Source organism: Leptidea sinapis, chromosome 2 (genome assembly GCF_905404315.1).
Source record: "Leptidea sinapis chromosome 2, ilLepSina1.1, whole genome shotgun sequence".
Classification (NCBI taxonomy): Eukaryota; Metazoa; Arthropoda; class Insecta; order Lepidoptera; family Pieridae; genus Leptidea; species Leptidea sinapis.
Genome location: NC_066266.1, coordinates 21,540,164 through 21,612,252, shown reverse-complemented (window position 1 = coordinate 21,612,252; position 72,089 = coordinate 21,540,164). Strand labels below are relative to the sequence as shown.

General features: G+C 37.3%; 1 protein-coding gene across 1 annotated transcript; it reads right to left on the bottom strand.

Moving 5' to 3' along the window:
- Positions 1-36,398: 36,398 nt before the first annotated feature.
- On the bottom strand, positions 36,399-67,111 carry LOC126974920 (uncharacterized). The gene is made up of 8 exons (XM_050822665.1): positions 66,902-67,111; positions 57,437-57,649; positions 55,952-56,092; positions 54,407-54,482; positions 51,411-51,589; positions 41,328-41,595; positions 38,408-38,511; positions 36,399-36,949 (listed from the first exon to the last, which is right to left on the bottom strand). Exons 1-8 carry the CDS (start codon positions 67,075-67,077, stop codon positions 36,712-36,714), a joined length of 1,395 nt encoding a protein of 464 aa, XP_050678622.1. The 5' UTR covers positions 67,078-67,111; the 3' UTR covers positions 36,399-36,711.
- Between the last annotated feature and the right edge of the window lie 4,978 nt (positions 67,112-72,089).

Below are 72,089 nucleotides of genomic sequence, written 5' to 3'. Positions count from 1 at the left end.
GCACAAACCTTCAGTAGGTACATCAAGCAAGTTCGATGATATGCAAAAAAAAAACAAGCAAGTATTGAGAAACCACAGTCAAAATGTTTATTTCTTTAAATTTTTCTCGTAATGATTCTTTAGGACGTAGATTATAAATCGCACGAATAGCCCTCTTCTGCAGCACAAAGATGGTTGTTGGTGATAGGGCGAAGAGATTAAAATAATTATGAACATGATGTAAATGTTTATTGTGAAGACACACACAGCACTGACTATAATATAAAATACAAAAGTAACGCGGACGCGCGTGGTATCGCGCTTGGGCGGTAATTGACAACTGAAGCCTCGCATATTCGTTCATGCGGGGCGGCTTCATATTACAAATTCTAATTACACAAGTTTTATTACAAAATTATTACAATTTTTTTCTATCTATGGTTGTTATGCCAGGTGGAAACATCGCCAACGTTCTCCCCCTCAGTTTCGTTGTCACGGCACTCACCCTTAAGGAGTAGAGCTACGCGCAATGCCGGCCGTTTCATTAACCCATCTTGGGTCTTAATACCTACGACTCTTATTCGCCCATCAGCCCCTGGATATACCTCCTGGATTATGCCTTTCGGCCCAACATTTCGGGGAGAAGTTGGGTCCACTATAATAACTAAAACACCCGCTTGTAACTGTGTCCCCTTTTAAATGAACTATACAAATCCTCACTTAACTGGTCGTCCCATTTTAAATTTATTCTCCATGCCTCACGCATTAAGATTTTGCCTGTAATAAGTAAATGGCCCTAAATAGCCGTGAATGGCAAATATAGACTTTAGGTTGCAAGGCGGTATGAAGTTGAAGCGCCAGTGATAGTAGATAATGAAGAGAAAATCCAGTTTAGAAACAAGCACTTTTAATTACACAAGCAACGCAACAATTTAAAAGAAGGAGTATAAATAGTATAAGAAGAGCAATTTAGTTTTAGCAAGTCCAGATTGTAAATAGAAGACACAACAAATATATATTATATACAAATAAATAACACGCAACGATATTTAAGGCTGTTACAAGGAGCTAACGACACTAGCTCTGCGCAGGTTAACTAAATCTCGACTGGCGTTCGACCGTTTAGCTAATGATTACCGGTTACTGTGGAATGCGAGCGATCGCCCCGCGCCGCGTGCGCATTCAACACAAATTCAGACATACTACGGATATCGCGCGGGTTTGTTGTGAATTTAATATTATATTATGTTTTTGTATGTGTGAATATAATAACTAGATAATTAAATATTTTATGGTAATTTGGACATGTATAAATATGTAAAATAAATAAATACAAAGAAATATGCGATAAGTCACCCACATCGCTCCCCTCCAGGGACCGAGTTAGGAAAGTTGATAATAATCGGGAAAATGTACTTTTCTTCCAAAACGTGTTGTTTTGGCTGATGGTGGAGTGACATGTGCTTGTGGAATCTGTAGAGTAGTATTGTTGTGTGTTGTGGTTATGTGGTCGTGTAGTAAATAGGCTGGCTTAAGCCGATCTATGCTTACTGTGACTTCTTGACCCTTGATGACAATTTTGAAGTTTTTGCTACCTCTTTTACGAACTTCATACGGTCCTGTGTAGGCGGGCTGAAACGATCTTCGTAGTGCGTCTTCCCTGAGGAATACGTGACTACTCGAAGCAAGATCTTTGTAGACGAAAACTTTGTTGTTGGAGTGGTGTTGTGTTGGCACTGCTCGGATGTTCTCGGCGAAAGATTTCATTCGTGCAGAGAAATCAGTGATATCAGTGGTACAATTCACGACATTAGGATCAAAGAATTCTCCAAGGAGACGAAGAGGTTCTCCATATACGAGCTCCGCTGATGATGCTTTAAGGTCTTCTTTGATTGAACTTCTTATGCCCAGAAGTACGAGCGGTAGTGACTCGATCCAATCAGCATTTGTATGGCAAGTAATTGCAGCTTTTAGCTGTCGATGGAACCTTTCAACCAAACCGTTGCACTGTGGTGGTATGCGGTTGTTCTACGATGATCAAAACCTATGGACTTCGACAGCTGTTGAAATAGTGCTGACTCGAATTGTCTTCCGCGGTCAGTAACGATCACTACAGGACAACCGTACCGTGATATCCAGCTAGATATAAAAGCATTGGCCACTGTTTCGGAGGTGATATCAGTAATGGGTACAACTTCCGGCCATCGCGTGAAGCCATCGACGGCAGTAAGACAATACCAATCACCAGCGGGTGGTAATGGTCCGATCAAGTCTATATGAACATGTTTAAAACGTGCCGAAGGCAAATCTAGCGCACCTACAGGTGAAGTGACGTGCCTTTTCACCTTCGTGCGCTGGCAAGTTAAACATGTCTTAGACCATTCACGGCAATTTTTGCGAATTAATGGCCATACAAAGAGTTGGGCAACGAGTTTGGCTGATGTGTTAGCGCCAGGATGACTGAGCGAATGTAAGCACTTAAATACTTGCTCACGCAATTGCTTAGGGACGAAAAAGGCCTATGAGGCGCTGTACTGACATCGCAGTACAACTCAATACGACTACAATGAAATGTGTTGCCTCCAGCATGTGGCGGAAATATTTAATGCTTTCGTAGATCGCGAGAAGCTCGCGATCATACGGTGAATATTTCGCCTGTGCTGGGCTCAATTTCCGCGAGAAGAAAGCTAGAGGTTGCCAATCTTCGTCCTTCAGCTGTTGTAGGACTCCACCTATTGCCGTATCTGAGGCATCAGTCACTAGTCCTAACTTGGCTTGTGGGTCAGGATGGGCTAACAGAGCTGCATCACAGAGACCCTTCTTGCAATCTTCGAACGCTTGAAGTGAATCCCCCTTTATGTCTACTGGATGTCTGGATCCAGTCAGCAATGCGTGTAAAGGGGCTTGGACTTGAGCAGCGTTAGGCAAGAATCTCCTGTAAAAATTGATCATTCCCAAAAATCTACGTAATTCTCGGACTGTTTTTGGAAGCGGGAATTCGGAAATAGCCTGAACTTTCGTTTCGTTTTCGGTCTCGTGCCTTTTTCAGAAATTTGGTAGCCGAGAAATGTTACCTGAGAGGCCCCGAAAACACATTTGGCTCTATTCACCAGGACGCCATAATTTTTCATGCGAGTGAATACCTGACGCAGGTGATCCTCGTGCTCTTCGGGTGTGCGGCTGAAAATTAAAAAATCGGCGAGATACGCATAGCAAAAATCCAAGCCACGTGTTATTTCATCGACAAATCTCTGAAAAGTTTGTGCAGCATTCCGCAATCCAAAAGTCATAAAAGGGAATTCATATAGTCCGAAGGGTGTAGTGATAGCAGTCTTCGGAATGCCTTCATTTGCGATTGGTATAAAATTATAAGCTTTTACTAAATCTAAAACTGAAAAAATTTTACAACCGGACAGACAATGCGAAAAGTCGTGTATATGACGAATTGGGTATTTATCTGGTACAGTCCTAGAATTAAGTAACCTGTAATCACCACACGGACGCCAGCCATTATTTTTCTTGGCTGCTAGGTGAAGCGGTGATGACCACTGACTATCCGACGGGCGTGCGGTTCCTGCAACAATCATAGCTTCAAACTCTTGCTTAGCAATTTTTAATTTATCTGGGGCAAGACGTCGTGGTGAGCATGAAATGGGCTGTCCAGGTGTAGTTTGTATGTGGTGTATAGTGTTGTGTTTTACAATATCCGTAGTACCTGCGGGGTGTGTTATCTCGGGGTACTCGGACAATAACTTGTCATACCTATTATTACCACCAGTCGAAATTTTTACACTTGTGACAGACAAACATTTTTTATACATATATACTACACTGCTAACATTGGTTAAGTCATCGATCAGTTTTTGTTGACTAACATCAACAATGAGGCGGTAAAATGATAAAAAATCGACACCAATTATAGGTTTTGTGACGTTAGCAACAATAAAACGCCACGGGAAGTCTCGTCGTAGGCCTAGGTTTAGATTTAACTGAATAAAACCATAAGTGTCGATAACTGAACCATTGGCAGCACAGAGTTGAAACGAAGTTTTATTACGAGGTTCGCGAAGCACAGATATTGGGAACACACAAATGTCACTTCCAGTGTCTATTAAAATTGTAGTTTAGTGGTTCGGTCTGTAATAAATAGGCGACCTGTAGAACTTCGGCAGTCATCAGTCGCCATCACTGACTGCCTGGGGCGTTTTCCGACCTAAAACATGGCTTAATGCACTTCTGGGCCTTACCTCCGTGTTTATTATGGTACCAGCAGATTGGATACCGGCGGTAGCTTGACTGCGAGCGCTGTGATGACGAACGGCTGCAGCGCTCTCGTCGTCGTTCCGTGCGTCGCCGTTCTCGTGGTTCACGGTTCACTTGCATTGTCAATGCACTTGTTTAGTCAGCTGAGTTACCTGTTGAACTAACTGGTCAATCGGAGATGACGTTGTTGCCGCAACGTGTTGCACCGGCGTCGCTATATCATTAATCCGGTCAGCCAGCTCCGCAACGTCGTCCAAGGGCAACGTTGGCTGGGACACGACGATGGATTGCATTGCCGTCGGCAGTCGACTCGTCCAGATTGTTTTGAGGAAATCTGGAGGCATATTCGGTCCTGCAAGGTGCTGCAAGTGTCGCAGGAATTGAGATGGCTTACGGTTGCCAAGTTCCTCATGCATAAGCAACTGCTTCACTTTATTTTCCCGGGACACGGGCAGTCGTTTGATTAATTCCGCTTTCAGTTTTTTGTAATCGGCTGGACCGGTGAGAATATCCTCGACTTCAGTTGCGTACTGTCTATCCAAAGTTGAAAGCACGTGGTGGAATTTAGTGGCGTCATCCGTTATGTGCATTATTGCAAACTGACCTTCCACCTGCGCAAACCATATAGCCGGCTTTTCAGGCCAAAACGGTGGTATTCTCATCTGACAAGGTGAGTTTACTACCCCGGATTGGGTCGTACTCGTCTTGTGACATCTTCGAGGCTCCGTATTCACGTGTGATTTTGCAGTGTCACTTTCACTGGATGACATGATAGCTCTTTCTTTCGTGTCTGCAGGGTTCACCAGTTTAGGTTGCAAGGCGGTATGAAGTTAAAGCGCCAGTGATAGTAGATAATGAAGAGAAAATCCAGTTTAGAAACAAGCACTTTTAATTACACAAGCAACGCAACAATTTAAAAGAAGGAGTATAAATTTCGCAATTGCGCATTCAACACAAATTCAGACATACTACGGATATCGCGCGGGTTTGTTGTGAATTTAATATTATATTATGTTTTTGTATGTGTGAATATAATAACTAGATAATTAAATATTTTATGGTAATTTGGACATGTATAAATATGTAAAATAAATAAATACATATGCGATAAGTCACCCACATAGACATAACAATACGTAATAATTCTCGTTTAGTTGGAATTTTATTAAATCGTATAATGTCTTGCGGTATGCGTTTTAGTGACAAATCAAAGGCTTAGCATATCGGTTGACGGGAACCATAACAGACCAAGAGCCTTTCCGCTTGCTTGTATATGTCAAACCGTATCGCTTTGTCATTTACTATTATATTCTTTTGGGATGTCACACAGAACGGTAGGTAAATTTCTTAAACAGTTATGCATCTCAAAACCGCCTTGTTTATGAATAAAATGAATTTCGAAAATGGGAATAACACATTCAAAGAAGAAAAAGATATAAATATTAACCAGAATGCGGCAGGAAAAGGGCATAAGGAAAAAATTTATGAAGTAACACACTGCTAGCAGCGGCAGTGATGATAAGCATTGCTGCGGTAATATAATTTGATGTCAAAAATTGAGGAAAAATGAACGTGAATGGATGGAAAGGAATGCAGTCTAAAGGCGCAATTCCACTGAGGCAACACTGAACGACAAGTCGCTTGATAATTGTTCCCTAGTGTTGCCTATTGTAGGCGTTCTACTTTGTGGCAGAAAATTCGAATGATGTCGCATGCGGAATTTGTTGCCCCCTGTCGCATGAGCGTTGTCGGACTTGAGTGTAGCATGCGTCTAAAGCAATTCTATTCAGGCAACTTCAGTTTAGTACATCATGTCACTACAAAAAGTCGCGGCGGCTGCTTATTTGGTTATCGCTTATAATCGCAAAAGGAAAAGGAAAACGCCACGATATTGGAGAAGAGAGCTATATGTCGATGGTCAAGAAATTCAGTGTAATTTGTACAACAAGTTGGTTGCTGACGATGATGCAATATTTAGAAACTTCACACGGATGAGTAAAGATTTTCAGTATTTACTTGAGAAAATCTCACCTATGATAAAAAAATATAATACCGACTTTCGGGAAGCAATAACCCCTCGCGTGAGATTGTTAGTGACCTTAAGATATTTGGCTACGGGTGATAGTTATGCATCGCTTACGTATCAGTTTCGCATATCTGAGCCAAGCGTTTCCCGAATCATTCCAGAGGTTTGCAGAGCTTTAATGGACGTTCTACATGATTTTGTCAGGGTAAGTAAAAATACTAATGTATTATCACTTTTTTAATGTATAAAAAAGTTTTCTTTGATAAACCTTCAATCGTCAAATAAACGATCAGGGATTGAAACAATCTGTTATAAAAAAAAAAACTTTTATTTAGGCGGAGTAAAAATTTTATTGTGAAACAAAACTGTTACATTCCTACACTTATTCGTAAAGGTTTTGTAAAAACTTTTATTCATCAAGCTTTTAAATAAAAATTTTATCATAACTGTTATTTTCAAATTTTGTGTGAAAATGTTTTAATAAGAAAAGTAAATTGTAGGCTAGTAGTATACTCATACAGGCTGTTGATCTGTCCTTCTTTTTCCAAAACTGGATTTTGAATAAACAATACGCAGAACTCATACTAAAATAACAAAATATAATTAAAAAAAAAAGAAAAAAACATATATATATATATATCAAGATTATATATTTTATTCATCAAGGTCATATATTTTATGTGTATTTAAAAAATGTAATAAAGGATATTTTAATTTTAATAAATAATTAATAATTGGATGAGGAATATGATTCTTCCGAAAAAGAAGTATAATAGGATGCCACATCGCTGACTCTACGATCCATTTCAGATGCGGGTGAAGGCTCTGAGTGGATAGTCAAAATATCAAGTGGTTGATGATCATCCGGCTCAAGCTGTTGAGTGGTTGTAGGCAGGTTTTGACGCAGAGGTTGGAAAATACTTCGTTGGGATGTAGCGCTAGGGTCGTCATATTTACCCATATCTGCATCATACAGTATTGTGTTAATTAAATGTTCGATTACATTTTTCGTATAACAGCTATACTTTCGATGTTTAGTGGCGACATACTCCCCAAATACAGTGCTCGCATCCCTCTGTTGGCTCACAAAATTTTGCAAAATGGCATATGCCTCATCCGCTCTTTGATCTTCCATTTTTCTTTTGTCTTTTTTCTTCAGGGGAGACTTAAACTGTTTCTTTAACGGGCCAGATGCTGATGGGGACAGAACTGACGATTGTGATGGTGGATGCAGCATGTCAACCTGTAGTACAGAGTTGAAATGAGTTTTGTCATTAAAATGTCATCAACTAATAGTAAATTCAATCTTTAAATATAGTTTAACACCTTAAATAATTATTACTTGAATGAAATACCACATGTTGTCTCTCATTGATTTTTATTTATTTACTTATTTATTAATTTTTGTTTGTTTAACGTCCTACTGTTTTGCTGCTAGGGCTGTTGAAGACGGGAATCCAACAGTTTTTCGTGGAATTCGAACCACTGCCAATGATGTATGTTAAGAAACTATTTAGAAAAGTATTTATTTTTTATTTATTTATTCAGAGAAATTGTTATTTGCTGTTTGTTATTTAAAAAAAATGTGCAGATGTAAAATGCTTATTTTAATTATTATTCCGCAGACACTGATGATGGACAAGAGTAGTCTTGAAAATCGATTTTGACTGGATAAATTGAAAAAAATAAAAAATACAAAAAAAAAATAATAAAAAACATCTGGTGATTTATTTAAGAGAATCATCCTCTCACAATATCTACTGATCAATTCTTCAATTAATTAAATAATAATTTAATTTCTTTTCAGATGCCACGTTCAGAAAACGAATGGAGAAAAATAGCAAGAGATTTCGAAGTTTCTTGGAATTATCCGCTTTGCTTAGGAGCTTGTGACGGAAAACATGTTGTCATCTAAAACCCAAAAAACAGTGGCAGTATGTTTTTTAACTACAAAGGGACTTTTAGCATTGTTTTGATGGCCGTTGCTGACGCCAATTATAATTTTATATACGCTAATGTTGGCTGCCAAGGGAGGATATCTGACGGAGGTGTTTTTCGAGAAACGTCATTTTACAAGAAGTTGTCTAATGCAACGCTAAAGCTACCTGACCCAGAACCACTCCCTGGTAGCAAAAAATTATCGCCTTATGTATTGTTGACAGATGATGCGTTCCCACTACAGGAACACATCATGCAACCCTTCAGCGGCCACCACGATAAAGGCACATGTCAACGGTTATACAATTATAGGCATTCACGCGCTCGAAGAGTAGTGGAAAATTCATTTGGGTTGCTAGCAAGCGTATTTCGTGTGTTTAGAAAATCCCTAATGATTAATTTGGAAAACGCAGAAATTGTCACAAACACATGTATTTACCTTCATAATTTTTTGAGAAGGAGTAAGACATCACGATCACTACATTGTCCTCAAGGAACTCTAGATAACGAAACACAGGATGGAAATATTATTCCCGGATCATGGCAGGCAGTCATCCAAGGCGATACTGGTCTGCAGAGTTTGTCACATAGAGCAAGAAAGGCAACTTTCGAAGCTAAAGAAGTCAGGAATGAATTCATGAGATATTTTCAATCGGATGAAGGGCGTGTCCCGCCTTTGTGCTCGCGATTAGCACGAGATCATCGGCATACGCTAGGGCGGAGATGATCTCCGTTCCTAGACGGTACCCTACCCCTGGAGGCAAAGAAGCCAGTATAATGTCCATCGCCATGTTGAACAGGATTGGAGACAGCGGGTCCCCCTGCCGAACTCCCTTCCCCACTTTCACAGGGTCACTCGTCCCCTCCGAAGTCGCCAACGTAGTGAGGGCTGTTCGGTAAAGGCGAGCAACGTAGTCACAAAAAGCCATGGGTAGGCCTCTCTCTACAAGTAGCTTGACAAGCGCCTCATGCGACACTGTGTCAAAGGCCTTGGAGAAGTCTAGCACAGCCACATGACATTCCCGCAACTTGCTTCTGCTATCCCCCAGAACCGTATCCAACACCGCTGTGTTCTCTAGGCAGCCGTCGGCGTGGACGAATCCTCGCTGACGATAGTCCGGGGGGCAACAATTCAAAATTCTCCGACCCAAGAGACTATGCATATGCCTCAGCGGTATCGACGCATTCGAAATTGGCCGGTAGTCGCCGGGGCCCGCAGGCTCCTCTTTCTTTGGCACGAAGATAGTTCTGCTTTGTCGCAGTAGTTCTGGGATTTCGCCTATCCTCATCCATTCGTTGAAGAGGTCCGCCTTGGATTGCAGGGGTATACTACGCCAGTCGTCAGGCGTAATGCCGTCAGGACCTGGCGCAGTTCGAAGATCGATACGGGCCTTTCTGATCTCTTGAGCAGAAAATGGGGCCCAGAGCTGGGAATAGTCGCGCGTGCCTTCGTGCCGCTCTTTCAGCCGTAAGGCCTTCAGAGCTTCCGGTGTGGGCCCAGCAGCGGTCGACACTGCCTCAAGTATAGGCTGCCAATATGACACCATATCCCCAAGAGAGTGCTTCACGCCCCTGGTTGCGCCATCTATTACCTCAGCTGCAGCATGTCTTCGTGATTTTTTGAATATCTCCTGAACCCTAGCGTACTCTTCGCGCCTCCGCTTTCGCGAAGTCATCTTCAAGCCGGTGGCGTTTCCGGACTTGTGGGTTTTCTTCCTCCGCCCCCTACCTCGTGACTCCAGGCTCATCCGCATCTTCCGTGCCGCCTCCCTCTCGCAGAGTAGTTTGGCAAGCAGTTCCGACGCGTCTGGCCTAACCGAAGTCAATTCGGCGAAGGGGTCATCAAGTTCAGTGGTTTGCACTCTAGTGTCGGTTGTCGGCTGGTCTTCCACGGGCGTCGTTGCTTCGCGGGACAGCTCCACCTCCCTGACGGTGGCCGCAATCCGCATCTCCTCTACGTACTCTAGCACTTTGCTTTTGTACGCAGCGGAGCGCCTTTGGCCCTTAATCGCCTCCACAGTCCTTCCGGAACCTGAGAGACGAGCCGCCTGGGTAATATTGGTGCACTTTTCGGTCTCCACAATTAATCCCGCTTCAGTACGCGCCAACATCGTCAACTCTTCATCGCTCCACCTCCTCTTTACCCTATCTGTAGGGGCGGCTTCGGCGTTCGAATGCACCGGGTGGGCCCGTCGTTTATGGACGCCCAGCCCGATAGCAGTATTGAATGGTCGTGTACAAATCGGACACGTGAACTGGAGATGACCACCGCTCGGCGATCGACCAGATTCAGCGTCCGGGTTTAGAATCGAGATGCTCTCTGACACCTGCGGGAGGTCAGAGGTCAAATCCACTGCCGTGGTACGGCTCACATAATACGACATAGCTCCTCTTAGATTGTCGGCCGTGGGGGCTGCTAACCCTTCACAGCCGATTCGTACGCGGCTTTCGCTAGGCTCCTCCCGAAGGACCGCTGTACTTGAGCACCCGTAAACGGGCACCCCATCGGAGCTCATTGGGGGCTCACCCCCAATGCATCACCCGCTATGTGGCGTGGATCGTACAGGTGATAATGCACGCTCCCCGCCCAGCCTCCAGGCAAGCCTGTTGACCTAGCAGTAGAGCATGCTCCTCGCTTGAAAGCCAGGGAACGCGGCGAGGTTCAGCACTCTGGCAGTTGATGGCTGAAAGGATGTTTTGGCGTTCCCCCTCCCCCCAAAATGGATATTTCTATCCAACGTTAGTTAAGAGCGGCGGCACCGCGTGCAGGTCGTGGGTAGGAGTTGGCCTTCACTAATGCAATTTCAACGCTTGTTTTTAAGAATAGGTAGCAATTAAAAAAATTAAACTATTTTCTAAAAAGGGGTTAAAATGCAAAAATTTGCATGAAACAACAAAACTTGCAATTTCGTGCAGTAACCCCCGAAACGTGCAATTTCGTGCAAAATAAAATGTACATTAAAATTATCTACAAGTTCCAATTTGTATAAATATCTTGTCATTGGCAGTTTATTGGGTAGCAAAAAAAAGAAGCAATTGCACGGGAATCCGGGCTCTAGTTATAAACATAATTTACTACACTAAGATTAACTTAATTATATGTGTATGTATATTAGAAAAACTCACGTCAACCTCCTCTTCATCACTGCCAGCAGTTGACGATGTTGTTTTGGGTACATCGACGTCAATTAAAAAACTCAATAGCTCATAAGCAAACCATTTCCCTGTTTTGCTAGGAGATGAGCCGCTCTTTTTTTCCTGTAGTTTTTTTCGTTCGCGATGAAAAGCTGATCGCAAATTCTTTATTTTTTTCTTCAGCTCCATCGATGTACAATCATATTTTCCTATTTAAAAAAAAATTAAAAATAAACCAATGATTTGTTACCTTCAAACCCGCAAAATAATTATATTTACCAGATAATTGTGTCAACTTGTCATTTCTCAGTTTAATGTCCTTATACTCAGGGGTTTTATTGTTCCATAATTCGGGCGAATTATGGTAATCCTCTATAAAAGCTACGGTTTTATCATTCGACCACTCCATGTCGCCTTCTTCAAGCCGCATGGATCCGTTGACTGTTGGATAGACGGCGACACTGTTCGACACGTCCAATCGTGTCGAAAGACGACGCAATCTACAGGCAACAACGGTCAACTCGTAGCATGCGGCAAGGAGACATATTTTTTGTCGCTTAATGTTCCTTCTATAGAAAGACCGAATGTAGCATGCGTCAATGCCGCATGCTACATGTTGCCTAAATGTTGCCTCAGTGGAATTGCGCCTTAAGTTCATAAGACGCATGCGGCAAAGGCTCTCTGGAAGATTTTGCAGACAAGAGGAGCTGCCCCCCAGTCTGAAGGTGATTTTAAAATAAAAAATAAAAATCTTCCCCAGATTATATAAATTTTAATTTTGTGCCTTCTTGACCAATCAAGGCCCCCCTCTTTTACTCTCTGCGTGTGTGTGAAAAAGCATGTTAAGATTGGATCATATTAAGATCAATTGGAAAATATCAAAGGGTAGAAATCATTTTCTGAAGAAGTACTTTTAGTTTAGTTTAAATCCTTCATCCCTATGGACATTCTACTCAATGCTCAAAAGTACGCTGATTATTAATCACAACGTGGATATCTCAAAATATCCAAAATTAATTACCTTTAATTAGTTTTAACAAAAACGTAAAGTAGAAAGAAGGCTATACAAGGAAGAAATCGAACACGTTTTCACCTGATGAAGTAAATAGGTTTTTAAACAAACCGCCTGATCAACTATATCTAGCGATAACTGTAGGTTAGTTACTTTCTTCATTACAATATTATTTTTCTTGTGATATGATAAATAAATTAAAATATTATTCTTTCAGACTGCGCTAATATTCGGAACCATGGGCGCATGCCGCCGTCAAGAATTATTATACGCTTTCTTATATACCGACTGTTCTGTAAGTACAGATAAATGAAACTGTACCAACCGCGCATTTACTATTACGGGCAAAAATTTAGAAATTTGCAAAAAATTTAAAGCATTGCGTCCGGATCCATGCAGCAATCCGAGTTTTAATTACAATACAGATCTGGAAAATGTATATCACAAAGGACGGACATAAGCACATTCAGCCACATTAATATCACATTATTAACGCACGTTCGTGTTTTAATACCCCTTATTACACAACAGTTGCATAATTTTATATACCTACACACTAATTGTTTTGGTCTTCACTTTACATTAAAGCTATTTATTAGCCGATAAGTATTTTTTGTATTAAGGAAATAGAAACATCTCAGAAGAGGATCGGAAAAATTACGGCAAAAATGGAAGAAAGATCGGAAACAAGCAAAAGATGCGAAAATTGAACCACAAAATGTACCTTCTATGTCACAACCTACGAACTCAAAACACGATAATAACCAATTAAATTGTTGTAATATGCACCGCCGAGCTGAAACTAGAAAAAAGACAATTGCGATTCCAATTAAACACATCAAAAAAGGTTTCAAGAATCTCGAGAAAAAAATTAGTAGACAACAAAAGAAACTAGTCAAAATTCAGGAAGATTATGAAAATGTACTTATTAAATTACCCGCATAAAAGGAAACAGATGACATACATACACGAGGAGTAGAAGAGAAATCACCGAGAAAAAGAGTAACCGAGTTCAAAAATAATATCATACATAACATTGAAACTCCAAAAAAAGAAGAAATTAAGAAAAAGCTACTTGAACATAATATACTAACAAATTCACCAAAATCATAATTCCAAACTGCTCACAATACTGAAAAGAATGTTATGAGGATACTGGATAATAGTATTATTATACAAATATAGAACGAATATACTAATACTTTTGGAAAATTGTGAAACTTTGATTATGCGACCACTCTCGTCAATAGCCGATTTAAAACTAATAGTGAATTGGCTCGAGAACTGTCCGCCGATAGTTGTCTAGTGTGCGCACTCATCACAGACCCAACTATTTAGGCGGGACAGTGTGCGCACTTAACAGCCAAATTCAACCAAACTATCGGCCGATCGAAAGTCTGTCGTTTGCGAGGTCTGTAAAAGTGTAGTTGTTGAAGAAGAGGCAAGAATCAAATACTTCCCCGTTTATAAAATTAGCCAAGATCACTTGGAGCAACTTTTTGGCCATATACGTGCTCATGGAGGATGTAATAATTATCCCACACCTAGACAGTTTCAAGCAATTTACAAGAAAATCCTAGTTAAATCTGAACTACGGGGTGTAGATAATAGCAATTGAACTTCTTTAGAAAACATTTAAATTTTGACATGTTCATCAGCTGTAGAAAATATTAATAAAACTTAAGATCCGAGAGACCGTAAAGAAGATACTGATGAAATAAAGCAAGTGTATCGAATGGCCGTGTTTGAGTATGAAATCGACACGTTGCTTAATAAAAAAAAACTACGGTTAAAAAAACCGACTTCAAAAACTGAAAAGTATCAAATAACTAAAAATTTAATTTAATACACCTCTTATGCAAACCTTTACCTTTAATATTAATAAATTACTATTATTTGTATGTGCTACCTATGGATAGGTTTTAAGTCAGTGCCGTGTTTTAGTGTCAGTTAATAAGAATATATAACGAACCTGAATGAAAACTCCAAAAAAAAGGCGTACACAGAAAACAATTATGTCATCCAGGTAGACGAAAAAAATGCACGCAGATGTTTGGTGCTGTACTTATATTACTAGCAACCTTCCGGGCTAAGATTAAAAATTTACCACGAGTAAATCATCTCTACGCATTTTCTCGACATGTCTACTGAAGCTAACATGGCTGCTTATTTATTTCATCTCTTTCCGTCAAAAGTAGAGATAAAAGTAATTTTGACATAACTGTGGTATTTTTGAAAATGTGTGAAAAATGACGGCGTTATTTCTCATATTTTATCGAATTTTAACAATTACAGTAGAGTGATTTGTCGTCCTACAATCTTGTGGACGAGATCGTTTGTCGAGGATATTTTCAAGTAGCTAATTGAGAGAAAAACTAATTTTAAAATTAAAGGTGTATTCATTTTGTAAGTAATAGGAATTCAAATCAATTATCAAGAAGAGTGATATACTTCTTTTTGATTTAAATTCAATGAAATAATAAATAAAATAAAGAAATGAGGAGGTAACTAAGATTACCTTATTATAACAATATTTTATCCGTATACGAAGAGAGACGCGTAAAATTCAATATTTTATGCGATGAAGAAAACCAGTCTGGCCTTTATGTAGTGGAGAAACATGCCGAAGAATAGGAAGGAGCCTAAGATCTTCAGTGGCCTGCCTGTCCACCTTAAGAGTAATCCTGTTTTGATAAATAAACACTTTTCGGAGTTGTGTCCCTCCGTAGGAACGGAACAATACTCTTTAAAATTTGACAATATACGTACTATAGGTACTGTGCAATATTCAATTTCTTGCCAATGGAGGGTTTTTGTTTCTTTCATTATATAGTTTTGTACCTCTACCGCCAGAATAATCAATAAATAAGATCGAAAATTTCAAATTCTTTTCATACATTACTATTTTAGCTTACTTACCTAGTATTTTTCATTATCTGCCAATAAATATTAACCCCCGTATTCATAATGGTCCGCTAACTTAAAACTGCTAGGGGGTGTTTTTTCTCATTCTGACTTAGGTCAATAGAAGAAGACAGAGTGAGAATTAGCAATGCTTTAAGTTAGCAGACTATTATGACTAAGGGAGTATAAGTACAGTACCTACTTCACCAGCCAAAATCTCAGGGTGCTGTACCATGTATTGGCACAAATAGTATTTGGCCCTATTATTTCTAATGCTGTAATTATTGTGTGTTCTAAAAAAAGATAATATACTTTACTTATGGTTTAATTCATTTATGTTTGGCACCGAATTATATCAACTGTAATATCCATAGCGGCTTAAGAATACACTTATTGCTAATGAACATAATATTTTACAGATAAAGGAGATATACTTTCAGAATGCAAGGAGACAGCAGACCTAATTTTATTCTTTGATAAATTAATTAACTCACTGAACAGATATTACAAAAAAAAAGAAAGTAAACCTCTCCTAAGTCCAGTAACATCAAAGTAAGGACATAATTAAATATAGAATGAAACTAAAAAAGTTGTGTTACACAATTGGATTCTAGTATTTTTAATAATCTCAATAATTATTATTCTGCATATTGACATAGTTTGTGTTTAATAAATAGGAAGAGACGTGAGTTTAAATGCACCACAACTATTACAGTAAGTGATTTCCACACAATCGACTAGGTCTACTGCGACTAGGTTGTGTACTCAGCGCACGGTATTGGCATTTTTCTAGATCTCTATGGGCCAGCTAGTATAATATAAACTAACTCTAAACTAATATAAACTATCTATATCTATATAGTACCTACTGTACTGAAAATGATGTTTAGTTTTCATAGGTTTCAGTAAGATGCCAAACTTAGTGAGTGTATCGGATTTTCTATCAGTCATAACGGGCATGCCTTGGCGCAAGATTTTGACAAGGTGCTGGAATACCTTGTTTTAATTTTAACTTCTAAAAATCTAATTCAAAGTACTCATCGTCGTTATGCCTATTTTTGTAAAAAAGTGAATTGAATCCCTTTCGAAAATTAGCTTCATAAATTCCATTCATGTAAGCTCTAGGATTGGAATGATTTAGTTCAAATGTTGAGGAGCAGTCTTCAAAACTATAAAATTCTTGAACGGTCATAATTTTTACCGTAGTTCTAGCGCCAGTATTAGATACAGCTTTGTGGAAGTCCTCAAAGTCGTGTACGGGCTTATTATTTTTAAGAGATCTTTCGAGTCTATGGTGGAATAAAACTGCAGCGCTGAAAGTGTGATTGACTTCAAAATAGCGCAAAGTAATGCTTTCAAAGCTAACTTCAGCAGAATGTACCGAATAAGAAGAAAGCGTCCAATTTTTATTTTGACCCGTTATCAAAGGCACAAAATTACATGCTCGTATTATTAGGTCTCAGTTTTCTATAAAAAAGGCTCTGAAGCTACTTACAATGTCGTCTTTTTCTGCCAGACATGCCTTTGTGCCATAAAACAGCTCCTAATCCTACCGGGACAACACTTTGGTTGAAGACAATAAGTATAACTTTTCAATATTTCTAGATGGAACAACTTCATTAAATGTTATTTCTTTGCGGTTTGAGTTTAATGTTTAATTCAGTATCTCAACTTGGCATTCCTCTGTAAGGGTAAGTAGGAATGTACCTGAATGTAGGAATGTGCCTATTTGTATACACATAGATTTCGCTTAATTGATGTGGATGACAGTTTCTTCTCTCAGGATAATTATCCAAGTATTGTACTTGATCTTCTGCACTATACTTTTATTAATCTCCGTTTAATTCGCGTATATACAGTTAGACGTGCGGTGTTGAATTCGCGATATAATGCAATCTTCCGGTGCCCTCGTGGATTCTCTGTTAGACATCTCGCAAAGCTGCGTGTTTCCATTAATTGTTCTGTCTGAATTTACCTTCGAGGTATTCGTACTCATCGCTACCAAGTGCTAGGTATTTGGATTTTGGAATAATAGTTACGTTTGATGAGTTAGGGATGGAGTACATGTGGATGAGGTCATATATATTAGAATCAATGGAGAGGATTTCTAAGATAAAATTCAAAGAAATTTGCATACTATATGATTTAGCTTGACTAGATTTTTCTAATTTAAGAATCTTATTTAAACTTATTGCTTCTGGCAAAAAGTTATGTTTTTTTGTATTAATGATATTTGATTTAAAAGTTTATATGAACTTATATGACTAGGATGCATGATGCAATAATTTGTGACCTTAAATCTATTCCTACGTATAGCTCTAAGAAATGTAAATTATTGGCAATTTGATCGCTAACACGTGACTGATTTTGAAGGTGAAAAAGCAACTTATTTTGATACAAATTTGTTTTTTCTACGAGTGACTACGAGTAATTTTTTAAAAGTTGTCCGACATCATACACAACAGAATTTTTCCCACAAGGTGTCGTAAAAAGTTTCACGCAGATTTTGGGATTAGCGTCACCAATGCTATAAAAAGTACATTTTCTGGTGAGGTTATACAAAAATGCTACTTTCATTTCTGCAACAGTTTGTGGCACAAAGCAAAATCGATTTGTATAAATGGAAAGCTACACAGACGAATTGTTGGTTTATGCACTGTCACTTCTCGTGCCTCCAGAATCTCTGAAGAATGGGATTACATAAAATCTATACCTCGAAGACGGATACCCTCGGATACCTCGAAGAAATACTGGCTCAAACATGAATGTTTCATTGTAGAATGGAACGTTTACGGAAAAAGACACAGAATAAATAATGTTTGTGAAAGTTGGCACTCTTCACTTTACAAAAATTAAGTGACAGTTAATAAATTATTAACTTAAAAGAGGACATGGAAATTGACATTGAAAAAAGGCCAAGGAAAAAAAGACAAATTGAAAAAGATAAATTAGTCATTAATACACAAACAAAACTTATTAATAATAATATGTCATATACGATTGTACTTATCACACCACTAACGTTAAAGTATAAAAGGTGTAGTAAAACCGTGGTGTGAAGACGAGGAAAAAAAATTACTCGTGGTCACACTGGTGTAACAAACTGGTGTGACCACGAATCGGGAATGATTTTTTCAATTGGATGACTAAATTTATTAATGGTAATTTCAGCATGTATCAGGGATTTGGGCTGGGTGCTCGCGATATTATTAATTACTTTATCATGGATATTAGAAATTTCTGCTTCGAATTTTAGTGCACCGTCGTTATCCAATTTCCTGTGATTGATTTTACTATAGAGCCTAAACCATTTACAAGGCCTCTCTTCCGTCCTATTTATGTGCGGAATAATAAAACTAATTTTCTTTCTTATACGAGATAAACTATGTTCTATTTGATCTTTATATGATCTATGTATATTATCTCCAACTGATGTATCTTTTTAGCTTTAACGCTCACGAATAAAAATAAAAGTTTAATTGATGTTAAATGGAGGTACGTAACATTATAGACACGTGCAAGATTAAAATAATCGACTTGTCGTAGTACTTGACCCTGGTTAAGCAAAAGGATTCCGTTCTCATCTTTTATAGGGACATGCGTTACGTCGGCGGTTGCTGTGAGCACGATTGCTCCTGAGATGAGGATCCTGAAACAAGATGAGGTCTTCGTAGAAGCTTGAAGTGTACACAGATTGATTTTGAGTTAGGGTTGTTACCTATCATCTCCGCTATGTTATTAGGGTGAAGATGAATCATTTTATGCGGACCTTTAAATACCGTCTTAGTTTTATCATTTCTTGCTGTCTTAGCTACTTGTTTATATACTAGTTCACCTATCTTCAGCGCAATTTCTTCGGCGTTTTTGTTGCGTTTGGCGATGACAGCCTCCTTGTTCTTTGACATATGAGCTGCTATGCATTCTTGTATAGCTTCAATGTTCATCTTGTGTTTTATTACATAATCCTGGTAAAATTCTTTGGGGTAATAAATTTCTTAAGGGTTTCGGGATGCAGTGTGCCCGAATTCTCTGGTTGGGTATGATTTGTACTTATCAACTGGCTTTCACTAATTGTAACTGCACTCATGCTGTCTGATTTAGCCTGAGAGAGTACAGGTATTGGTAGGTTAACATTAATTTTTTTAACCGGTTTTTTTATTTAGGTATATAAGCATGAATTTCAGTTTAATTTATAAGTTAGTGAGATACCTACAGCTGTTGCGAAAGAATATGCGAATATCAACACACGCAAACGAAAACAATTTGACGAATGCAACCCAATGTCTCAATTAGAGATAAGATTTGAGCATCACACGGGCGGGCCCCAGCGCTCGCTCCGGAAGAAGCGCTTCTTGAAGTGGGCGGGCGGTAAAACTCATGAATTATCATAAATAACAACTGCACTATCGGATCTAAATTCAAACGTATCAAAATTAAACAAAGAAACTTTAAATATAAAAAACTCTGTATCTGAAATGGGAACTCGGATCCAAGAGGTTGAAAAATCCTTAGATTCCGCAATGGAAAAATAATTAAGCTTAGAAAATAAAATCAAAGAAATTGAACATAAAATAACAACATAAATTATTAGTGATGGAACAACAGGCAAGATGACATAACAGGGAACATCATGCAATATTGAAATATCGAATCTTCCTGAAAGGCGTGGTGAAAATTTAGTTAACCAATTAGAAAAACTATTTAATGCGATCAAGTACCCACTTAATGCGTCGGACATTGTATCAGTCCACATGCTGATCAAAAAAGCTCATCCCCGAAGAACATTATTGTGAAGTTACCGACACGCATAATGCGAGAGTAAAAAGATAAAAGCATACGACCGAAGTTAAAGGGAACGGAAAAGCCGAACTTTATGTATGTAAAGGATCGACGATATAAAATTATTCTTTCTGACACATTAAATGTACCTGATTTGTCGAATAATCTAATTTCTGCAATCAAAATTACGATAACAGAAAAAATGGATTATACTATCTTGAATTTGATAAGCCCGAAGAGACAGAAAACTTCACGCCTAGTGATGAGAGCGAAATTATGAAATGGCACAAGAAATTAGGTCACGTCAATGAAAGAGACCTAAAGAAATGGTTAAAAATAAAATGATGCGATGACTCATTTCTTATTATATTTGCACTACCTGACTACCTACATTCAACCTTTGTAGGAGTGGTAGTAGTTCGGAATCATCTAGGACAGTGACAACATTGGTCTTGACAATGTCTATTGCAAAATCATATGAGACGTTAATGGGCCGGTGAATATATTCGCCACTTATTGGCCAGTATGCCGAAAGTACAATCGACATATCTTCTTGCCCTACTCGAACGGTAGTTGAATACTCTTTGTTATGAAATAGAAAAAGCTTCGTCTCCGACAAAAACAAATGGAACCGGTTCTTGAACGCCCGGTAACGGCCTCGATATTGGTGTAGGCAAATCACTTCTCATCAGTAAGTCGTACAGTTTTGTGATGTGGAAAATAGTGGAGTCGCTTTCCATATTCTCCTACGTCCACATGGACGTAGGAGAATATGGAAAGATAGATATATATAGATAGATAGATGAATCTGTATTTCGAGTCAACAATAGCTAACAAAACTATTGAAACCTTGTAATTAAAAAAAACGATCCACTGTTTAGGGGACTACGAATACGAATATATTTCCATCAACGGCTCCAATACAGTTAGGGAAGTTGGATTTCTTGTCAAAATGTTTCCATATTGCGCTACAAACTAATCGTATTATCTTAGGCAAATGTACTTACTCCTCGATAATAATAAAAATGTATAAATGAAATGAAGCTAAAAATACTGCTGACATTATATTGTTTTTTGATCAACTATTTGATTCAATTAGTGGAAATAATGGGAAAAAATTGTACGCCAAGGTGCTGCTAGGACCAGCGACACCATCTTCTATACACCATAAAACATGGATAGGGTCCAAAAATTTCTTAGGAATTGAAATTTATTAATTGTAAAACATTAAATAATGAATATTTTCCCACAATAAATAATTGGATATGGACAAAGAAAACTTTTTTGGGTCCATCAGGAGTCGTGGATGACGCAATGTGAACCCAACATACGAAAAATTTGAAGCAGCATTTGCAACACTGCTTATTAATAGTCTGCCTAGTATCCCCTGGAGCAAATTGTGAAGTGGGTGATTGTTATACTCTGTATGAAGTATGAGTACTTCAGGTTGGGGCAATAAAGTCCAAAGAAATGTACATCTTCAAAATATTCACAATATCACATTCACACCTCTTGAAGAAAAAAACAGCCCAAGAAAAGTTGGAGGGCTGCATATTTTAGTGGGTATTTTATTAAATGCGCTAAGAAGAAAGTCTTCAAGGGGTGAGATGAGTGCAAAAAAATTAATATCTGAGAATGAGCCTGAGTATTTGAGATACAGAGAATATGCAAATAAAAAATGTCTTTGCAGTTCCAGCAACTCTCTCTGAAATTGTATTTCTTCAGGAATAAACTATGCAATGTTAAAAGAATACTTGAAATAAAAATATTTAAAGGAGCTAATCAAAACAGTTACCTAAATAACTGTAGATTTTTTAATTAAAATATCCTGCACATTCAACTCAATAAAACAACTCCAGCACACATCCCCTCAAGCTGCGAATAAAGCAGCCAAATCTAGTGAGATTTGGATGCTTTATTCGCAGGGCAGGGCTTAGTGAAACCCATACCCACATATATAAAAGAATTACGAAAAAGGGCATGGTAAAAAAGATATGAAAATGAGCAGACTGGTACCCACACACGACAACCATCAAATCCAAACATTCATTTTTTCAAACATTCTCTGTCTCCTTTTAATTCGCCCAATTCTCCGCACCAAACCTCACCGGACACTCCAATTCGAAATACTACCTGCACAGATGTCATATTATAGAGGACGAATAAAGCGACGATGACCTCAACACCATTTTGTGCGGACCGTCTGAACACACCAAATTGCATTAGAGTTCGTCTAATATATAAAATTCTCGTGTCGCGGTGTTTGTAGTTAAACTCCTCCGAAACTGCTTGACCGATTTTCATGAAATTTTGTGTGCATATTGGGTAGGTCTGAGAATCGGACAACATCTCTTTTTCATCCCCCTAAATGTTAAGGGTGGACAGTTCACTCCAATTTTTTTTAGATAAATTATTAATTTTTTACACTAAACTGTCTACGATAAACACTTATTTTTCTATCGCGATTTTTATATTATTCTGTTACATCCACAGATCCGCAATAGGGTTGCGAGATGGCAAAGGATTTTTTTATTTATTACTTTATATGGCAATACAACGTTCGCTGGGTCAGCTGGTAATTTGATAAAAATGTAATGTCCGCTAAGTCTATATATCAGCCACTGCAGCTTATTTTTACTTATCTGTGGCTACAAGGAGTTTTTCCGATCATTTGGATGTCTGCTCGAATTACAATAATACACAAGGGCGCACGGTGGGGTATTTGAAGACAAAAGCTGTCCATAAATAATTATTGTAAAACTACATTCCTTGACAAAGGCTTGTTCTAAGAACAAATAAGGAGCCGGGGCGTAATAAAAGGTAAGCATTTTTTTTCTACCTCGACCCAACCCTGCGCAATTGCCATCAGTCGGAAGTTACCGTTCGCTCACAGTGGTCGTGTAGTATGTCGATGTAAATAATATCTGATCTCAGAAAAACACGTCTAATTTTGTGTCTTAAACTATTTAGTGAAGTGGCTGCTATGGATTCTTTGGAGTCAGGTATGTTTATTTTTTATTGCGTATTTTATGTATATATAGTATGGAGTTTGGTAAATATAGCATCGAGAATTTTCTCGTTTTAATCCAAACACTTAAACTTTTAGTGTACTTCCCAGCCTTTCCCAGCATTCCATTATGCATTAAAATAAAGCTTAGTAATCGTGAAAAACTATTTTAATTTTTTTTTTTTAATTTTAAACAATTAGCCGTGGAACTGCGCGGATGAATTTTTTCCGATTTTTTTTCAACGCGTGTTGTAAATGTTTTGAAATTTAATATTTCTTTAAATGTTTTAAATTAATTGCAGGGCCTCCTGGCGCAAAGTTTCTGACTCGGAAAGACATTTATGAAATAATGAAAAGCTCTAATAAGCAGACTCTTCAACAAAAAATTAAGTATATGAAACAAACATCTTGAATAAGTTTTCTTCAATTCATGGCAAGATGGACAGCGGCCCACAAGAAGAAAGACATATTCGAGAGAATAAACAAAGATTGGCTCAATAACGAGACTACCTTATCTCTACCGACCACAGGTATGTTCAAACCTGGTGGTAAGTAAGAAATTAAGGTTAATTTCATTAATGTTTACGATATTATGTACCTTTTTTACCAAAAATGACGCTTTTTGATTGTTACTACAAATATATAGGTACGTTAAATAGATTCCTGAGTTTCTAAACCCAACAACAAGATTTATTATAATCTAATAATTTGAATGCTTTGATTATTAGCATGGTTCATTGTTTGCACTCATGGTTAACTGTGTACCAGCCCCCGGTTCATTGAGTACCATTAAGTGTACACAGTGAATCATTTCCCGATTAAATATAAAAACATAAAAAGTTATGGTATAATAACAAAAATTAACTACTACACAATGTATCCAGTTATATTATCTACAATTATAAGTAAAAAGTATACACTTAGGGCTCCCAGGAGTAGAGTTACAGGTCTTGAAAATTTAAGTGGTTTATTGTCGACCACCTTACACTACTGAAAAATCATTTAATGGACTGCCCACGTTTTGTGCAAACCGAGGAATTGTAAATTCGTGTACAAAGACACAAATACGAGTTAGTAAAACATCCCCATCTTCAAGCTCTTCGTCTGATTCAGAGTCCTCAGAACCAGGTGCCCCAAAAAAAACAGCATAAATAAATCAATTTCGCGTTAATGAAGGTGCAGGCACCAGCACTGAACCAGGCAGGAATAAATAGGCCGCGAAACCATCTTATCGCATATCTCCCTTAAATTCATGCGAAAGTGATGTTGATCTGAGTGACGACGATCCTATTTTCCAAGGTGAAGAGGGAGTGACTCCTGCCACCCGTGCCAGAAGTTCTTCTAGCAGCGATTCTACACAGACAACTGAAACTACCGCTCATGCCCAGAAGCCAAAAAAAACAACGTAACCGAGCTCAGTGGAGGAGTAACGTCATAAAGTCCCTAAGAAATAGTGGCAAACCCTACTCATACAAGTTGACATCCAAAGACAAAGAAGAACCACCTCGTGAAAAGACATTTCTCTCGCACAATGAAAGGTCTGTGCCGTGCCGAAAAGTGCCGTTTGAAATGCGGCACAAAGATTAATGAGGAAGCAAGAGCCGCTATATTTCAATCTTACTGGGATTTTGGTAATCTGGAATTGCAAAGAGTCTATTTCGGCAGTTGTATGATAGAAGTAAAACCAAGATACAAGTATGCAAACGCTAAGAACCCCAGACAACCAAACGTTTCTTTATATTTCACGATAAATGGCAAAAAAGAACGTGTCTGCAAGACCTATTTCCTTAATATATTGGGAATTTCAGACAGACAGCTACGAACAGTCAAGGCAAAAACAAATGAAACAGGATTTCTCGCAACCGATCACTAAGGAAAACACACTAACAGAAAAACAATAGATGAATCGATCATACAAGACGTAAAAAACCACATTTACGCCATACCCAGGATCGAGTCACACTATTTGAGGGCTTCCACTTCGCGAGAATTTATTGATGGATGTAAGACTATGAAAGAACTTTGGAGAGATTTTTGTAACACCTGAAATGAGCGGCACCCTAAGGTTGAATACTGGCTTTATCACAATATATTCATAACCCAATTTAATATCGCATTCCATCAACCCAAAAAAGATAGATGTGATTTGTGTATAGAATTTGAATAAGCATCTATTGACCGAAAGAGCATGTTAAAAGAAAGATATCAGAAGCATTTGGAAGAAAAGACCCTATGTCGTGAAGAAAAAAAGAACGACCGTATGAATTTGGCAGAGGACAATGGTCATATTTGTGTTGTATATGATTTACAAGCTGTCATGCAGTGCCCAACCAGAGACTCGAGTGCATTTTACTACGTCTCTAAACTAAATTGTTTGAACTTCACGGTGGCTGAATTGGCGAAGAAAACGACGGAGACAATGAAAACGACAGGAAAGAAAGACCGTAGGAGTCTTGGTGAAGAAGTAAGGCCCTACGGAGAGGGATTTAGTTTCTTCTGGGATGAGACCCCGAGGTCATAGAGTGGGGATACAATTTTAATGAAGATGATGACCGAAACAATGAGTCTTGGAATGACATTAAAGTCTTAAAGTTTTTGAAGAGTGACCCGTTTGCATTCTTTAATAAAATATGTTATTCCCAAAAGTGATTTTATCCGCATCGATTTGCGTAACAAAAGGAAGAAAATGCGTGAGTTGGAAAACACATCAGTCAACAAAGTCTTCTGTGAGCGGATTCAATTAGCTGAAAGCAAAAAAAAGGCTTGAGAGAATTGTTACGAAAAGGCTCGATTCCTGATTACTATAGTTATTATTACAGATCTCTTTTAGATGACTAATTTCTATGAAGTTTAGTCGTCAATTTAAAAACATAAATTTTAGAAGTTTATTTTTTTGTTATTCTTTGTATTTTTAAGAGTTATACCACGAAATTACTAATTGCAAATAAGCTTGGTCGGTCGGGAAACCAAAGAATAGTCATTACTTACTTTTATTTTATTATCATTATGTTTTATAATAGACAATATTCAATGTCTTTAAACTTAAGTGTTCCTATGTTATGTGGTTATCACAATACTGATAAATAAACTGATTTCACACCAACTGCTTTCGTTTACTTTTAAGTTAAGTCTTTATAAATACTTGTTTTTTAATTTAAAGAGACCTATTAATAGAAATGTCTATAATATTGTAGTAAGATCAGTCCTAAACTGACTTATTTAAGGAAAGGCCCTATAATTTTTTTTCTAGGTATTCGAAAAGTGACCTAACTTGCACAACTTTTTTTAAAACGTCATTATATACAATTAAATTAAGTTAGAATGTTTTTATCCAATTGATTGTTTGAAGAGTGTTTTAGCAATAACAGTAAAACGTATGACACTATAATCAGCAGAAAATGTAATATATAAAATTCTCGTGTCATGGTGTTAACCTTGAACTCCTCCGAAACGGCTTGACCGATTCTCATGAAATTTTGAGTGAATATTGGGTAGGTCTGAGAATCGGACAACATCTATTTTTCATCCCCCTAAATGTTAGGGGGATTTTTTTTTGTTGACATTTTTTTAAAAATTTGTTTGATTATGAGTCAGCATTGAAAAATACATACAACTTCAAATTTTCACCCATCTACAATCAACAGTTACTTTTGTATCGCGCTTTTAATATCGGCATACAACGTTTGCTGGGTCAGCTAGTAATATATATATTATATTCAATACTTTTCAGTGTTGTACAATTTCGAAAACTTTTTTTCTTAATTCCCAAAAGTCACGAATTTTGGATTATGTCAGTTTCATTCTAAAGGTTATAATATTAGTTAATTGTCGATAAAATTATGTATTGATTCCAATCCTATATATTTATTATATTGGCAGCTCTGATATTACGTCTTTAGTTGATTATGTTGGTAAGATTTAATACAATACAAGCGACATTTCTCATTATTTTGTATCGCACTCCCGTCTCTTGAACGTAGTGTTTAAATTCTCTTTGCTGAAAACGAGATCTGGAAAGGTCTTGAAACGTCGGGTTGACTAAAATAAAATTGTAACTTTTACGCAAAAATCTAATGTAAAAACACAGTTACAATAGCGCGTTTTAATTCTTTAAAAGTGTTTAATTTAAAGCAAAGGGGAAACGGGCAAAAAAATGTATCAAATCACTTAACCAAATTCAGCTTCTCCAGTCCACGACCCTGGAGCCTGAGCTGCCAGGGCTGTAGGCCAACTAGGACAAAAAAACATAGAGCTGATTTTGATTGTCTTTAAAAGACAAATTGCTGAAAAATCTAGGCCAAGAAGCAAATAATACCGTCAAAATCACAGAAGAAGCCTTTGCAACGATCACCGAAGAAGAATGAAGAAAAGAATGTGAGCACGTGATATATTGGAAGAAAAATATGACGCCGATGGCCAAGTAATTGATACTGGGATAGACAGGTTTATAATTGAAGTGGGAGACGATAGTGACACTGAGGTGTAAGATGAAGATGACGACGATCTCTCGGATGTAAGACAGTTGGATGAACATTTTTTTTCTGATCATAGTTATAACAAAAAATATTAAATAATTTACGCTTTCTATTACTATCCTGATTATTAAGGCGTCCAATCTATCAGTTTTTCATCCGCCGGGAATATACACAACAAAATTATGTTTTCCTTACATAATATTCTTTATGGAGGACATGGCAATTTTTCGTAGCTGTCAAGAGTTTAACGAATATATAAATTGGTAGTAATGTTGGGTAACTTTGATTTGAATTAGTCATAATTACTTGTATATTGCGATTTTCATCGTATCAATGGTGAATTTGTGTCTGCACAACACTGAAAACCAACCCCAACTTAATATTGTAAATGTGAATGTAAGTCTGTTTGTTACGCTTTTACGCCTAAACCACCGAACCGATTTTGATAAAATTTTGTACAGAGCTAGACTAGAGCAAGAAAAAGGACGAGGGGATGGCAGTTTGTACGGAAATCCGTCATTATCGTAGATTAAACCATGAAACTTTGTATTTAGGCTCTTGATAAGATATAATTTACAAGTTCAAGCATTTTTGAAACTACAACCTACATGGAAATTCAATAGGAGATTGAAGTTCACAGGGGAGTACTATTAAAGAGACAGTCCACATTGACAAGAGATACGGGCTGTATCATAGAAGAACGCTTAAAAGTTTGTATGTGAATTATTTGAAAAGTATCCTAAAAAAAATAAATGGCCAAAGTAACTATTCAACACGGACGAAGTCACGGGTAAATCCAATTTTTCTAAAAAATGGCTATAATATTAGTTTATTTATTTTAACTCGAAAAGCGTAAACTAAGTGTTTCGCGTTTGTGGGTTTTGTATGAGGTAAACAAAAAACTCGAAGTAGCATAGCGTCGAAAAACAGTTGGGAGGACCTGACCAAGAATGTCGAGTTCTATGCTGAAATATACCAACAATTATTGGAATACAAAGAAGATTCTCAGAAGATTAAGGCCCTAGAACAAAAAAATATATATTTAGAAAAATGCAATAAAGCCCTAGAAGAAAGAGTAGGGTTAGGTGTTAAACAGTGGCTATGCCAGACACAGTGGCTCAGTAACAGTACGCAGCTTACAGGATAGCTATACAGTTGTCTCATTCACTCTTCGATAGCGCTTCGGATACTAACTCGTAGCAACTAGTCAACCAGCGCACACGTGGCTTGTTAGTTGTGGTCGGCATCGAAACTTTGCCTATATATAGAAGGGCGATTGCGCGCGGAGCGCTGTAGGATTCCGCTACCTGCGCTTGAACGGACGAGATGTGTTTGCGCGCTGGTTTTTGTGAACTTATTATCGCAATTCCGAGTATTATTAATTACACGCGCCCCTTTGGCGCGCTTTTTAACGGTTTCGAAGCAGTTGATTAATTAGTGTGTTGTACTCTGTGTCGCAGGACATGAAGAGGGGCTGCCCTAGCCCCGGTGAGCAACCCGCGGCGAAGGTGATCGCCGAGATGGATATGGACAGCCCGGCCTCGCCGCCGGAGCAGGAGTCCGGCCAGCGGCTGCACGGCGGCCTGCCGGACTGGATCGCCGTGATGCGGCGGCGTGCGGCCAAGCCGCGCCCGGACAACGGACGCCCCAAGCCGTTGGCGACGTCCAACGTATTTAAGCCGCTCCCGGTACAGGAGACACCGGGGGCCAAGGTAACGGCCAAGCCCTCACAGGCGAGGCCGACTCCAATTATTATCTCCAAGGAGAACTTTGATTTTGAAAGGTGCCGGGCGGCGCTTCTCGCCGCAGGCATTAAAAATTTTAATTTCAATATCCAGCCACATATGGCACAGCTGTCCTGCAAGACTAAGGCCGATAAAGAAACGGCCCTTGCAGCGCTCAAAGGTGTGGAACGTTTGCAGTTCCACACATACACTGACAAGGACGACAGAGCTCACATCTCTGTCGTCCAAGGTCTGTACTACAGCTCCGCAGAGGAGCTAAGTAGTGCACTCCTGGAACTGGGGTTCAAACCCACGAAAGTTGTCGCCTTCAAGGGCGATGCACTGGTACCAAGGTACCAAGTGACGCTCCCGAAGAGCACTGATATCGGTGCCTTCAGGAAAATTAAATATATTTGTCACCAATCGGTGCGAATCTATAAATATAAACCCAATAATAAATACGGCACCATGTGTTCCAGGTGCCAGACATTCGGACATGCAGAACGGAACTGCATCCGGGCCGCCCGCTGCGTCAAGTGCACGGGAGCCCACCTCACAGCGGAGTGCGACCGGAAGGAGGAGGCTCCAGTCCGGTGCTGCAACTGCGGCGGAGAGCACGCGGCCTCGTACCGCCAGTGCCCCCAACGCCGCATCTACCTTGCGGCCGTCAAGGAGCGCCAGGAGCGCTTCCAGACCCGCCAAAGCGCACCACCCCAGCCCCGCCTGTTCAAATCGAACATGGCGAACGGCCGCGGGTGGAACTCAGTCATGACAGGGAACGCCCCGTCACCGTCAGGCCTTCAGCCACAGGGCCTTCAGCCACCCACGCGGTCCACTGCCGGACCGCCGCCCCTCACGGGCACCCAGTCCGGAAGACAAATCTTCCCAGGCCTTAGGCCCACTGGCCCTATGCCAGGTGGCTTTAAAAGTGTCGAGACAGACTCAGCCCCCTTTAAAATAACCGAAGAGCCAGACTCTGAGGAAATGTCAACCCATGAAATTATAAAATTAATTAAAATCGCAGGTCAGCTGAAGCCTCTGCTCCGCCGCAGCATGAGCTACGAGGAGCAAATCATCACAGTATTTGAGTTCCTGAGCATCCATGGATGAAGAGACGGCGACCCCTCCCCCGACTGGCACTGCTCGTCCTCTACGAGTAGCGTCGCTTAACATAAACGGTATTGTGAGTAGGAAAAGAGAACTCATACATTTCCTAGGTACACACAACATCGACATTACACTCATACAAGAAACACACCTCGTTCCCGCACGACGTTTTTCAATTCCCGGTTACACCTGCTACAGACGTGACGGACAGACAGACAACCGCGCCCGAGGTGGCGTCGCAATTTTTGTCAAGTCAAATATATCGCATCATTCACTTCCACCGGTGGAGCATGATATATGCGATATGATTGCAATTAGATTAGAGTCTCACCGCGGACAGACACCCATCACAATAGTTAACTTTTATTGCCCTAAGCAAGACAGAAGAATCACGCGGGCCATCGCAAAAGCTCTCTCTCTCGGCAACACCGTCATCTGTTCCGGAGATTTTAACGCCCGCCATAGACACTGGGATTGCAATCGAGCAAATTCCAATGGATCGCGTCTTTTTAATCACTTTGCAGGTCACGAATATAATATTTTAATTCCGGACAAAGCGACCCACCTCCCCTCCAACCCTAGGCACTCTGCCGCTAAATTACAACTCACCCTTGCCAAAAATATCACAAACGTTACAGACCCACTGACTTATGACGTTATCTCGGACCATTGTCCCATTATTTTCGAAATTAATAGCCTCATCCCGCGCATCTCGCGACCTATCTTTAAATACGGTAATGCTAAATGGGACACTTATAAAAAACATATTAACGAAGCCCTCCCCTCCCCCGGCTCCTTAAAATTACACCGACCCGAATTAGTGGACAACGCCATACAAACACTGACTGACGCTATAATCAAAGCCCGTAACGCGAACATCCCGACGTTCACACCGAATCAAACAAACAAACTTCCACACGACATAACAAGACTTATCAAACTAAAAAACCAATACCGACATCACGCACAGAGACTTCATACGCGTCGGTTTAACACGATTATTAATTCACTTCAAAACCAAATATCTTTTAAAATAAAATGTCTCACTTCCAACGAATGGAACAAAAAGCTCGAATCGCTTGACACCCGCGACAATTCCCTCTGGCAGTTCGCGAGACGCCTTAAAAACGTACACACCCCTCTACCCTGCTTCAGCACCCCCTCGGGCCCCGCCCGGTCGGACGCTGAAAAGGCCGAGGCCCTAGGTACACACTTTGAGCGACAGCATAGACTCACCGTGGATCTGAGCGACCCCGACACCGAACGCGAGGTGTCGCGATCTTTAGACCACCTTTACAAAATAAACGGACCGACCGCACCTACGCCAGTTGTACCTCGCGAAGTCAAATTAATTTTAAAAACCTGTAAACCGCGAATAGCCCCCGGGCACGACGACATACAAAACATACTTCTAAAACACCTCCCTTCAAAAGCAATAGACACCTTAGTTAATATATTTAATGCGTGCCTTTGTCTTACCTATTTTCCCTCGTCCTGGAAAATAGCAGTAATCACCGCGATACACAAACCGGGAAAAGATCCCACCTCCCCCGCGAACTACAGACCAATTAGTTTACTTTGCACACAAAGTAAAATATTAGAAATTTTAATTAATAATAGAATAAACTCACTTATAGAATCAAACCTACCTGAGGAACAATTCGGTTTCCGAAGGTCACACGCGACTACTCACCAACTGGCGCGCGTAGTCGAACATATAACACACCAATTTAACTTGAGACACCAGACTGGTATGGTTCTACTCGACCTTGAGAAAGCCTTCGATACCGTCTGGCATGATGCCTTAGTTCACAAATTATTCGAAGCACAAGTCCCCTTTGAATATTGTAGAATAATAAAATCATTCCTTACGAATAGATTTCTTAGAGTTAGAGTCAAAAATAGTTTATCCCCCCACATCCAGTAGTAGCAGGTGTTCCACAGGGCTCCATCATCTCACCGAGGGCATTTTTACTCTATATGAGAGACATCCCAAAACCTCCGAACACGGTCCTCGCCCTGTACGCTGATGACACAGCTTATCTGTGCAGCAGTAAGAACATCAAATCTATAGTCTCCCACCTTAATACAGCCCTACATTGTGTAAGCAACTACTTCTCTAAGTGGAAGCTTAAAATCAATGACACAAAGACCGAGGCGGTTCTTTTCTCATACAAAACTTCCCGTAAACTCAATATCTCTTTAAAGCCACATATTAATAACCACCCGGTCGAATGGCAGCCACAGGCTAAATACCTAGGACTTATCCTCGACCGGAAACTTTCCTTCACGCCTCATATTAATTACGCCCGCTCTAAGGCACTTACTGCCTTGAGCCTGTTGAGACCCATTTTCTATAGGAATTCCACTCTCTCAACTAGTAACAAGCGTCTACTATACCAGTCCTACATACGCCCGGTCATGACATACGCAAGTCCGGTATGGATTAACACAAATAAAAACAATTATCGTAAACTACAAACTGTGCAAAATAGATCCCTTAAAACCATCTACCGGACCCACCCGCGTACAAATCTTAAACGACTTCATGTAAAGAAAAACATCCCAACATTAGAACAACACATACAAGAGATATCTCATAGCTTCTACAGAGGGCTACGCCGACTGAAGGACGGAATAAACCCCGCCCTCCGGTCGACTTGTAGTCGTAAGTCACTCACAGAGTACTGCCTCAGCATAAAACGTTATAAACATGCATTACCTCATCACAACTGGTTAGAGCTCACAGAACACTAGCGTATACACAAACACACACTCACGCACACAGAGTTCTAGCTAGGTCTGAATAAATGTAAAAGCAATATATTGTAAATTGGTTTAGTTATAAGAATTAAATAACGGCGAAAACTGGCCTCCTATTCCCTCTCCCTCCTTCCCTTTCCCAAGATCCCCCCCCCCCCACACCCCTCTTATATTTATATATTATATATGTATGTATACATATCTATGTATTTATTTACCTTAGTTTTTAAGTTAGTTTTTAAGTTCTAGTCATTAGTCTTAAGTTAGGTTAAGTGATAGGTTAATATTACGTTATATCAATAGCAAATAGCCAGGTTTTCCCAGTTTACTGGATTCCCCCCCCCTCCCCCCCCCACAAACCTCATGTATTAGTTTTTTAAGCATAATAAAGTTTTATCCCTCAATACGTAGATAGGGTTGTAGAAATAAGTTTTCTGATACCTACATATATAAGGCTTAATTGTAAATTGCTTTTATAAGTAGATTTAAGTAATTTTGTATATATAATTTAATACCAAATATAGAAATTTTGAATTTGATTTTTTTTTTTTTGCTAGTTGTGGTTAGGACGGTTTCTGTTTTTTGGACCCGAAAAATACACTTTTAAGGTAAGATCTTTTTTGTTCTATCTTAAACATAGCATGTTTTTTACTGGTGATTTGCCGTTGGGTGGGTTTTACCGTTAACAACATAATATTAAGATTATCTTCAAGCATTAACCCACTTCGTTTCGTGAATATTCTTTTGCCTACGTTGCTTGAAATTCAAGATGGCGATTTGGTACTCAGTGGCTCAACCAGTTGAGGTACACACTGAATCATGATTCACTTGTGTACTTTTTGCTTGCTATAGCAAGGTACCTACTGATGCAAGAAATAAAATAATACCGAGATTTACATTATTAATATACTAGATAATATACTTTTCTATTCTAAATTGAAGTAACTAGTATTAAATGACATAAGGTGTAATTCCAATGGATTGTGCTATAATTGTGGAGCCGATTGACTATTATTCCTTATTTAAATTGCTTATTAACCTACACAAATAAAACGTGTTTTTTTTAAATGACGGTTTTTGCTAACGGTGGAATGCTTTTTTATAAGCTTTTATTTAATTTCTTTTTAGGATGCCCCGTAAAGAAAAACTACGCTCCATTGGTGGCCATACCGAAACAAATATGAGGAACGCTTTGCAAGCAAAGCAATAGCAAACGGAATGAGTTTAAGGAAAGCATCAAAAGACTTTGACATTCCTTTCACTACTTTAAGACGATATTTCATGAAATCAAAAAGTTGTAGCTCTATTGTAATCCATGCGCGTAGTTCCTCACTACCACGTTAATAAGGTATTTTCTAATGAACAGGACAAGAGCCTTAAAGATTATATAACCTACTGTTTGTCTTTATTTTATGGATTAACATCCAAAAGTACTACACAAGTGGCATACGAAATGGCAAAAAGGAATAATTTGAAACTGCCCAAAAACTGGTAGGAGCGCCAAATAGCAGGAAAAGAATGGTTGGGAAGCTTCATGCGGAGGCACTCGGATATCAGTTTGAGGAAAACAGAGCCATGAACCCTTGCCAGGGCTACATCATTCAATAAAACGAACGTTGAAGCATTTTTTAATAATTTGGAATCATTGACGAAACGATTTCCTGAATTAGGTCCGGATCATACGATTAAACTTAGACGAAACATCCACCACAACTGTGCAAAAGCCGCAGCGTGTAATTGCAACTAAAGGCCGTCGCAACGTAGGAAAAGTAACTAGTGGAGAAAGGGGTTATTTGGTAACAACTTGTTGTATCATAAGTGCGGCTGGAATAGCACTACCGCCTATTATGGTATTTCCGAGAAAGAATTTTAAAAACTTCATGATCAAGAATACTCCTCCTGGTACTTTGGGCTTAGCTACATCCAGTGGCTAGATGAATTCAGAATTTTTTCCTGAAGTAATCAAGCATTTAGTAAAGTATTCGAATTCTTCTCTTGAAAATCCATGCATTTTAATAATGGATAACCACGAGTCGCATCTATCAATCGAAGCATTAAACTTAGCGAAAGCTTCTGGAATTCGCATTTTGACATTGCACCCGTATACATCTGCTAAATTGCAGCCTCTAGATGTTGGAATATATGGGCCCTTCAAAACGTATTACAACGCTGCTATCGATTCTTGGTTGATGCAACATCCTGGAAGACCAGTATCAATTTACGATATTGGTGAAATCGTTGGTATTGCGTTTCTCAAAGCAATGACACCGGTCAATATCATCAATTCGTTTAAGAAATGTGGTATTTCTCTTTTCGACCGCAACATACTTACTGAAGACAATTACATGCCGAGTACAGTGACAGATCGCCCTTATCACAATAATTAGGATCAAATCTCAAGATCCCACTTGGTCCCCATACCTGGTCCGTCTTGTTCTTCAGATGCGGTCAGTGTTGGGCGCCGAGTCACCCGAATTGATTCTGAAGAGACTGTTTGCTTCAACGATGATGAGTTTGAACCTATTTGCAATTATTCAAATGAAACTACAACACCAACTCGAGAACTTACCACCACTCACCGTCGGATAATTTAGTGCAAGGATTAGGACTACAATCTGAGAAAAGACATGATTCCCAAGTGTGACAGAGTTGTCTAATACACGTGCAATTCCCTCAAGATCTTCAGCCGAACAAAACGATTTTTCGCAAACAAAAAGCATTGACTTTATATCTACATTTCAGTTTAGGGATCCGATCAAATCTAACCGAAAACCGAGAAAATTAGGACGAAGTATGATAGCTACTAACACACCAGAGAAATACGAAATTAAAATGGCTAAATTTAAAAAGAAAAAAGAGCCTAAACAAAAAAGTAGTTAAGAAAGTGCTACAAAGTGAATCAGATGAAGAAGAAGAAAATATGAATGTGGAATACCAGGAATACGATGATGACAATGAATGGCCAGACGAAGCCGTCGAAAATGAAACAATATTAACAGAAAATGATCTCCTAAAGCCCCTACCAAGACTTCCTAGAGAAGGAGAATTTGTTTTAGTTGAATTTGCAACTAAAAAACAAAAAGTGGTAAATAATGAGAGTCTATACTCTATGGCCCACAGAGTAATAATCAAGCCTATACTTATTCAAAGGAAGTCTATACTTATTCAAAGACTCAATAAGGTACTTAAATAAGTGATCGTACCTAAATAAAATAATAAAAACATAAATGACAGATAAATGAGAGGAGTACAAAAAATCACTACCAAATAAATAAAACACCACATCTAATTTATAGGTATATATTGATATAAATGAGTAAATAAACTTTTCATAAAAATATCAAATCACTTATAAACTATAAATTGCAGAATATTTAATATTAAATAATTCCATACAAATCATAATATAGCGTATCGCTTATTATTTAAAACGTTAAATACAGTTAGACGGCCTTAGATCTACGTGCCCCGTACCATAAACCTCAGATTACGATAATTTTGCGAAAAACTCAAAACGTTTCACAATACTTATCAACTTTCAGTGAACAGGATATTAAATAAATAAATATTACAAAAAACACACGATAAAATGGGGTATTCTAAACCTTACTACTTGGCAATAAGCGCATAGCTTCTCTGTAGCCTGTTTCTGCGGCGCCGTGGACGGTGGAGAAGTGAACAGAGTTCGTGGCTTCACCAGCGAACAAGACGCGAGGGCTTCCAGCGCTGTCCAGCAGTGGACTGGCAAGGTCTTCACGCAAATTTGGCTTCTGGGGCGTCAATAGATTATCGTACGAATAGCTTCCACGGGTGAAAGGGTTCGAAAACCACGTTGATCTAAAAGTAGACACAATGAAATCTATTAACAAAAATAATTTTACAAAGAACTGGTACTCCACATACATCCCTTATTTTTACCGTACCTCATCTCTAATTGAGATCGTATTAAAGATATTTTTTTCTGGTATTGTGGATGTCAACGAAATATACCATGTTATATCAGAATACAGAACAAACCAGAAAGCGCTTAAATTGTTTATTAGCAATCCGCTTTCACATTTTATGTGAAAGTAGCATATTTTCAATTAAATTTATTAAATAAGGCCTAAAAATCGGTAATGTACGGAGCGTCGGTGGGACTGTGCGGGGAAGGTGAGGCGCAGGCGGGCGTTATTTTGGACACAAAGAGCTTCGTAGAAATGTGATTGGCAGGCTATCGGCAAGCTTAGCTGCTCCTAGGCAACTATCAATATAATCATGCCAAACAATGCATAAGCTTGGACAGGAGACAAATGAGAGCAATCAGGGGATCCCTCTCAGGCCACTGCAAGCTGAATGGGCACCTAGTCAGAATGGGTCTCAGTGAATGAAACCTGTGCAGATTCTACTGCGAAGCCACTGAAGACCCCAAACACATCCAACCGGAATGCGAAGCCATTGCCAGAATCAGGCTAGGGTGTATTAAAATACCATCATTAAAAGCAGAAGACGTGCCCTGCCTAACCTCTGAGGATCCTACGCATCTTAAGAGGCCTTGAGGCTATAATTTAAATTTCGGCACAGTAACACATTTCCAGTTAGTAGCCTCGATTTTTCCCCTATCTCATTATTAGACCAGAGAGTTGAGGGCATGCGCGCTAGCGCAAGCAGGGCACAACAGATCCTAGAATTTAAGTGCATTTTACATACATACATATAATCACGCCTCTTTCCCAGCAAGGGTAGGCAGAGACCACTTCTTTTCACTTGCTACGATCCTTACATACTTGTTTTGCTTCGTCCACTTTCATTATTCTTTTCATACATGCTCTTCGGTTAAGGGTACTCTTGATTGACCTGGCGTTTTTTCAAGACATCCCTGATTTAATCTCGAAACGTCCGCCTAGGTCTCCCTCTTCCAAAACTTTCATTCATACTGGCCTTATACACTTTTTTCGTCAATCGTTCTTCATTCATTCTCTCGACATGGCCAAACCAAGACCACTACGTTTCCTTATTTCACTATTTCTTATCCTGCCACTCAGTTTAACTCCTATCATACTTCTCAACGCTCTCATCTCAAATGCATTTATTCTGCTTTCATGTTTCTTCTGCCATACCCAACTTTCACTTCCATATATGAGTGTTGGAACCAACACCGCCTCATGCACAGCCAAACGAGCTTGTTAGACACCTTCCAACTGTTCATAAAGGAATGCGAAGCTCCATTCACCATGTTCCCTGCATTCACTCTTCTTTCAATATCACTCTCAAGTGCATTTTAATACCCAAAACATAATAATAATAAATACTGACCTGATCATTTCTACTGGCTCTGGAATAGTATGATTCCGACCCATAAATCTCCTCAACAACTGCATACATTTACTTTTAACTTCATTTTCAGGCAGTGTCTCTATCTACGTAAATTCAAACTTTATTTTAGCATACATGATTATTCACCATATTTTAAACAGTAATTATAATCGTAAATTACAATCTTATTATACCTTATTTTTATATAGGTATACCTACAAACCTTTAATTAACAATAGGCAAATTTGCATAAGTAAATTATGTTTCGCGCGTGGTTAGAACAAGTTAAAAAATTTTTAGAACTGCGATGACAGCATAAAAAAGGAGAAAAATAACACGCTTCACATATTTGAATACTTTTTAACAGTACAAATTATCCTCTCCGGTTCGTATTGTGAAAATCATCATCTTTTTCTATTTCGCTTCCAACAACCACGCAACTGGTAATTAATCCTATTCTAATCGCGCGCGAATTAATTGAATATAGAATTAGCCTAACCATTTCGAAGCTCTCAACATTCCTGAAGATGTCTTAATACGTAAACCAAATCAAGTATAAAGGAGAGCTACTGAGTTTATAGCGAAGGCAGGATGACATCGAGCGGGGGAGAAATGGTTATTGGAAGGGTGGGGTTATATATATGGGTTCCACAACGGCGCCTTTTTCTGCCGTCAAGCTGTAATTAAAGTAATTATGGTGTTTCGGTCTGAAGGGCGCCGTAGCTAGTGAAATTACTGGACTTAACGTCGTATGTCAAGATGACGAGCTCAATTGTGGTGCTGCTCAGAATTTTTAACTCTAATCAAAAATCCTGAGCGCCACTGCATTGTAATGGACAGGACAGAGAGGAAGTATTACCATCAGCTGAATGTCCGGCTCGTCTCGTCCCTTATTGTCATAAAAAAAGTTAAGTAAATGTACACGGTCGCGGGGAGTGACGAAAGCTCCTTCCCATTCATTCAAGGTCATGGGCATTAATTGATGTCGGTTTACTTATTGAGACTTCTTCTACGATACCTTAGTTTCCCTGAAGAAATAGTCTTCAGGCGAACCACAGCTCCTTCGCACTCATTCAAGGTCATTGGCATTAATTGATGTCGGTTTACTTATTGAGACTTCTTCTAGGATACCTTAGTTTCCCTGAAGAATAGAATAGTCTTCAGGCGAACCACAGGTAAGTCCTAATAATACTTGAGTAAAAAAATACGAAACGATAGCTCCAGACTAAGAGGTTTCTGTAACTAAAGTTATATCTAGGGCACGGCAGAAAATTAAGGAAAAACAGAAGCTCAACAATTTTCACATAGTGGATACTTTTTAGCGACCATTCGGTGTTGGATGAAACACGATAAAATTTCGATAATATACTTATCAAAAATATAAATTATGTGCTAAAATCTGTTCACCGAATGTTGACAAATATTACATAAGTTAGCGTCCTTGCGTTTGACTACAGCTGCGTCTTCCGTACCATTAAACTCAATACACAGCGATATATATAGGGTGCGATAATTAAGTCGCTATCCTGAGATATTTTATAATATTTATCAACTCTCAGCGAACAGACATACGAGGGGAGGTCAAAAAGTTCGCGGAATGACTGGGAAAAAAGATGAAATGATACATTATGTTATTTTTCCTTTTCAATATATTCCCCCTTAACACGAATACATTTTTGGGATCTGGCATATAACTTATTAATACCGTCGAAAAAATAGGTTTTGTCTTGGGCGTCAAAATACGCCGAAATCGCCGACTTGACTTCATCATCGTCTCTAAATTTTTTTCCACGCAGCTCTTTCTTCATCTTTGGGAATAAATAAAAATCGCTAGGGGCCAGGTCTGGACTGTAGGGTGGATGGCGTAGTTGTTCAAAACCGCATCGATGAATGGCAGCCGTCGCAACATGACTCGTGTGAACGGGCGCGTTGTCGTGCAAAAGGAGTACACCTTTTGTCAGTTTTCCTCTTCTTTTTTCTTTAATAGCTTCTTTTAATCGGTCCAATAGGGAAGCGTAGTACTCTCCCGTTATAGAAACACCACGTTCTTTATAATCGATCAAAAGAATACCTTCAGTATCCCAAAAAATAGTCGCCATGATCTTTCCGGCCGATTGCGACACTTTAAATTTTTTTGGGGGTGGTGTGCCTTTTTTGTGCCACTGCATCGACTCCTGCTTTGACTCAGGCTCATAGTGGTGAACCCAAGTTTCATCACCGGTTACAATTCGGGCCATAATTTCTTCCCTAACTTCTCCACAGCGGTCCAAATACTCGCGGGAACAGTTGACGCGCTCACGTTTTTGCAGCGGCGTGAGCATTCTCGGGACCCACCTTGAACACACTTTACTCATGCCAAGATGTTGATGAAGAATATTTAAAATTGTGGTTTCTGATACTCCAACTGATGCTGCAAGTTGTTTCTTCTTCAACCTTCCGTCTTCCAATACAAGTTTTTCAACTTTTTCAATGATTTCCGGCGTAGTGGCCTCAATGGGCCGTCCAGGTCGAGGATCATCTTCAATTGACTCCCTTCCTTGCTTGAAAAGGCCGTGCCATTTGTAAATCATGGTTTTACCAGGAGCAGAGTCTCCGTAAACAGCTAACATCTCTTGCAAAATAGTTTGAGGCGTTTTTCCTTGTTTGGTGAGGAACTTTACGACGGCGCGATGTTCAATTTTCTCCATAGTGGCTAGTTTGTTCCCGATTTACTTGTTCACTCGTTTGTAACTCGAAAGCTAATGACCCAATTAGGCTAGAAATTGGCATATATAGTAATTATGAGTTACTCAAGTAGCGGCTACCTGGAGGAGCGACCTCACCCCCGCCAACCCCGCCATTCCGCGAACTTTTTGACCGCCCCTCGTACTTATTTAATACTTAATTAAAATTACTTAATCAAACATGCATTAATACAAACCATTTTAGCAACATCCCCACTAGTCCACAATGTTAAAACATTCCTAGAGCCAAGTGGGTTGCTAGCTGCAAAAATTCTTGTTATCCAATAATCGTCTTTGGCAACATTTTCCCGGTCCTTTATATCCCATATGAATATGTAAAATAAAGCTCTGTCATGCCACCACGGCTCGTCGAATTTAAATATGATCTTATCCATTACACCCATAGACATTTCCTCTATGGCTGTTATCTTTTGCTCGGGCAACGGGGGTCTAAACATTTTTATTCTGTAATTTAGAACAATTTTGAATACTGGCCGAAACGGAAAATGTGTTGCCACTTAACAGCCATAGACAAATTATTGATGAATATTAATGCGTTTGTAAGTAATGGCTGAATAGCAATGAAATATACAAATGTTTGCTAATGATAAACTTTTAAGTAAAAGTATTTTTACATCATAATATTATATTCCATTCAACGCAACATCTCCCACCACCGTCGGTCACCTTGTAGGACTATCGAACTATACACGCGGATAAGGTACAATAAATACTAATTAACTAGTTAACTTGACGAAAAGTTAATTAAACACGCCAATCGCAGGGCGCGTATGTAGGAAGCGGGAAGGCGGACATACGGGCCTGTTGGCGCTTGCGCTTAACGTACAAAAAGGTGCGATGACATACCCCCACTTCATTTATTTACAGGGATTTTTTTGAACATACGAACATTATATTATTAAATGTATGTTAATATATTATATGGATTGGATATTAGTTACTATTTTATTCCAATACAGTTCATCCGATCGCTATGAAAGTTGGCATGTATTTTTTGTGCAACCAATTGAGTTACGTGGTTCAGCTAGTATAAAATAATTTATTTATTTAGATTTAATTTAAAGTAGACGGGATAAGTTATTAAAATGGCATTGAAACCCGCCATTATATGTAGCTATTTTTAGACATATAATACTTATATAAAGTTATGGTTTGGTCTTAAATAGCTTAGCGGAATTATCACTCAAGAAAACTCATAACAGTTGGATAATTATGGATATCATAATAAATAAATGGATGTAATAATAAATAAATAATCCCGCGCGCCCTTCGCAGGTAGCATGAATGAAATGGTTGTGTGGGCGGGGAAAAATTAAATGGCCGCAGGCAGAGGCGTTCACACTTTTATAATTGGGCTTTTTATTCACTTTTTTTTAGTGTGATTATTTCCTAAAAATACTTAATACCAACACACGCCTTAAGATATAGTACAGGATTTTTGAACAGCCTGTATAAATACTTTTCAAAGGATTAGAACGCCTGTAATTGAAACTGAATTTTTAAATTCAATTTTTACGTAAGATGTACATTTCTTCATTGACGTTTCGTGACCTTTTGAGAGCCCGTTTTCAGAGGGACTTTTGATTTATTATTATTATTTATTCGACCACCTGAGTAATAACAGATTACAAGATTGAAATTTATAAATAAGTCCTAATTACTAGTAATTCCCTAATAAGTAACAATGTTTCTTAAGAACTATGTTAGTATTGTTAACAAATTATACTTATGAACCCAGAGCTAACTGCATCCAGTGTTTCTGGAAGGAGAAGTCAGCTCTGGGAGCATTCATCTTGAGGATGCCGTTACTGCTACCACATAGACTGCAGGCAACGTGGGGACCGCATGGCACACAAATTCCCCACATGCATCAGCAAACATGGTATGAAATTGAGGAGAAAAAAAATCAAATTATTATCCTTACAACCTAAACAACCATCGGACGTTTCTTCCGGCCTCGTACTCGGCGGTAGGAAGGCTTAAAGGAATTTAATTGGATTTTTTTATCTCCTAACTGGTACATATTATCTACGCTTAAGAAAAATTTGAACCATCTTATATTTTAAAATTCATTAATTGTCGTTAATATATTTATTATTTTATTTTCTTAGGCTGGGTTGCGTCATATTAGCTTCAAGTCAAATTTTACGTTAACAGTAACGCTGTCTTTATCATAGACTGCGGCATGTTTTGCACCCCCGTATTCCTTGGCATAGTTAACGTTAAAAAGTGAAATATCAAGTTAATATCGAATATTTATTTGAAACTTTTGACAAGTCGCTATTTAGCTTTTAACATTAACAATAGCTTCGACCGGCGAAGATTGGAGGATGAACAGTTAAAGATATGACGTCATCTGAAAATTGTCAAATGATGCAACACATTTTTTACTTAACTTTAAAATGATTTTTATTGCGAAAGTTAGTTGATGCAACTCAGCCTTAGTGATACAAAAGACCTACTCTTAATATAAATTTGGACCACTTCATTTATTACTGATTTGTCTGTTTTATTGTCATTAACATGCAAAAGATGAGATTGTTTTCCATAGGTGATCCCCACCAATCACCACCTCAGTAGCGCCGGTTACATCTACATCCATCACAACTTGATAAAATACCTAAATTATATCATTTACCCAACTATATCATGCAGTGAGTTTCCGGAAATTCATGCGTTTAAATTGTGTCAAGAATTAATAATATCAAAGTCAAATTGTCTTTATTTGAAACTACGAAAGTCAGTGAAGACTTTTATAGACTAGCGCAATGGAATCATCTTCCGGCAGATGATGATGATGAACAGAGACCCGCGGGCCTAACATGAACTGTTATTGCGATTCAATTGACGACTTCAAAAGAACTACTTTGCTATTTCATACCACGACGTAATTAGAGCTATCCAATTTAGGTTGACGTGAAATCAAGTCGGAAATTGAATTGCAAACTATTTAAGATCTTTCAACCAAAACTGGATAGCTTATTAATCTTGCAACGATGGCTTTGACAATTAATTATTAAATAACGAATACGGCTGTACGGGCTTGAACCCTTTGCATATCCTAATACCATTATTAGGATATGCAAAGGTCGTAAATCGTCCATACGAAAAAACCAAAACAAAAAATAACGAAAACGTCAGAAAATTTTAAGAACCAACTTCACCCTGTTACTTTTGTGTTACAGTGATGCGCGCGCATCTTAAAATTTCACTCTCATTATTTTTTCATAACGCGCCTAAAGAAGTATAACTTCAAGAAATAAATAAAATTCAACAATTCGACAATTCATAGAAATACGTTACATGCATGTCGTGATATCGTAAAAACCCATTCCGTAAAATATATTTTGAGCTATCAATACACTATTTAAATATTTAACGCATGCATTTTTCCAGCCAGAATAATGGGGCAATTATACTGACCTCTACTATATACCACTGGACTGGCGGCTGTCGAAGCTTTCGTGCCTGTTTGATATTCACCATTTTGGCGCTGTTGGCCATGAAGCGACAGTCTGCGGTACTAAAACTAGTGATAACAACCTCAGCAAACATCGATAGGTGGTGGGAAACTATTTACAAATATAAATTGTGTACTTTATTACGTTGATTCTTGAAGTATAAATAACACGGAAAACGAACGAAATTAATTCAAAATGCAAAAATACTTTAGAGTCTTATACGTTCCTTCGTCGCCATTTGTATTATACGTCAAAATTAGTTCTCTGGACGCTCGCGAGTGGCGCTTCAAATAGGCAAAAATTTGCTGTCAAACATATGGAAAAGCCTGTCCAGTGGTATTTATACAGGTCAGTGGGCAATTAGAAGAAAAACCGATGTCAAAAGGTCATAACTGTAATATTTGCTATATTGCCGCCATAAATGAAAATGTAAAACATACGTTATTTTTACCTTTTTTTATCCCCTTTTCCCCCAAAACGAACCGTGAACACTTCGATACATGCGATTATTATTAGGTGACTAAACATCTACTTTTACCCCAAAAATTTGAACTTAATTTGCCCATTTAATCATTCCCATACTAACCAATTTTGCGGAATCGCCCGATGTCCATAAAGTCAGGGTATCGCCAGACCCCTTCGGGGCGGACGCGCCAGAAATTACGTGCAACCACCTATCATCCAATTTCTCGAGATCGTCAGAGTCCCACCAGAATACAGGCGACTTATCCGCCGTCCACCATCGTTCAGGAAATCTTAGGATAATTTTGTCTAAAAGCCCCATAACTAACTTTTCTATCGGTTCGAGTTTCTGACGGGGCAACTCGGGCGAAAATAATGACGTATGCCTGGAAGAGGTTAAAATTGAGACTGTTTGGTTGAGTATCTCTGAAGGGTGTAGGCCGTGAAAAGAAAAGATTTGAAAAGGATCAAACTTGATTTATTTTAAATATTTTGGGAGCACACAGAAAAATGCAGCGAGTCGATGGTCAGTCGCAGGCAGAGAGTATAGACGTTTGACAGGGGTAAAGATAATACAACACCATAGACAAACCACCTATTCCGTAATGCTTCGTTTACACTTCCAACAATCTCTACGCAAAAGATGGTAATGCATCAATTAGGTACCAAAGATATTTTCTATTCATAAAATACAACATTCGGAAACCGCGAAATTATAATTTCTAAGCATGTAAGAAACTTTTTTGAAAAAAAATTGTGAGGGAATCGCACTTGCGTAGATTCAAAGGTTGCGTGAAATATTGGCCAACTGGCAATGGAATTACGAGGCCTGAACCCAGGGTTCATACACCAAATAGACACCTCATAGACTCAGAATATACTAGAGAGGTATAAGACCTGACAGCCCTATGATAAGATAATTTTAGTAAATTTTTTTAAAAACTTTTGCTTCAGCAGCTACACATGCATTTTTGTAAATTATTGAACAAAAACCAATTTGGTTTCACTAGGGGTTTATCAACAATTAATGCGGGTACTAGACTCATTGAACATCCTTAACGCCTGGGAAGAGTCACAGGATGCATTGGGCATTTTTTGTGATTTGTCTAAAGCATTTGACTACGTCCACCATGAAACTTTACTCCTAAAACTAAAGTATTATGGAGTAAAAATTAGAGCCCTAAATCTGTTAAAATCATATTTAAGTGTCAAAGATAGTGTATCAAAGATAGTGTGTTGGTTTGAGACACATAATAATCTGCACTTTAACAGTGTGTCTGTGGTTCATGACACAAAACACAGCGGATGTAGTTATAAATGACCGGATATTGGAAATTGTGGACACTACGATCTTCTTGGGTATCACGTTAGATAAAAATCTTCAGTGGAGTCCACATATTGCCAAACTAGCAGATAGACTCAGCTCTACGGCATATGCCGTTAGAAAGATTAGAAAGTACACGAATTTTGCTACCGCTAGATTATTGTACTTCAGTTATTTTCACAGCATCATGACGTACGGTATTTTACTGTGGGGTCATGCTGCTGAAATAAATATTATGTCTGTTCATTGTCAGTACATTTATGAGAATTTAATATACGTTCACAAAAATCGTCACCTTTTTGCTCTTAATAGTGATTTTCATTACTATAACACTAGAAATAAGGGATTGCTTGTAACTAATTCTAGTAGGTTTCATATGATACATAAAAGCCTTAAGGTAAATTGTATACACTTTTATAATAATGTCCCAGCCACTGTTCAGGCATTATCTATAAATAAATTTAAATGTTTTATTAAAAAATGTCTCTGTCGTAAATCCTACTACTCCACAGCTGAATATCTAAGTCATCCGACAGCCCGGGACTAGATTATGATTATTTTATAGCAATGACAATCCAATATTGTATATTTGATTAAAAGGAACGCAAAAAAAATGCTGGAAATGTTCCTTACGCCGCTTCTTCTCTCTCAGAGCGCCATTTATTTCCGAAGCGGTAGTAGTGACTAGTATATTAGAAAAGGCATCTAAGAGAATTCTAAAGGAATCAATTTTGAGAAAATAAATACCTTTTATGTCTTTATAATACTTAACCAATTTTTATTTATCAATTTGTTATGTCAAGTAACTAAATTAGAGGGTGCACACACATCGGGTTGTGACTTTGTGAATTACTTTCTTACTATTAAAATTAACACAACAACTATTGGATGAAGAAAATTTGACTTTGATATTAAAATTATAATGTTTTACTGTTATTTCGAAAGATATTATATTTTTAAATGAATCCAACACACCAATTATGGTTTCAGTGGCGTCCATAAAATACGGTTTTGTATATCACTACAAAAAATTCCGTTAAAAATTAAGAAGAGTACCTCAGCACGAATAGAGCAGTAAATAGGCAAATCCCTAACTTGGGGCTCTAATAATCTCTCTAATCTAGACGATTTAAAAATGTCTCTCTTGAAGCCAGAATGTACGCTTAAAAGTCCGCATAGCGTGATTTGAACGACCGTTACAAAAGATTCTCAAATTAAAATGTTACATTTGATCTTTTTATTCTAACCACCAGGCTTATCTGAATTAATGTAAAACTAAACGCCATGATCGTTGTCACCGCAAGCGCACCACGCGACCTCCGCTTTGCGATCTAAAACATGCAATGCTAGAGTGTGCGCGACCTCACTCACACTAAGTAAGGACTACTATTGGTCTAAAAAAAATTTACTGGCATTTTTTGTGTTAACATCAATTCTAAGCTCGAGATTATTTATTACGACCAAAATATTAATAAGACGTTAAATTAACTCACGGATAGAAGTAATTAACAATTATAATAAAAAAATTGAAACAAAGTAATTGAAATTTGCAAACAAACAAATTATATATATATATTTATTTATAGGAAATAAAATTTTTATCACACTTGATTGGGCGGTACTCACTTACGAGTTCTGATTGGCTACGGCTCTGCGTGAGACAAGTAAGCGTCCAGTGCCTACGCTAGCGCGCGGCTACTAGATTACTTACAGGGTGTTCCGAAATTATAGGAAAATAGAAAATTTTGGTGAATTGTGTATATCTTTTTTTAATGATTCTGTATCAGTTTGTATATACTATAGGTATATATTATTATATTAAATTTAAAGTATGGCAACGAATTTCTACTCATTTTTTCTGATAAAAACTCAACTTTGCGAAGTGATTATAAATGGAAAATATATATCTTTGTCCTTCAACGTCATATTTTGATCGAATTGAATGAACAACTTTTTTAATCATTATTAATCAATTTTATAAAATTGTTACTTCGTCTATTACAAATTCAAATTCAATATTCTTTAAACACCGCATTTATGAACGCCGCTATTTTATTTATGCACCCATTACCACAGTATATATAATATAAGCTAACACAGTATGGAAACCTCGTACGAAAGTTCGAAACGTCGCACGCACACAAACGCAGGTCTCACCAAGGCCAATAAGCGGACGGCACAGTGCTGTTAGAGTTGCGTTGAGACACACATGAAACCTGCTTATGTGTGTGTGCGTTACATCTAACGTTTGTACGTTGTTTCCATACTGCTTAAGCTCATACATATACTGTGCCATTACCTTCCAAATCGCCAGTAATACATGTAATTACCAATTTGGCTCTATCGCCTGACGTCCATATTGTCAATGTGTCAATTCGCGCCAATGGCGTTGACACTTCAATGACATTTCGTTGCCAATCGGAACCGTCCAAACTGCTCGCATCAACGTCACTCCATAGAAAGAGGGAAGCAGTGTTTTCCCTCCACCAAACGTAGGGGAATCGTAACAATATCTTGGCAACTATGCCCATAGATAATGTGTCTATTGATGTTATTTTATTCTGTGGCAACTCTGGATCGAATAAGTCTGTATGCCTGAAAGTGGCTTAGATATATCATTTGTAGTAGACAAAATGTGTAGTATCTTATCAAGTTGTTGCTAACCAATGGCATATACACATACAATAAAACAAATTTTGTGGTACTTTGGAGATTATTAGTAACTTATTCAAATATAATAACAAAAACGAAACTAGATTTTTATAGCAAGTGGCACAGTGCAATATTTAGATTTCTGCGAGTTTCAAACGCATTTCACACAAATTTATTTAATTTTACTTCCGCTTCGGGTGTAAGTGGATTTAATTGGAATTAATTTTGAGAAAATAAATGCCTTGATGCTTTCAATATCAGACACCGCCCAAGGTGATATAAAGTATTGTATTCTATGACAAGTGGGCGTGGTGAAAGTATTAATGAACCACAGAGTACGGCTTTTAAGAAAAATATTGGATGAAAAGATTCAAAAGAATGATTTAGTTTAGATTAAAATACTTAAATTAATAAGATATTTAGGTAAATTAAACATATATAACCTTCACTAGGGATCCACAGCAGATTCGTAAAAATATTTTAATTTATAGATTATTTTATTTGCTGAAATAAGGTTATTTCGAAACTTGTTATCCACATAATAGACATTAAATTCAAAATATGTCATTTTGGCTATTCAAAATATGCCATTATGGCTTTTCAAAATCTGTCATCATGGCTATTCAAAATATGCCATTATGGCTATTCACAATATGTCGTTATGGCTATTCAAAATATGTCATTATGGTTATTCAAAATAGGTCATTATGGCTTTTCAAAATCTGTCGTTATGGCTATTCAAAATAGGTCATTATGGCTTTTCAAAATCTGTCGTTATGGCTATTCAAAATCAGTCATTATGGCTTTTCAAAATCTGGGGTGCAATAAATTATGGGGAATTGTCTACTTATTTATATGCCATCACACCTCTAGTGTATTCTAGTATTTGAATTTTGAATATTTATTTTTATTAATTTGATAGATGAAAACTTTTAAAAATAGCTTTGTAGGGCCCAAAATGACATAAAAGACACTCAGTAGCGACATTTGACCTCTCGAGTATTAGTATAATATAATTTTACGGCATGCCCACACCACACGGATCTTCACAGGATACTGGCTAGGTAAGCACCAAAGCGGCACCTTTTTCTGCCATGAAGCAGTAAAGAGTTTCTTCGGTCTGATGGGCGCCACAGCTAGTGACATTACTCGCCTTATGCGACTTATAGCTTCAACACATGATCGGATGTGGCACGGCAGAACCGTCGGACGCGATCTGGTCCATATTCGATGGTATGTCACATTGTGCATCGCAAACAACAAACAATTATTATTACCGTCTGGACCGTACCGAGTATGATGCCAGACCAAGTGCGGCCGATATTTATACCATGTTTGTGCTGCAGAAGAGGGCTTTTCGCGCTATTTATAACTTAGGTCCTAAAGAATCTTTAAGAAAAAATTTTTAAGAAAAAATATTTTGACTGTTAAGCAACACTCAATATATTTTTGATAATGTTCTGTATGTTCATAAGCACATTGAGGAATTTTCTAGAAACTGTGACATTCATAATGTTATGCCTACTACACGGTTGGGTCGAGTTAGTAAGTCTTTTGTTCGGCGATGTATATGCTTCTACAATATGATCCCAGAAAATGTACAAAACAAATTTGTTACGAAATTTAAAAGAATTGTTAGAAAACGTTTGTGTGGGAAAGGTTTACTATAGCATAAACAATTTTCTTTATGACACCACGGATTGGGTATAAAGCGAACACCCTCAGGCTCTTTAATTATAAATGTTTATTGTACGATATCACATTGTAATACACATTTTTATATCAACAAAAAAGCCCGCTGAGTTTCTTGCGCCCATTCTTCTCAGGTCTGAGGCAGTCTCTTTTGAATGGGTGGTAGTTTTTGACGTTCAATAAGTGATTTTGAATCCTACTTTGAATAAAAGTATTTGAATTTGAATTGATGGTCCGTCTCACACCGAACTGTCCGATTGTCCGGACGTACCAAATCCCACAATACTTTCAACGATAACTATGAAGCAATGGTTGGTCCATGCGTCATGCTCGTGAACGGGCACTGCATGCGATATCTAGTCGGTCTTCCGGAATTCTTATCTTTTGTTTTGGTATTGATAATATACCATTTGAAGTCATTAGTTTAAATTATAATAATATTGACACACTCTTACACAAATTATATTGCCCCAAACTAGGCATAGCCTGTACTATGGGTACAAGACAACGATATATTTAATACAATATACTTACTTAAACATACATAAATACAAATAAACATACAAAACTCAAACATTCATATATAATTGCTCGCATAATACCATTCCTTTTACGTTTTTTTTTGTTTTAGTACACTATTAAAAATTGGTGTAACTTTAATTACTTACCTCTCTTTCAACACGCCCAAAGATAGTGTCACTATGACATTACTAGCGGTGTAAGTGCTGCCATCTTTGCACACAACCTCGACATTACCCGTGGTATCGCGCGGCCATTTTATTTGCGTTACTTCCGTGTTCAATTTAATATCGAGGTTTGGCAACCCTGGACCGTTATTGTAGGTATTCTGAAAATATATATAATCTATACTTACTGCCTTATTCACAATAAAACGCTTTTCGAAGGTATAAAGCTATATTAGTTAAAACATATTTTAAGCCTATCGAACGTTCGATGAAATTCCTTATTCATATTCGTTAGATAAATCTCCCATAACTAATACGTCTCTATAGGACGCAATGTTGCCATTTCGTACAAAAAAACATGATTTTAAGTTATTTAATGAGGAGGTTCGGTGTTAAGTCCTATCCTATATAATATATATACTTCTGACCTAGCCCTTACTGTTAGCCCATTCTGAAAAATTCTTCAATATGCTGATGATATAGCACTATACTCCATCTCATCTTCTTTTAACTATTCATCATCTTGCTTAAATTCTGCTTTATATTATCTGAATCAATGGCTCTTAGACCACAACCTCACTCTTTCTGTTCCCAAATGTACTGCGGTTATTTTTTTCCGAAAACGCCTTATACCGGTCATAAATCTCTCAGTAGGTGATGAATCAGTCCCGTTTAAGGATAATGTTAAATTCCTAGGTCTTTTTCTTGACTCTAAGCTCTCCGGTTTCTAATTCACCATTTGAAGTACATTTTTAAGAAATATGAGAGGGGTGTAAACGTTATGAGGGCCCTTTCGGGGGTACGCTGGGGTGTCCACCCATTTTGTCAAAAACTTTTATACAATGCTATCGTTCGTAGTCATTTTGATTACGGTAGCTTTCTACTTGAGCCGTGTAACAAAATAGCCCTGTCCAAATAATCCAGTCCAAATGCTTACGAATCATAACTGGTGCTATGAAATGTTCTCCCGTCAACGCTCTCCAAGTGGAGTGTGTAGACCCACCTCTTCACCTTCGCCGTCAGTACCTAGCCGATAGATTCCTAACTAACGTAATCCAATTTAGCGCACACCCCCTTCTTGATATTCTGCGCTCTTTGTCTCTAACTATTCAAACTTCTTTATATTGGTCTCATAAAGATCCGCCTCCGTTAATTAATTTTTATACAAAATTTAAAGCCTTTCGAGTTTCCATTTACCAATCAGCCTTATGCCCAGTCTTTGAAGTAGAATATCAGTCCTCATTTTCCAACCTAAAATTTTCTTTGACTTTGGAATTACCTAACACTGCCCTGAAGCCAATAGAAATTTTTAATTCTATTCTATCTTCTGATTGGTCTGATTGGGTGACGTTGTACACGGATGCATCCAAATTATCCAACAATAGCTGGGTCGGGTCTGCAGTTTGGATCCCTAAGTTCCGTATTATTTTAAATTACAAAAGTCCCCCGCAGAATTCTATCTTTACTGGTGAATCAATTGCCCTGTCAGAGGCGGTGTCATATGTTGAATCACAAAAGATCAACAAGGCTTTAATCTTGTCTGACTCATTAAGCTGCTTGTTGGACCTAACAAAAAATCCTTTCAAATCTTCAAACAACTTCACAATTAATTTAAGAACAAAGGCATCCCTGTACAGATGTCACGTAATGAGAATAGAAGTTGGATTAGCTTGGATACCTAGTCATCTAGGGATAACTGGCAATGAAATTGCAGACTCGTGCGCTAAAGACGCGATCCAGTCTGGAACATTAAAAATTAATTACTGTTTTCCTCGAGATCTACGCGCTATGTCTAAACACTTTCTGGTTGATTCATGGAATGCGTTATGGCAAATCACAAAACAAACTAAAGGTAAATTCTATGGTTCTATCCAACCCTTTATCCCCTCCAAGCCCTGGTTCTTTCCTCAAAAAAAACAAAATAAACTTTTCACTTCTGTTATCATACGACTTCGACTTCGCTTGGGATTTGTCTGTTCCCCAGTATTTTTGGCCAAGATCCGGGTAAGGGACCATTCTATATGTGAATGTGGCCTTGAGGAAGGTACTCTTGAACATATTTTTTTCCATTGCCTTAAATTGTCAATTCCTTTATATGACCTTCTACCGAAGGATATCCCTCGCCCCATCAACATCCCTTTTCTTCTTACTTTATGCCATTCTCCTTTCATAAAGATTCTTTACAAATTTATTTCCCGCAATAATATTAAATTGTAATTTCTATCCTCCATACTTTCTACGCTTCTATTAAGCACATATTCCCACTTACATTCACACATTTCTCCCTTAAACTTAGTTTAGATACTAACAAGGTAGTTAATATTGTTGTGTTATGGGTGTTTATTACTAACCGTACTAACTCTTGTTGCCCATTCTTCAGTTCACAAAAAAACCACAACTATATCAACCGATCATTTCCTTTTAAATCAGCTCTTTATATACTTCAATCAGCTAAATTAAGATAAAAAATCTCTCCACCTTGACGTTGGCCGAATCGTCGAAATTCAGTCGACGGAGCCAGTTATATAAAAAAAAAGTTTGAGCGGGAAGCTATTTAACACATTATATAATGTCAAATACGAGACAGCTGATCGATGTCAGCCATGTTTATTTGCGTTCGAGTGCTTAAAATAGGTTTATAGAAGGATCCTAGCTACTATAAGTCACGTCAGCTTTATCAAAGAGATAATGAGCGTTATAGTTCTAATATGCGATTATTGATACCATTTTTTAACATGCATATATATGTTTTAAATCTCCGCTAAGTGATTATGAATAAGACAGTTTAAGTATAAAGAGATAAGTTTGTGCGGGTTTATGGGGTAATCTCTGGATCTACTGGACCAATTTCGAAAATTCTGTTACCAATAGATAACCACATTACTTGCCTCATAGGCTATATAAGGAATTTATTATTTTCTAAAGAAATCAATTTTTTAGATAATAAATGCCTTTTTAGCCCTTTTAAAAATACTAACCAGTAATATTTCGAAGAATGTCTTATATCCATACCGATGCCAGCTCATGTGTTGATGGCCTCCCAGTTCTTCATACCTGTAAATAGAATTACGTGTGACCCAGTGGAGAAAATGAGCATATTCTTAATGTAGATACAAGGTATGAAATGAAGTAGAGGATCTGAATACACCCGAGTGTCCGCTACTCAGGACAGATACATGTGGAAAATAAAAATAAATTGTAATTGAAATTCGAATATTTTAAAAAGTATGCCTCAGACCTGAGAAGAGAATGGGGCAAGAAACTCAGGTGGCTTCTTTTCTTCATAAAAATGTACACAGTAATGCTTACACATTACTGCGTTATGGCAGAAATATTCGCCGTTGTGGTACCCATAATCTAGCCGGGATCCTGTGCAAAGGAGCCTCCCACTTGTAGAATATCTATACTAACATCTTTACCTTCACTGTTCTATCCTTACTTTACCTTACTACTGACTTACAATATACAAGCGTATAGTCGACCTGACAGCCTAATATTAGGTGAACAATTTTGATTTTTCAATGTGTGTGTTCGTTGGTTTAATATTATTTACCAGTGGGAGGCTCCTTTGCCGGCTAGATTACGGGTACCACAACGGCGCCTATTACTGCCATGAAGCAGTAACGCGTAAACATTATTGTGTTTCGGTCTGAAGGGCGCCGTAGCTACTGAAATTACCGGGCAAATGAGACTCAACAAGTTATATCTCAAGGTGACGAGCGCAATTGTAGTGCCAGTCAGAATTTTGGGTTTTAAAGAAACCTGAGCGTCACTACATTGTAATGGGCACAACGGCGTATCAATTACCATCAGCGGAACGTCCTGTTCGTCTCGTCCATTATTATTTTAAAAAAAATCTTGCTGTATCTCCGTTCTCTATATGTTCTATATAGATATACATACCTACATATAATAACGCCTCTTTCCCGTAGGGGTAGGCAGAGACCACTTCTTTCCACTTGCTACGATCCTTACATACTTGTTTCGCTTCGTCCACTTTCATTATTCCTTTCATACATGCTCTCCGGTTTAGGGTACTCTTGACCTGGCCTTTTTTCAAGACGTCCCTGATTTGTTCTCGAAACTACTAGGTCTACCCCTTCCAACACTTTCATTCACACTGGCCTTATACACTTTCTTCGTCAATCGTTCTTCATTCATTCTCTCGACATGTCCAAACCATCACAGCATATCTTTCTCAATTTTTGTCACAACATCTTCATATAGACATACATACACTCACGCCTTGTTCCCGTCGGGGTAGGCAGAGACAATAGAATGCCATTTGCTTCTATCCTTACAAACATCAAGCGCTTTCTCTACATTCATTACTCTTTTCATGCATGCTCGCCGGTTGCTTCGGACCTCTCCTTTTCTCAAAATGTCCCCAATTTGGTCGACGAATGTTCTAAGAGGTCTTCCGTGACCGACTTGTCCACACACACCATATAGGCCCATATAGATATATGCTATAAAAATTTTAAAAGTATATTATTATAACTTGGAGAAATGAAAATATATACCTGCTCTGTGCGCTAACATCATTCCAGTCATTTGACGCTTCATAATTGTTCACAAACAAGTTCACCAAGTCCAAGAACTCCTTCAGGAATTTCTTATCATCAACCAAATGAGGATATTTCTCTTTGATGTACTCCATTAGCCTGAAAACAGTTTCAAAATTTTCAACTATCAAAAACATACTTAAAAGTAAGCTTTTTTATAAGTTCTGGGATTTTATTTACACATGTTTATTTCTGAATTTTGTTTGAAAATTATCAAGCATCAAAAACATTCATAAAATTTTATTTTTAGTTATTGCTCACTGTTATATATTTTAAATACATTTGCTCAATAGACTTTTCCATGTGTGTTTAACATGTGGTTATGTTTTTCTGTGGCCAATTCCATTCAAGGGAGTGTAAGATAAATTCTGATGATATAATGCCTAAACACTCTTATATTATACTCTTACGGCCTTACAAATAAAAATGGTATAGAGTTATAACTAAGCATAAAACAAGAATATGTAAAATGTTTTCAAATAGACATTTTGCTTACAAATGGTTTGTTCGGACGTATAACGTTTCCCATGTTTATTTGCAAGGCAGCTTGTTATTCAGAATTATCATTGTATTGACAGTTTTGTCAACGATATTGTAAACATTTTGCATTTTCTTTGTTTATCATCAGTTATACCTTTATAACAAGTTTATTTGTAAGGCCGTTATAGGATATGAGGGTCACATTGAAAATCAAAAACTAATTAAACTAACTAGCAAGTTATGTTTTATTATAAATTTTTAAAGTTGTGTCCATTCACGTCCACACATCCACTGATCAATGGAACCACTGAGAAACACACTTTGTCCGCTTGACTTTAGGGGTCTTTTTGACTCCCTTACTTTTTCATTTGTCATTCAACATTTTACCAGTTCTACTCATTTTTAAGTTGTTTAAAGCTTGATATATTATATTCTAATTATTATGAATTAACCACTGGTCATGAAACCAGAATAAACCAAGAAGATTGTATGGAATTACAAACTACCAATTGTTGCGGGTTAAGGAGGGATTCCAATTGACAATTAATAATGCCAGTAGTTGTCAATTAATTATGTAAAATCTCTGAAGGATATATGTGTACAAAGAGTACTTTAAAATATATTTTGTTGACACACCAAATTTTATTTGATTTACGAAAAACACTTACCCCCTTCTTCATAATAGTCTGCTAACTTAAAGCATTCCTAATTCTCACTCTGTCTTCTTCTATTGACCTAAGTCAGAATGAGAAAAAACACTCCTTAGCGGCTGTTTAAAGTTAGCAGACCATTATGAATGAGGGGGCTATTGTATAAGTTGAAAACCATAAATTTTTGATAGTCCACAATTTTTGTAATAGTGTTTCACTTCGAGCTCTTGCGTGGTACAATGCCATATTACTTACATACACAACCCTCGTTACATGCCCAGTGGTTAACTCAAATTTCCAATTTATTACTAACCTACTAGTTATGAAATTTCCAAGTTTCATAGGAGGTTCATCTGGAGGTTTTCCCACCCTCTCTAAACAGAAGCTAATAAGGTCTTCCATTAGCTCTCTGTTAACAGCACTCCCATCAGACCTGTACACTTCCATATCCAGATCCTGAGGTAGCACCGTAATATTATTGTTCATGGCTGCTTGATATACTCGACTATCTTCTGTGCCATGAATCCTAAAAGCATCAAAAGCAAATCAAATATTCAATATATCTATATATATACTAGCTGACCCAACAGACGTTGTTCTGTATATAATAAATAAAATAATGTTTTAATATGAATTTGTCAATAATATATCATAACATCAAAAATTACTTCGTAAAATATGCACCCTGCTGTCGTAATGAAATTGTTTCACAGCAGAACTGTCAAACCGTGCGTCAATAAATTCTCTCATAGAAATTATGTATGGACACATCAAAGGAAAAACAAATTTGTTGTTTTTATTTAATTTAGCAGCATTTTCCTATTTATTCACCTTTTAAACCTTCTCTGGACTTCCACAAATAATTCAAGACCTAAATGAGCCAAATCGGTCCAGCCGTTCTCGAGTTTTAGCGAGACTAACGAACAGCAATTCATTTTTATATATATAGATAAGAGATTTCCACGTATATAGTCACTCATCACGATATCTCTTGAACCATGAGGCGTAGAATCTTGAAATTTGGTAGGAATATTCCTTTCTCCGTGTAACGGATTTTACGAAATTCCACCAATAAGAGTTTCTTTTTTATCATGAACAGAACAACGTCTGTCGGGTCAGTTAGTTAAATATATAACAAATTCTTTGTAAATGTGGAACTTAGTGTCATGGTGTCAAGTAGCCAATACATATCTAGAATCACTGAGCACAAATTCAAGATATTAAATATTCTTTGAAGATGAAGGCTTACTATAATATAGTACATGGTTCATGTCTGGTTCTACGCAGTCCACCTAAAATTGTACAATATTATATTAATTAGACTAAATTGTTATATGATTTAAAAGGTGGGCGGTGAGTTTCACAAAAATCATCACCTTTTTGCTCTTAACCCAGATAAGCCTGAAACTAAAATTTCCTGAAAATTTTGAAAAAAGTTACATTATTAAGTTTATTAGATCTTATGCAACATAAAAAAAATTATGAAAAAAAAATTAAGTGTAAGGCTTTCAGGGAAACAGCCGTCCTATATGTAGGACAGTAGGATAATAAGAGGAAATAAAAGACCATTTATGACAAAACAGAATGTAATCAAAAAGTGTAGTTTATTAGATAACTATTGATTATATTACCCATTGTTATATGTAATTTACTAGATTAACACTATTTATGAATGATATGTTTCAAAACACTTGACACACACTCCAACATCACATTTCTTGCAACGTGTCAAACATTTTTTGTGACATTGACGACAGTGTGTTTGCTTCGATTGAGGAATAACCAGATGATTCATTTGGTCTTTACGACTATCAGCATGTTCATGATGGGAGGGTCGGCTAGGCCCTCTTTTGGCATTTTTTCTGTTTGATTCAATCAAAGCAATTGCTACCCTTCTGCGAAAGCCAAGATGATCCAGTTTTCCATGATTTATTTTATATAACTGCCATGCATTATGTTCGGCAAGATCAATCATGTGTGTGAGCAACGGCATGTACCATTTCTTACCTCGTATACCAATTCGGTAATGTGAAATATTTTCATCAGACCGATCCACTCCTCCCATATATTTGTTATAGATGGACACCATATGTGGTTCTTCTATGACAATGTTTCTCTTTTCACTTTGTGAGAAGCGTTTGGCAGATTGTTTAGGATTTATTCCTACAGCATTAGAAGCAATACTGAATATATTATTGTCATGCCATTTAGTAATAATGAACGTGTTGTCATGTGTCGTTCTGTAATCGACAGCACCACGTTCCTTTTTTTTCAGTAACTTCGATGTAATCAGAGGACAACTAGATGTCCTGTTTTCTCGAACTGTCCCAGTGCAACGAAGGCCTTTCTTTGATATCTCTTCCAGCAAGGGCGTCCCAGTAAAAAAATTATCAAAAACTACGTGGTAAGGAAGGTCGAAGCCACGTGAAATCAGCACATCGCAAAAAGTGAGAACAACGCTTGCACCCAGCCCCAATTCTTTATATATTGGATTGCACATAGTTGTAGCACCTTGGTATGGTTCCATCCATAAAACATAACCTAACCGTGTAGCACCAACCCAAGCTTTGAACCCGTACCTAATAGGTTTACCTTTTATGTGCTGTTTGCAGCCATGTCTACCATAGTAGGGGATCATGGCCTCATCTACACTGTAATGCTCTTCAAGAGGAGAAAACTCTAAGAACTTTTTATTTAGAAGTGTAACTAGGGGGCGTACTTTTGTGTATTTGTCTTGCAAATCCAGATTATCATTGACATGAAGGTGGCGAAAAATAAAGTCAAATCTATCCCTAGTCATAGCCGAGCTGATCAATTCATTCTTTGTATCAGGGGAGTTTTCCCAATACATTCTTCTACGGGGGAGCCATGAATAACCACTAACCAACAATATGCCGATGAAACATTTCATATCTTCAGTGGTTATGTCTCCAGGCAAATTCTTTTTGACAGCATATTTATTGCTCTCTGACACCAACAACGAAATAACATCTTCATCTAAGAAGTTTTCAAACCACTCAATTGGGCGCTTATCTTGGCAAGCGCCTTGAACATCTGGCCAATTCACGGGATTTTTTGCCAAGTCCCGTTTTCTCCATGCGTAGGTACGCCTACGTTTAGTTCGACCTGTAGAATCAGAAGGTTCTTCTTCTGTATCACTCACCATAATCTGCCCTTGAATCATTACTTCAGCCGGTTGAAGCAGAATGTTTCGTGGCAAATTATTCAAAGTTACATTATCTTCTTCACCCGAATCTTCGTCAGTGAGACAGTCAGGATCAACAGGAGGAGGTAGAATACATATCAGTCGTTCACTATAATCTTCTTCATTATCAGAAACATTTTCTAAAGCATCTAAAATTTCATGCGCAGCTAACGGTCTGTAAAGAAAAAGTTGTATTATTGTACTAAAATCATGTATATTATCCTACTGTCCTATATATAGTACGCTAGTATTTGTAACAAGTTATACGTAATTTATTTATATTATTTTGATAGAATATTTATTTAGTACAAAAGTTAAGGTTATCAACTAGATATTAACACAGAAAAAAACAACTCACGAGTAAAATATAACTTTTTATACATACCTGTCTTTTGCCATGTCTGCAACGCACTTTTATTACACACTTATAAGGTAAAATATAAGGTAAAAACTGTTAAAATAACTGTCTTTTTATTTTTTCTAATAAAGCTGACACGTTTCTTACTGCAAATCATAAGACTAAATAATCTTAGATAAAGAGGGTATTCTGATATTTTTGTTTATTTCTACTGTCCTAAATATAGGACAGTAGGCATATCTGGGTTAATAGTGATTTTCATTATTATAACACTAGAAATAAGTGATTGCTTGTAACTAATTCTAGTAGGCTTCATAAGATACACAATAGCTTTAAGGGTAAATGTATACACTTCTATAATAAAGTCCCAGCCACTGTTCAGGCATTATCTATAAATAAATTTAAATGTTTTATAAAAAAATGGCTCCGTCGTAAATACTATTACTCCACTGCTGAATATCTAAATGATCGGACAGCCTGGGACTAGATTGTGATTATTTTATAGCGATAGAAATGACTGTACAATATTGTATATTTTTATTGAAAAGAGCGCAAAGAAAGAATGCTGGGAGAGTTTCTTGCGCCGCTTCTGTCAGAGCGCCATTTGTTTCCGAAGCGGTAGTAGTATCTAAGTATATTAGAAATGACATCAAAATGAATTCTAAAGGAATCAATTTTGAGAAAATAAATGCCTTTTATGCCATCTATTGTTCTCCCCATGTCAAAGCCCCTTTACAAACTAATTTAGCTCCATGATGTTTTCCAAGTGCTGTTGCCATATGTTATGGTCACTCCCTATTCAATATGGTTATTATAGCATAAACGATTTTCTTAATGACACCACGGACTGGGAATAAAGCGAACACCCTTTATTGTATGATATCACACTGTAATCCATATTTTATATTTAAAAAAAAAGCCCACTGCGTTTCTTGCGCCCATTCTTCTCAGGTCTGAGGCAGTCACTTTTGAATGGGTGGTAGTTTTTGACATTCAATAAGTGATTTTAAATCCTATTTTGAATAAAAATATTTGAATTTGAATACTATTGGTGTTAACAATACAGTGATTCTAAAAATTACTGCACAGTAACTTTGCATTTAATGTGGTACTATAACATGTCTTACTATATAATAAACATAATGTCACACAGATCATTTAAATTATAGTTTAACAATTGTTTTATTGAAAATATATGTAAAAATACATGTTTAATTAAAAAAATATCTAAATAAAAATAAATCTAATATATAAAATTCTTGTGTCATGGTGTTAAACATTGAACTCCTCCGAAACGGCTTGACCAATTCTCATGAAATTTTGAGTGCATATTGGGTAGTCTGAGAATCGGACAACATCTATTTTTCATCCCCCTAAATGTTAAGGGCGGACCACACGAATGTTTTTTTAATTTTTTTGAAATTTGTTTGATTATGAGTCAGCAGGAACTTATATAGTTAACCTTAAGTACTTAAAATGTGGTTACAGGGTGGTTTTTTGAAAGGGCAGTGATGGTAAGTCAAGCCAAGTCGGAAACTACGAGGAATGTAGTGGAAGGAGTCATGCCTTCTATTTATAAGAAACAAATAACTACATACTTAGTTTTTTAAAATTTTTGAATTTTTTGACGGAAATCAATCCCAATGATTTTTCAAAAAAATTAGAGCCTGTATTATTGAACCAACGGACTCTGTTACTGATAAGAATCAATCTTTGCAAAGATATGGATTACTTAAAATGAAAGCAAATACCAAAACTTTCTGTTTTATTATTTTTACATGGAAGAAAACTCACCTCCTAGTCAAATTATTTTTTGATTATTTTGTTTGTTCACATTCTACTGAGGATAAATCCTATCATGGTATCCAATGCATTAAGGTCATTATAGAGATATTTAAACTTATGCATTGGAGTCAACAGAAACCATTTTGAGCAACTTATTAGTTAAGTAAAAGTGAGATATGAAAAGCAATTTGCATTTTTTTTTATTTGCTTCCATTATTAATGATAAATAATGTTGCAAAATTTGATCTGTAACAGCAACAGAGCAATTGGTTCCATTGGTTCAATAGTACAGGCTGCAATTTTTTTGAAAAATTATTTGAGTCAATTTCCATCAAGAAATTAAAAAGAAAAAACTAAATATGCGTTATTGGTTTCTCATAAATCGAGGGCATGACTCCTTTCACGACAATCCTCTAAGTCTTGTAGTTTCCGAATTGGCCATCACTACCCTTCTCAAAAGAACCACCCTGTATATATATGTTCCGTTGCATTCAATTTGAAAGTTAAAAGCCAATTATGTGTTGTCAATTTTCCAGATTCATATATAGGAAAACTTTATGAGGAAACCTACACCACAGCTGTTATAACGGCTTGATCCAAGAGCAATCTTCACACACAATAAGTGCTGAGGATGTGGAAAATAGGCAGTGACTATTAAATTAAATTAAAATTAGATTTTTTATTATATTTTTATCAATATTTGTTGATTACACTTGTATAAAATCAATGTTCTAATAAGCATTAATGTATTACAAGAGACTTGATTCTGCAGACAAACTGTCCAAACAGTTTTGCGGGACTAGGTTAGCTTTAAGATTCTGTAAATGATTAATAGTATAAATAATATCATAAGTAGTAAAGGTCAAAGAAAAAATGTAACCAATAATACAATTCTATTCTATTCTTTCTACTATGGCTCCTGTGGAAAGTATACTATAAGTTTGCCAATGTCATGTTAAAGTAGACCATCAAGCTTAGAGAACTTTTGTATTCTAATCTGATTGGAGTGATTGGTGCTAAAGATTGAAACAAGTTTTATTTTCTTATTTTATACCTGAAACAAATATACATGCTTTCGTAGTTCTATTCTTTCTTACCAGTGGGAGGCTCCTTTGCACAGGATGCCGGCTAGATTATGGGTACCACAACGGCGCCTATTTCTGCCGTGAAGCAGTAATGTGTAAGCATTACTGTGTTTCGTTCTGCAGGGCGCCATAACTAGTGAAATTACTGGGCAAATAAGACAACATCTTGTCTCAAGGTGACGAGCGCAGTTGTAGTGAATTTTTGGGGGTTCCAAGAATCCTGAGCGGCACTGCATTGTAATGGGCAGGGCGTATCAATTTCCATCAGCTGAACGTCCTGCTCGAGTTGTCCCTTATTTTCAATATAATTACGGAAATTGTTACAAGTACTTAATGATAATATATTTACTTTTAATATATTTACACAAAATATTTACAAAAGGAGTGAAAACTAGGGAGAGGAGACATTTAAAGGATGTTGGGGTACTTCAGCAGGTATAAAATTGTGTACAGAAGATTGCATTAAAGGACAGTTGAAGAACAAATGATACACAGTTCCTTCATCTAGACCATATTCACAAAGGGAGTTGTCTCTAATCCAACACTTAGCTAAAAATACTGGAGAACAAGCGTGGTTAAGGTGTAAACGACGAATAGTTGATATCACTGTTTTATCAGGAATCTTAAATTTGGAGAACCAAGAACACCAATCTCTGACTTAGACACCTCCAGCAGTCTCAAAAGGCTTCTATTATGTAAGATAAACTCTAACAAACATGCAAACAACTAATCAATAGGCTAAATGTGAAGTAAGTAAGTAGCCTAGTTAAACTAACAAACCCATCCTTTTGTAACTTAAATATTCCCAAATCGGCAGTGCCCCAGGGCACTAGATTTTACAGATATATCAAAACCCAAAGTGCAGTATGGGACCCTGGGACGAGACGAGCAGGACGCTCAGCTGATGGTAATTGATACACCCTGCCCATTACAATGCAGTGCTGCTCAGGAATTTTGAAGAACCCCAAAAATGCACTACAACTCGCTCATCACCTTGAGTCATAAGATGTTAAGTCTCATTTGACCAGTAATTTCACTAGCTATGGCACCCTTCAGACCAAAACACAGTTAGGCTTACACATTACTGCTTCACTACAGAAATAGTTGTGGTACCCATAATCTAGCCGGAATCCTGTGCATAGGAGCCTCCCACCGGTCTCCCTCTACATAAGATGGTTAATTTTTCATTGTCTTATAGCTTGTTTCAATAGTTTTCAGATACATTCACTCAAATCACCCTAATTATAAGCAATCAATTGCTAAATGTAAAATAATATGCATTGACGAACGAGCAATCAGTTTGGCAAACAGAAAGGTTAAAATGCAATAATAATAATAATAAATTCTTATTGCCATACAAATCATAACAAATATAAAATGAACAATAAGGATATGCGATGAAACAAAAGGCAAAAGGAAAAGGCTCAGCTTCACCTGACATGGAATCATGGATTTATGTTTCTATGCAGCACTGTTTTTCAGCCATCCTCTCCTCCCTAAGGTGTTGAGCGGGAGTGGATATATTGTGGCTCTCCAATTACCAACTTAAACTTTTTTTTATAAAATGTAATATTAGAAAAAAAAAGTGTTCTGATTACCCTCGCAAGTGTATGTAAGTGTGTGTGTATGTATGTGTGTATATGCGAATGTGCGATGTCCGTACACAGAAAAAATCTTTTATAGAAACATATTTCCAGTGGAAGTGGTTCAATTTCTGTGTAGCAAGTTGCTTTTTTAGCAGAGCAAAATGGTATTTTTTTTAAAGGACAAGATACTCAATAATGCAATGCAATTGTATGTTCATAAGCATATTGAGGAATTTTCTAGAAACTGTGACATTCATAATGTTAACACGAGGAACAAACACAAACTTGTTATACCTACTACTTGGTTGGGTCGAGTTAGTAAGTCTTTTGTTGGGTGATATATATGCTTCTACAATATGATCCCAGAAAATGTACAAAACAAATTTGTTACGAAATTTAAAAGAATTGTTAAAAACATTTGAAAGGTTCCTATAGCATAAATGATTTTCTTAATGATAATGCAGACTGGGAATAAAGCAATCACCCTCAGGCTCTTTAACAATAAATGTTTAATGTACAATATCACATTGTAATCCATATTTTTATATAAAAAACAATGCCCACTGAGTTTTTTGCGCGCATTCTTCTCAGGTCTGAGTCTCTTTTGAATGGGTGGTAGTTTTTGACTTTCAATAAGTGATTTAGAATCCTATTTTGAATAAAAATATTCATGTACTCTGTGGTGAGAATAACTTTCTTATAACCTAAGTCCTTAAGAAGCATTGAGAGCAAAATTTAAAGAAATAAATATTTTAACTGTTGCCTCTCAATATATTCTTGATAATGTTACATATGTACATAAGCACAGAAGTGAATTATCTAGAAACTGTTATAATCACAAAATTAACGCCAGGAACATATATAAAACTTTTAATGTCTTCTACTTGCCTATGTCCAGTTAGTATGTAAGTTCTTATGTGGGGCTACATATATGCAAATGTCTTTAGTAGTGATATCACAGATTAGATATGACGCAACGTCTGGCAGGCTATGTAAAATGTATTGAAATTTTATTATTAAATGAGGATGCCCTTTGAGTATTTTGTGTTCATTTTTTCAGTATTGAGTCATACATTTCCAAATGGGTTGAAGCTTTTGCCTTTCATTAAGTGATTTCATATCCTATTTAGAATGAAAATATTGGAAATTTAGAAGGACTTAACATATCCTTGCATGGGATTCTGGCTTCAGGCAGTAGTATTCAAGCAATATTTGTGTAAAGTTTGGTATTATTAAAAATTGTGAGTATTATTGTGCTCATACAAGGTTTTCAAGAATCCTGAGCATCACTTATTGTGATGGCTTACATAAATTATACTTCTAGATAGTCTTAAGACAACCAATGAAAACAGGCCCGGAATATTAGTTTAGTGTGTGTGACAAGGAACATCTTACAGTGGCGATTTGTATGACACTTTATATATTTGTATGACTAGTGTGTGTGCATTGCTCAAAATAGAACTTCTATTTTCTAGTTCTAAACTCACCCCCTTATTCATAATGGTCCACTAACTTTAAACAGCCGCTAAGGAGTGTTTTTTCTTATTCTGACTTAATACAATAGAAGAAGACAGAGTGAGAATTAGCAATGCTTTAAGTTAGCAGACTATTATGAATAAGGGGGTCAATCTTTTCGACGTATTCACAGTTGTCATAGTCTATCTAGACATATAATATATGATCTAAATGTAATGGGCAGATCGTATCACATACCATCACGTAAATGCCTCAAGCGTCACACAAAAATAAATCTGCTTACCACTCTGCACCTTCTTCTACGAAACCATCACCGCACTTGACCGTTTTCACTCTGCCTCCTATTCGGTCCTGCGCTTCTAAAGCCAATACTCTTCGGCCAGCCTTAGCTAATGTAGAAGCTGCAGTGGTCCCAGCGGAGCCCAGACCGACCACTATAGTATCATAGGCCTGAGGCATTGCTAACCTGAGAATGTATCAATTATTTAATGAAAAATTGCTACAAAATATTAGATTTTATTATAGAACTTGTAGGTTTAGTGCATTTAAACTCACCGGGTTTTATATAATAGTTATAATATGTCGATCACTTTTTACACGCGTACTACATGCTAAATACTTTTTTAAATTATTAAAATGATTTCAATATAACTTAATAGTTATATGTTAATACATAACCAATATGCAGTAAGCACGCCATTAAATAAAATTACAGCTGTCAGTAGCAACTAGCAAAGCAGTACTCAACTACCCACTACTCAGTGTTATTAAAAATAATGAGGCAGCAACTTTGTAGCAACGTCTAACAACTCAAGTGAAGTGTTTATTAATTATTTTGGCATACGCAAAATCATGCGTGTCAACTATGAAAATCTACTACATCGAAATACGAAGTTTCGGTTGACGGATCGTATCTTGACCTATTACGAAAGTGTTTCTGATACGAAGTTTTTGATTAGAAATTTTGTCTTTCAATAACCTTATTCCCAAATTCACTTGACATGTACATTTTCGTTATTTGAGATTAATAAGGTTGTAAGTTGTAACTACAAGTTCACTCTTAATGTTTGCGAAACGAAATTCGTTCGCACTATTCGGATCCGAAGTACTTTGTGGTAGGATTTAATTCGAAGTTCGTCGTTCTTTCGTTTCAGAACGAAACTTCGGCTTTCGATTTTGGTAATAGACCTCCTGGTATTTTAATTCTTTCATGTATATTATTACGTATTACTTACAATAAGTTTTAGAACCAATAAAATAAGTGTGCGTCTTGGGACGCCCGACAGAAGCTCGTTAGAAGTAAAAGTGTTCTGTGGACAAAAGTGACAACGTTCTGTGGTGACAACTAATTAATATTCAGTTGTTTAACTTGAGAAAAGCTTAAAAAATTGCATTAATTTGATAATGGAAGGAAAGCTTATTCATTAATAAGACCTTATATTGATTAGAAATATATTTAGTTCTTAATAATTACGATAAAAAAATAACGAATGTCGCAAACGTCAGATTTTTTTTGAAAATTTTTATTTAGAACTATAATGTCAAAAATGTATCTACAACGTTAAATAATATTGTTAAATTAATTAAAGACTTTAGATGTATAGATACATTTCTCAACACGTAATGACCATTATATCTAGGATCACAGGTCAAATTATAATGGACTAACAGATATCATTGGATTATGACCTAAATACTCTTATGTTTATTTTCAATAGTTATGTAAATAAACATAATAATTTTATCAAATAGAGGTTACGGATCACTTAATACCTTCAATGAAATATGTAATACATTAAAGGAGACGGTTTAAAAATATCCAGATAAATAAGGCTGCAAATGAACGTATGGCCATATTATTTGTGTTTGGTATTACCAGCGGTCCTTGTTATTCATCGATTCAACCTTACTAAACACAAAATGTATAATAATATAAGCCATTAAGGACTAGTAAAAAAAGAAGGACGCCGCGCCGTGATATTAGCAAGTGCAGCACCTTTATGCTAGTGTGTGCGGTTACGGGGTATAGCGGATACACAATTTTTCTCCCTTAAATAGTCATATATCCACAAATACTTTTATAGTATTGTTTTTAAACTTTATACAACGCACGATGGCATTTTAAAAATATTTTATTGCGACGCAAACTGATCTGTCACAGACGATGGCAAATCTCATAATGGCGGCCGACAGGCTTGTATTAGTGTAAGTGTATGCGTGGGGCTATGTATTTACACGTTCACCGGCTTGTTTTGGTGGCTCACTGCTATGCAAGGTGACACGGAGTCCTTCTTATTTTACTCCTCCGTGGTAGCCGAGGAGAACAAACGAGCGTACGGGTAACCTGGTGGAAAGTGGTCACCGCCGCCAACATTCTCTTGCAAAACCAGTGGAATAACAGGAGCGTTGCCGGTTTTTAAGGAGCGCTTTTTTTGAGGTAACCATTTAAAAGCACAAAAACAAACTCTTTCAATTGCATGGGTCTGCATCTTCTTCTACATCGCTCAAATAACTTCTTTGCGAACATTCCTTGAAATTTAACTACTAATTTGAAACACAGGGACAAGTTTATAGAAATATACTAGTATTAGTCGCGTCTTCACGTGTATAAATTTTAATACTAACACAAACAGATGGACAAACAAAGCCATGTTTCGTTTTAGCTTAGCTAGCTAGCACGTCATGATTCGATAAATTCAATTTCACGCTGTTGACGAGCGGGCACAGCTAGTCTATATTGAAGTACATAATTGATGGTATCTGTATTTTTTAATGAGAAATAGTGTCGAAACGCAGCTGATGGTAAGTGATACGACCTGCCCATTACATTGCACTGCCTATCAGGGTTATTGAATGACACCGCAAATCTCGCTCACCACTTTGAGATAATGTTAAGTCTCATTATCCCAGTAATTTCTTTGTGGTACCTACCTAGCTGGCATCCTGTACAACAAAACCTCCCACTGGTGTATAAAATATAATATGCAAATTATAAGTTAGGTAGCTGTGAAATATTTTTTAATAACCATACCTACATCAATATATTGAAATTTTGCCTATTCGTCAGTTTGCCTGTGCGTTTGTGACGCATTGTAGAGACCTCCTCGTTATATCTATTTTTTGTTTCTTTCCAGTGAGGCAATGAGGTCACAAACAAAATAGGAAAGGAATTAAAATAATACGCCGAGCTGCGTTAGGTACTGCAATACCAATATATATTTATATCATCGGTACTATTTTTATAACTACGATTCATTGAACTTATTCAATTCGGGCTTAGGTGTCACCTCTACAAGTTCTTAACATTTCAATAATAAACTCGTCATGATTAAAAATATTTAACCTTGAATGACTCTAAGCTTTTAATATTACAAAGAATGACTCACCCGCATTCGGTTAATATGAGCACAAAAAGATACCGGAGCGCGCCCGACATCGCCGATGAATTGAGTAATATGAATACATTAATAGGATTAATTTATACGACATCCTTAGATTATATATCTAGTCCGAGTCAACAGAGAAAATAATTTAAATTGACGTCGCCTATCATTCTTTCTCATTCTAACTATACATTGAGTATAGTTTTATACTCTGTGTAATCTTTTATTTAAAAGAAAAAGAATAATAGGTCGGCGAAAGTCTTTTCGGTTTTTGTTATCAAATGTTATTTAAATAAATTAGAGTAATACTTAATCAATTTTATTATTAGTACGTATTAAAAAAAAAAACATTTTTTGCTATTTATTTTTTCTTTTGAATAATACTTAAATAAATTATGACGGGAATTTTAGGGCTGTTAACTATATTATAAAACTTAAAATAATAGGAACATACTTATTTCAACTTGCAGCCGCTTATAGTCGAGTTAAAATATTTATACGTTCAAATCGCCTAACCTACTTTAATAATTTGAAAAGCGCTTTACTGCTTATTAAAAAATTCCATACGATTTCGTTTCGTGGTCTTACGCTGTATCTATAACGGTGGATAACACGATGTCTGATGAGGTTCTGTGAAAAAATTTAGATTTCAGAGAGTTGCGTCTTTTTTTGAACATTAAGAAATCCGTAAACAACATGAATACGTTGGATGAGGGCAGCGCAGGACCGATCGTCGTGGAAATATTTGGGGGACGCCTTTGTCCAGTAGTGGACGTCTTCCGGCTGATGATGATCATGAAACAACCGTTTGGAGTTACTCGGATACGAATGTAATGGATAAATAATTTAAAATAAATAATAAAATAGGGAAGGTGTTAACTCATCTCCACTCTGTGATAGTGTTTATATCAATGACCTGTATAAATACCACTGGACAGGCTGTTCCATGTCTTTGACAGCAAATTTTGTGCCCATTTGAAACGCCACTCGCGAGCGTACAGAAATTAGTTTTGACGCGTAATATAAATGGCTGCGAGAGCAGCGTACAATACTCTGAAGTATTTTTGCATTTTGAATTAATTTCGGCCGTTTTGCATGTTATTTATACTTCAGGAATCAACGTTATAAAGTACACATTTTTTTGTAAATAGTTTTCCTATCGATATTTGTTTAGCTAACGCTGTCATTACTGGTTTTAGTACCGCAAACTCTCGCTACATGGCCAACAGCGCCAAAATGGCGAATTTAAAACAAGCACAAAAGCACTTTCACAGCCGCCAGTCCAGTGGTAAATAGTAGAGGTCAGTGATTAATATCAATATAATAACCAATAATAGATGTATCCGGATTTACTTTTGCCTTTTGTATACATCTGTGGCTAGGGTTACTATGGATGCGGGTTCTGAAGAAAATTTGTTCTGACGAGTTCTGACGGATTCGTCACTTTTTTCGCACGACCCGCGTCTGGGAATATCGAGTGATTTGGTTCTCACCATGAATAACTATAAATTGATCAGTCTCGTGTACGAGAACAGGTGTTTATAAGAGACAAAAATTATCACAACAGAGATATTTCTTGGCAAAAGTGGGAGAAAGTTGCCACAGAACTCAACACTCTACATTTGGAACTCTCCTTTGTCGTCTCTTCTAGAAAATAACTCGTTGACATGCTCTGTCTTTCCACCATTTAACAATAATAATTTAAATAATGGACTTTCAAGAAATTCAAATTCATCAAATTCGTCCATCTTCGCTGGACGGCAGATACGAACTGACTATCAGAATAACAGAAAACGCGCACAGTGTAAACGCCTTGTTCTGACGAGCATTTCGGACGTAATCGTCAGAACAAATTTTCGTCAGAACTCGCATCCATAGTAACCCTAGCCTTAGGCACGTCTGTGATTTTGTTTTACAAAAGGAGGGAAAACGAGCATTCGGGTTTACATTTTACAATGTGCGTAATTTTTCGTCGTAGCCCATACTCTGTTGTAACACCAGAGGAATCACAACAGGGTTGCAGATCTTATAAAGTAGTAAATTATAATTCTTAAAATAATTATGTTATTTAACCACAGTGCTCAAAAT

Bases quoted from the DNA above. Each gene is read 5' to 3' on its own strand.
- LOC126974920 (XM_050822665.1), bottom strand. From the start codon at position 67,077: ATGCCTCAGGCCTATGATACTATAGTGGTCGGTCTGGGCTCCGCTGGG. The intron at 57,650-66,901 runs GTAAGCAGATTT...TGATGCTTTTAG, and splicing joins GTAGAAGAAGGTGCAGAGTG to GATTCATGGCACAGAAGATA. The intron at 36,950-38,407 runs GTCAGTATTTAT...GTCTACTTTTAG, and splicing joins GAGCCAGTAGAAATGATCAG to ATCAACGTGGTTTTCGAACC.